This window comes from Anopheles cruzii, chromosome X, assembly GCF_943734635.1.
Source record: "Anopheles cruzii chromosome X, idAnoCruzAS_RS32_06, whole genome shotgun sequence".
Classification (NCBI taxonomy): domain Eukaryota; kingdom Metazoa; phylum Arthropoda; class Insecta; order Diptera; family Culicidae; genus Anopheles; species Anopheles cruzii.
In genome coordinates, this window is record NC_069143.1 from 10,102,217 (window position 1) to 10,173,495 (window position 71,279).

General features: G+C 46.8%; 4 protein-coding genes across 4 annotated transcripts; 3 read left to right on the forward strand and 1 right to left on the reverse strand.

Annotated features, from left to right (window-relative positions):
* Positions 1-546: 546 nt before the first annotated feature.
* LOC128269546 (aminopeptidase N) lies at positions 547-15,079 on the forward strand. Its single transcript, XM_053007012.1, has 10 exons — positions 547-667; positions 4,795-4,897; positions 8,714-8,873; positions 9,332-9,532; positions 10,600-10,748; positions 10,828-11,509; positions 11,592-11,788; positions 11,894-13,121; positions 13,223-13,366; positions 13,447-15,079. Exons 2-10 carry the CDS (start codon positions 4,852-4,854, stop codon positions 13,700-13,702), a joined length of 3,063 nt encoding a protein of 1,020 aa, XP_052862972.1. The 5' UTR covers positions 547-667; positions 4,795-4,851; the 3' UTR covers positions 13,703-15,079.
* A 266-nt stretch (positions 15,080-15,345) lies between these two features.
* LOC128270708 (zinc finger protein-like 1 homolog) lies at positions 15,346-16,697 on the reverse strand. The gene is made up of 5 exons (XM_053008125.1): positions 16,503-16,697; positions 16,326-16,437; positions 16,069-16,262; positions 15,810-16,011; positions 15,346-15,727 (listed from the first exon to the last, which is right to left on the reverse strand). The coding sequence occupies exons 1-5, from the start codon at positions 16,602-16,604 to the stop codon at positions 15,435-15,437; spliced, it is 903 nt and encodes a 300-aa protein (XP_052864085.1). The 5' UTR covers positions 16,605-16,697; the 3' UTR covers positions 15,346-15,434.
* Positions 16,698-36,478: 19,781 nt separating this feature from the next.
* LOC128272378 (rapamycin-insensitive companion of mTOR) lies at positions 36,479-44,038 on the forward strand. The gene is made up of 7 exons (XM_053010181.1): positions 36,479-36,560; positions 36,922-38,852; positions 39,019-39,201; positions 39,288-40,827; positions 40,927-41,041; positions 41,135-41,223; positions 41,283-44,038. The coding sequence occupies exons 1-7, from the start codon at positions 36,515-36,517 to the stop codon at positions 42,752-42,754; spliced, it is 5,376 nt and encodes a 1,791-aa protein (XP_052866141.1). The 5' UTR covers positions 36,479-36,514; the 3' UTR covers positions 42,755-44,038.
* Positions 44,039-51,686: 7,648 nt separating this feature from the next.
* LOC128270356 (small lysine-rich protein 1) lies at positions 51,687-52,052 on the forward strand. Its single transcript, XM_053007759.1, has 2 exons — positions 51,687-51,768; positions 51,805-52,052. The coding sequence occupies exons 1-2, from the start codon at positions 51,687-51,689 to the stop codon at positions 52,050-52,052; spliced, it is 330 nt and encodes a 109-aa protein (XP_052863719.1).
* The last annotated feature ends 19,227 nt before the right edge of the window (positions 52,053-71,279 follow it).

Here is a 71,279-nt window from a genome sequence, read left to right on the forward strand (position 1 = left end):
TCAAACCATAAAATTGTGCGTTTTCTTATCGCAACCGCCTTGAACAGCTTTGAACAGCTTAACCATCAGCTTCTAGTTTAGAACAGCGTCTGATCTGATGGTGCCATCCTTTATTTTTGACGTGACATAACATTCCAATTCCATTGGAATCCTGTGCGCGAGCGTTAATCGGAAAAGTGAAATTGATTGTTAAACGAATTTCTTGCTTTCAATCGCTTCAAAATCAATAGCTCCAACTCTCACGCGCGCTGCATAGAGATCTGCGCCTGTGGCCAGGACGTCCACACCTTTGTCTCCGTAAGCGGTATGCTCGATTCTTGCATTCTATCGTGCATATTTACACACACAGGCAGAGAGCTACTCTCTCTCTCTCTCTCTGTGGGGCTTGTGGCTCTCTATTTCTTTCTTTTCTTCTCTTTGCCTCCCGCTGGGCTGTATGTATCTTTCTCCGCTTTCTCGCACGTGGTCCACTCCGACGGGGCTGACGGGGCTGATAAACTGGTGCCGGCGGCTCTCGGGGCCGCTCAGTTCTTAGGTAAACCGCAACCAGAGCGTACCAGGATCTGCGGCTGTGCGCCTGCCAGTGTCGCGTGTGACGTGCTGTGCCCCCGGGAGTTGGGCGAGAAAAACCGTTTGTTTCGATTGCAAGGCTTTATTTTCCGATCCGGTGAGCGCAGTGTACCGGGGCAAGGTAGATGTTTTGGGGCGGGATGTGCGTGCGGTGTAGAGGTTCGGAGTTCGTGTTCCTTCAAGTCCTGGTGCCCTACCATTCCCTTCCGCGGTCGCGGTGCAGTGCGGTCTTTAAACAAGTTTTCCTTTGCCCTCATTATTGTGGCAGGATTTATGGGGTCGAAAAAGAAGCACCACCAGTCGGCCGTCGGCGGAAGAAGAAACACTTGAGAGTTCTAACATGAATGTAGTTCCGCTGTGTGCGCGGGTACCGTTTTGTAGCGTTGCGCCCATCCGACCCAAGAACCGACGGACCGAAGCATCACGTTCGAGCGTGTTCACGTTCTTAGTCAAACCCTTTCGGGCTGTGGCCCAAAACTTTCGTGAAGGCTGCTTTCCCCTCCCCCCCCCCCGCCGGGATCTCCGGCTCCGGGCTCTCAGTGCTGCACAGTGCAACGAACGCATCATCCGTTCAATCACACTTCTATCAACCTCTCTCTCAAGACCGCGTTGTCTCGGGCACACAAAACACCAAGCCGTCCAATACACACCAAGCGAGTTCCCGGGGTCCCGGCGGGGGGGCCTTCCGGTAATTTTCTGGCATCAACCCGCCCGCACGCTTCGGCCAGGACTTCGCGTGACTCGGAGATCTGCTGGAACTCTCGGCAAGGTTTTGCTAGAACCGTCAACCGTTTGATCCTATTTGGCATCTTGGCTAAGCAAATGGCGTTTCATTATTGGTATACGACTTTGTCGTCCAAAGTCACCATGTCGGGACAGCCTTAGGTCTAACGTTTTTTTTTTTTTTTTTTACCGGGAGTGTCGCTCGGAGTCGACAATCCCGGGGCATTCACATTATACGAAGCATCGAAAACGGAGAAAAGGCGGTAAAGCAGAGAAGTCGCCTTGCCTACGCGTTCGACGGGCACCACGTGCGTGTGAGCTGTGGGCCAACCACCCAGCCCGGGTCTGTGAATGAATGTTGCCCCAAGTTCTCGTTACAGGAACACTTCCTTCACATATTTGCAACTCCTTCTGGAGCGTGGTGAAATACCGGCGTGACGTCGAGTTGCCTGGCAGTTGCCAGTCTGCGACGGTCACAAATTGTGGTCCGGGACACGAAACCCGTTGTGGAAAATTATGTAAAGACAAACAAAGTGATATGGTTCCCCGCCCCGATCCCCGGGCAACCAAAATGCGTGGGTCTGTTTTGTTTTGCAGATCTCCAACGTAGATCCCCCGCTCCGGCAAGCGGTGTGCATACGTGGTCTGATCAAAAGTTTTCGCGACATTTGGTTTTTTTTTTGAAAAACTATTAGTTTATTCGTGAATATATATTTTGTCCCTACACGATAATCTCCATCGGATATCATACGCGCCTTCTTCGATGCCGTCCTTCGAGTCTCCTAAATTGTAGCGTGGCGTCGTCCTTTCATAGGGCTCTTCTGTTTGGTGAACAAGAAAACGTTACAGGGGGCCAGATCTGGTGAATACGTTAGCTTTGACGTCCGTATTTTTGTTGTTTTGGACCAAAATTCGCGCAGAAACCACGATGTGTTAGCAGAGGAGCGCAAAAGCCAATTTTAGGTTTCTCACAAAAACCGGGCATTTGTGACGGATTGCTTCGGACAAATTGCGCATAACGTGCAGGTAATATTCTTTATTGACCGTTCTATGCTTTGGCAACAACTTTTGATGCACCATGGCCCTGTAATCGAAGAAAACTGCAAGCAAAACTGTTCACATTCGACCAAACTTGGCGATGTTCACATCTTCTTGGCCCTCCGAACAAATTGTGAATGCGTCCGTGCTTTTAATTTCATTTTTCACACCAAATTTAATAAAGATTCTTTGCCATCCATTTTTTGGAAGAGACAAAAATCGTCGATAAGCTAAATCTTATCCAAGCAAAGCAAGCTGTCAAAAATGAACCGATTACTCAAAATGGCCGAACTTTTTACCATAAGTAACTGATTGTGTAGCAATATTGAAAAAATCTAAAATAGGATATACGTACGTCGCAAAACTATTTGATCAGACCACGTACACCGCATGTGGTGTGTGATCCGGTTGTTCGGCTCAGCATATTTGGCCAGCCTAAGCCAGCCAAATGATCTGTTCGCTTCGAGCCAGACAGTTGCAGTATCATTCGTCAGCAGGCTGATTGGTCGATGGTTCGATGGCGCTCTCCACAGACGTTCGCCAGGAAGGCGTTCGTCGTGGGTGTCGATGTTGGGCGGCAGCCCAGCTATCTTTAGACTGCCCAGAAACGTGACGTCACCGAGTCAGGCTCGCACCGTCCGCACCTGGGAACTATTTGTGTCACTGCACGCGTGCCCTAAGCCACGACAACAGCACGACCTTCCCGTTGGATGACTTTGGCTGGTCCGCCTTTTGAAGTTTTAAAGGCTCGCAAAGAGTGCCCAAGCTTAGCCATATACCGAGGCTCACTGGGCAAACCATTTGTTTGCCCAGACGACCCAATCTTTCCGGAGCATCCTAGCAAACTATCCTAGCCGTCGCCGCGGCACATCTTATCATCTATTTACACACTAACTCCGCCGCCACCACCTCCGCGGGCAGGGTGGGCCTTTTCCACCAGGAGTATCCTCAGGTAACATCGCAGCCTGGCCGACCGGCGATTGGCGCGAATTATCGCGCACCGGCTGCGCAGTATCAACCGTCCGACCGTGCTGTAGTAGTTGGAGAACGTTATGGGGAACGATAAGGGAAACTATTTGTTCCGTGACAAACAATGTGAAGTGTGGCCCCCCCTCGCTGTGGCGATCGGGTCTTACGGTTTACTTACATACGTCGGTGGTGACCGCGAAATGGAAGAATCGTGTCTGTGTTTATCTGGGCCGGGCGGCCGGGCGACGACTGGCGACTGCTGTGTGGTTCGTTTGTTCCGCTTCGTCGCTGGTCGCTTATCGGGCGCGAATCTGGGCGTAGGAGATTTATCGCTAGCAGCAACGGTGTTGTGCTCCCCGTAAAAATAAACTATGTTGCAGATATGAGTCAACACTAGTCATCTAAATGTGTGAAGCACGGGCGGCACGGGCGGTACTTCATTCGAGGCGCTACCTTCGAGGTCGCGCTACCTGCTGTCATGTGGCGCCCGAAGTGATGCTAACTCATAAACTAAATAGCACAATCTCGTAACACGCCGTGACCTTACTCGGTGGTGGTGGTGATGGGCCTGGGGCACGCGAACTCATCGTCTGCTCGGGTCTCGGGGTGCTCGTCTAGGGGCCGGTGTCTGGGGCCGATTGTTTGATTACATGCAACTTTCGGAACTTCTGACCCGTTCTGGCTGTTCTACTTCGGACGGCCATCAATACTAGCGATGTCCGTGCCGTGGAGGGGTCGGCAGACATCGTGGGCCGGACACCTGGTACAATCTTGTCGCTCTCAACTACCACGGAGGGCAGGCTCTGACCAGGGCGGTGACGATAAGTAGATGTACTGATGTGGCGAGCGATAGGCGAATGATAGTTGGTGGTGGCTTTGAAGTGACGTCGCTCTGGTGGGCACTCTCGATATGGCTTCCGCATATCCTGGGTGGTGTTACCTGTGTTACCTCTTGCGGTGCGATTGCTGCGACATTGCAACATCTATTTTTACCCTTCAGCCTGCCGATGATCTCAGCGATTTTCTTTAATATTCCACCTACATGAGCCTCGTACCGAGCCGACTTCCTGTTCCTGAGTACTTCGGGTGTCGGGCGCGTTCAGGCGCGTTTAAACCGTCAAAGCACGTGGAAAACATTACTGCCCACTTCGCTCGAATGCCTGACCTAACACACCGCCAGCCCGCGTGTGTTGGAATGGGAGATCGGATGCAGCACATGTCTGGAGTTGTTGTTCTTTCGGCGGGGCCTTTGGCGGGACCAGTGCCGATGGACCGATACGAGCATAACGGGATTTAGCAGTACTTTCTGTATGGAACCTTTTTATTTTTAGACCCACCTTTTGGGGTGTTTCACCGGCCAACGGTGTGCTTAGTTTCGCTTACAATATTTCAGCGGCTTAGCAACCTGGCAGCAAAATTTGCTGGTTTTATTATTTGTTTGTTGCTTTCTAACGCACCCTCTCTCTTTCTCTCTTTCTCTTTCTCCAATACCAGTTCACGAGTGAAACGCTCCTTTGCTGCTTCCGCCTGCAGGATCTTCGCCGCAAAACCATGAAACCTAACCTGGAACCCGACACCGGTGGCTACATTAACGAGGGTAAGTTGCCACACGATACTTACCGCTCGCGTCGGGCATCCTGCTCGTCGATTCGGGTAGATTTTTCACTGGTCTTCTGATTGATTTGAACTTTGAGTTGACAACCTTAGCGGGGCATAGGGTTTTGTTTCTTTTGGTCAGTAAAAACCAGGAAAGGTGATGGTAATATTTTCACACAGCTGTCAACACAACTCGTACTACTGTTTCTAGCAGTCGGTCGAACCGAGAAAGGTTGAAAAAAAGGCGCATTTGTCCAGAATAATGGACGCGTTATCGAGTAACGTAACATCATCATCGGACACTCGCTCTTCACAGTTCGAAGAAATCGAGTCGAGTCGGCAAGGCAAGGCGAACGATTTGCGTCTTTCTTTACTGCTCGGCATTAAATATCCATCCTGTGGTAAAAAGCGTCCTGACTGCCTGGTCCACTTCCCCAACCGCGGCCAACTTTCACTTCATTAAGATCAATTTCAAATTATTTATCGGGATCAATCAATGGGCACGCCAGTGACGCCGCCTGCATCCGGCCCACAGCCGGGCACGCCGGGCTAATGCTGCCACAAGTGGTGCGATGATTAATATCTCTCGCTTTCCTCGCACCCAATCAATCGGGGGCTGGGTTACGTACCACGGGGACCACGGGGTTCACGCGTCAGCGATGCACTCTGTCCAGGGGCCGCCAACTGCCGCAAAACTACCGTTCTACCGCGTGCCTTTACTATTTTGATATGCTCTTCCTATCCCGCTTATCTGTGCTCGTATTATCACACAACCTCATGTTGTTTGCAGTCAAGTGGTGGTGGTGCTTCTGAACTGACGCGATCGATTAATTGGTACCACAGCTCTTTGCGGTGCCCTTTTTACAGCAAGCAATGTTGCAGACAATGTCCAGAGTCTCCAGTTCCGCCAATTATGACCAATCCCTTCGGCGGCGGCGGCGAGCATGCATTAGTTAAACAGCTCTGGGCCAAGGCTTTTTATTCGATGCTCACGCTCAAATTAAATATGCATCGCGCGCACTCCGCGCAACGATACGTATGCGAATGCGTGGTGGCGGTGGTGGTCCGGACGCATCGACCGCAACACCTCCCACACACCACACAGGCGATGCTGCGCAACCAGGGGGCTCAACTGAAAAATTGTCCGATGATGTCAACGGCGTGCGCTGCGCCCGGCGCCCTGAACGGCCCACTATAGGCCCAAGATCGCGTCGCTTGTACCCTTCTGGTCCTTGGCCACTATACTCTCTCTCGTCCAGCTTTTGGCCGGGTTGTTTACACCTGCTCGTGGCGTGGCGCTACCACGGCTACCGGCTACCGGCTACAAGCATTTTAAATTCCACATCTGAACCGAGCTACCGAACCTGCTCGAAGGAAGGGTGTGTGGTAGGGAGAGGCAGAGCAAAAGAATGAAATAGGTAATACGTATGCCAGGTTCATTCCATAGTGATGATCCGCATCCCGCACGGTGCATTGCCGTGTATATATTTAGAATCTTCGGCATGTTGGGGAGTGATTCTCTTTTTTATTTGTGAATAATACCAAGTGCGACGCGGTTCACAGCTCGGTATCCGGTTCGGTACGATCGGTAGGGCCGCCAACCTGCCCCCCCCACCCCGTGGCTGGTGGCGCTAGGCCGTCGACGCAACTCAACCAAAGCGGTCCGGGTGTCCCGAGAGTCTCGCCATGGCCGACGCGCCAGTTGGCTGGCGCGTCGCTGCACATGGTTAACACTAATATTGCTAGTAAGCGATTTTTTATTTATTATTATTAGTGCGGGCAGAGCTCTGTGCTCTGGGTACCAGAGGCATGAAGATTCAAGACACACTGTCAGGGCGTTTCGAACTGACGTCTGAAACTGCGATCGACGGGCGAGCCAACGGTGTTTTCAATTGTTCAATGTGTTTGTGCTTTGTTTAACGTTTGTTTCGACGGTTGGAAGCAATCGGCTCGGAGCTTGCTAGTAGCTGCGCTGTGGCCAAGCCGGGAAACAAGGCTCTGGGCGAAGACGGTATGCCGCCCGACGTGAGTCACCGGAATCGTGAGCGAGCGAGACAGACCAGACAGGATGTCCACGTCCACTCAAGAGTGTGGTTGTGGTTAGGGGCGCAAGTATCCGCAGTCCGCATCTGCCCGAATCCAATTTTTACACCTCACAGTCAGGGTGAGTCCACGGGTCTACTTAGCCGGTGAAGTGACATCACCCTTAGCCATCGCGGGGGTATACTACAGTATGCGTCAACTAAAACCAAATTCTACACAGTTGACGAGTGTGTTGTGATTTTTATTTAGTCACCCCGACGACACCGAACATTGTTTAAATCGTTCATCGAATTGCCTGAACCCCGACATCCTCCCGACGAAGGGTTTAGATGTTGTTTTTGATCAACAGATACAATCCGACTGTCCTCAGTTATCGCCAAGTACCGGTCGATGGTGACGTCTTTTCGGCTTGCTTCGTGGCGTCTAGAACACAGCTCGATTATACAACCTACTATATGAGTCAGATACAACTGATAGCGAGTGATTATAGAGAGCGCTGAGTGTGGCGGGCCCCAGGCTTGCTGAAATACGTTACTTGCCTTCGGTCCTTATTGCCCAGGCCCACCCGCGCGCATAGTTGGAGTGCCTCTCAGAAGTGGACATCATTACTAATAGATAGATATCTTCAAGATTTCACGACATCGACAGCAGGCGGCAATTGATGATTGTTATTATGATTTACTATTGTTAAAGCGGGCAGAGTCGTATGAAGAACAACGATTGTTTGGCGATGAGCAATGATTTTTCAGATCCGATCCGACTTCCGAAGACTTAACCATCGAATCATGCGCACTCCATGCGGCTGTGGTCCGATATACCCGCTGGTATTTCGCCGTGCAAACTTTCCGATTGGTGACGAGTTCGCGAAAGCGCAGCAAAACCATAAAACCGACCGACCGAACCTTTCGTGCGGCGGAGCGACGGGCCCGGAAACAACTGGACCTAATCAAGGGCAGAATCCATCCATGCCGTCAAAGTGCACTAACAAAATAAGGATCGATCACTGATGAACCGAATCGCGGTCGGTCGGTCAACCGCACGATGAGAGCGACTTGGACAAACACGAGCGTTTCCGGCACATTCTTTTGGCGGCAGATAATTGGGTTCAATGTGATGAAAAATGGCAACCACGAGAGGTGATGAGATCATGCTCGATGGTGCACTTAATTTGCTTTACTTCGCGACGGATGATACGCTACGCACGACTCATCTTCGGTAAACATGCTCCAAGAATACACCCTCCTTTGCTCGTACGTTGTGATCCATCTTGGGCTCACCATTATTACACGGCGTTACCAACGCTTATCGCGGTGGATATCTTGATTGCGGTGGAGACACGCGGATGTTTGAGTGACAACCATCCAAAAGATGATGAATGTTTGCGCGCATCCGACCCAGAGCGGAGAATAGTCTCGATTATCAACAGTTGATCAAACAGGGGCCAGTAAACTGAAGCGCCAGAGAAGCCAACGATGTAATGTGGCTGTGTTGTGGATGTTACAGTTACGGGTTTGCGTTTATCTTTTGCCTCATCTATCAAGATGTAACATTAAACAGCCGTATTAACAATTCATTTAATTCATAGGAAAAAGTCACACGAGTTAAATGCCTTTCTCAAATGAGGAAGCTCTGCAACGGATGGTTTTGTGAAATTGCCTCTCACAATCACTCTGAAGTGCTGTTTGAGCAGATTTGAGAATGATGTGAATAATGGCCGAGCGGGAAGCATCCTAAAATTTGATAAACTATCTTAGGTTCTTTGATTTTTTTTTAGGTGGCCTGCTTAAGTCTAGAAATGGCCAGAAATACATCATCAACAACCCGGAGCGAGGAAGGTTCTGCTCAAATATCGTCATCGGCTGCTTGATTGGACTCATCGTGCTACTGTTCTTGTCCACTGTTACGCTGTTGGTGCTACTGCTGCATGCAGATACGTAAGCGCCATTGCTATCGTTACTATCTGCTATAAAGTACAAAGGTTCAAATTGCAATTGATGATAAGCCATCATGTTGGTGGTGTCGTTAAATTAATTTAATTTAGTTAGTTTAGCTTTAGTTTATGATGTGAAGTAAGTGTGTGTGCTGCAGAAGGTCGAAGGTGGCGCAGATAAAGTTAGGAAGTCTTTATTTGATGTTACATAACACAAGTATCGCAATTGCCCGACACTAATGCCATTCTTATCGAAACCGTGCACATCCATGTGTTCACAACAAGATGGCTTGAATAGCACCAGAAGTATGTAGTAGATTTTAATGTGTAGAATAGTAGTTTTCTTACAACTTACTATACACAGATTAAGATTCAAAAAGTAATTTCATCATCAACATATTCTGTCATAATAATAATCTGTATCATAATTATAATTTCTAACCCCTTTTCAACGCGCCCTAGTAAACACTGCCGGCTACAAGACACAAGAGTTCGTGTCCCCTCCGATACTCGTCTTAATACGGCGGGATATCAGAGTACGAAAGATGTGAATCTGGACGAGGAAGACTATTTCTCCGAGGAGGAAGCTAACGGCGTCGATCACGGCGTCGTCAAGCAAGATCGTATTTCTCGGGCCAACGGATGGCTGCCCCAGCATTACAAGTAAGTTCAGAGCGTCGGACCAGCAAACTACTATGGCAGAAAGTATAACAACAAAAGATGGTACTGTGACGAATTGATCCGAGGCGTGGGTAATCATGTCTGAAAAATGAAGAAATACGGGTAAACCGTCCTTACGCAAGATGTACAAGGTGTGTGTATCATGTGTCTGGAATATGTATTATTGTTTTATTGCACAACAGTAGACTAAAAAAATACATTCAGACTGTTCAGCAGCATAACATCGGGGTAAGACGATCGCGAGATCGAGAGGACGTCCTAAATGGATTGATCTTGTGTGAATCGGGCAATACAGAAGCATAAACAAAAAGCTACACGGCATAAGTCAGTAACCAAACAATCAGCCCGGCGTCGGCGAGAAACGGGGTCTAATAATACCGGCCCTAAATTTGTGTATTTGTACTTTGGTAGCTCATGTGTGCCTCTACATGCTGGGCTGCTGTTGCGTATTATCGGATGCCGATTCAATGCTCAATTACCGTTGTGCTGGTTGAGGTCTTGCGTGTACGTTTGCGCCACCTCCCCACAACGGTGTTCAAAAGTTGTTTTCTTATGTTTGACCAAACCGAATAGAAAGCAGATAGGAGATGGAACGATTGCTTTTAGTTACGCCTACGTGTGTGCCACAACTGACATGGAGAAGCCGCCGGACGTAAATATCGATAAACGACGGTGGATGGCGATGCAGGAATACATATGATAAGATATTTTCGAAATAAAGCGGCGGGATACATCAGAGCACATCACTGTCGGGACAGGCTGTAAATATCAAGACACGAATGGTTAAATGTGGTGTAGGATGACTAAAAATAAGTAGGACGAATAGCACGTATTCATTCGCTGGTTCTAGTGAGGGATGTTCGGTTCCGTGATATGTTCGAACGATTGCAGCCTAGGACGAGTCAATTTGGGTCAATTGTCCAAGCCTAGTAAGATTCATTTCGCGGCATTAAAAACATCAAACGCCAAACTTCAAGACCCATCATTCACTATTTCTGATCAGCAACCGTAAGCAATTCGGTATAATACTGATATTTACTTTAAATTAGATTGATCATTGAACCGAATTTCGAACGATCCACCAACAACGGTACGGTATGGATCGATGTTTCGCTGAACCCGAAGGCGGTGCCGCGAACTCGGATGGTTCCGCTGATTGTGCTGGACACTACCGACATTCGGATCGTATCGTGCCAAGGTACGTCATATTATTCAAAGCTTAACATAACTGTAGTGCACAATCAAGTATAACCATTTTCTTCCTATGATCATCGCAGTGTACAGCAGTGTTGACCGGGCAAGTATGGTCTCTCAGCAATACTACACCAGCAACAATGCGTCATACATAATTGACTTGGGCGATGGAACGTTCGTGAAACGGCCGGAAAAGCTTAACCTCACGCTAGAGCTCACGTTCGAAAGTCGGCTCAGCGATACGTTGCAGGGTTTCTATCGTGGTTATTTCGCGGACCCCGATGAACGAAACAGTCGCAGCTGGTTCGCTAGCACACAGTTCTCGCCGATCGACGCCCGGAGGGCATTTCCGTGTTTCGATAGCCCCAACAAGAAGGCCACGTTTGCTATTTCGATCGTCCACCCAAGTGATCACTTTATGACACTGTCCAACATGGCGAGAATCAAACGGACCGATGATGTGCGGCCTGGGTACGTGCAGGATGACTTCGAAGTGTCGCCCCGTATGTCTACCTATCTAGTCGCGTTCATCACGTCCAACCTCGAGCTGGCCCAGCATTCGGAGGGCTTTCGTCCGGTGGTGAACGTGTGGACGCGATCCGAGGTACGCCACCAGACGAACTACGCATACAGTTTGACGATGCGGATCCTGCCGTTTCTCGAAGAGTACTTTGGCATGCCGTACCATCTGAGAAAACTCGATTTGGTGGCGGTGCCAGACTTTGGTTTCCGTGCCATGGAAAATTGGGGTTTGATTATGTTTAGGTAAGTCGCGCCTCCCAGTGTAGTAGTACGCAGAGTGTTCCGATTGATTGCTGATGCGATTGGTGGTTGCGTTTACATTCAGGGAATCGGCTTTGCTCGTACCGGAGGACAGCAACCGTAGTTCGTCAGCAAAGCATAAGGAAGCCGTTGCGTCGGTCGTGGCACACGAGCTGGTTCATCAATGGTTCGGCAACCTTGTGACTCCTCACTGGTGGAATGATCTTTGGCTGAAAGAAGGATTCGCGACCTACCTCAGTTATATGTGTCTGAACACTGCAAGTATCTTGAGGAATTCCGGAATGCTTCGTTTTTCGGAGTCGTTGTTGGGTGCTACATTCTTGCTGTTTTTGTTTGTTTTGTTCCTGTCCTTTTCCTTATAGGTAGAAAAGCAATGGCATATGTTCGAATCGTTTGCGCAGAAAGAGCTGCAGGAGGCATTCGAGAAAGACTCGGACCGCAACTCACATCAGATCTCGTTTCCGGTTGACACCGCTTCCGACATTCGCCGTATATTCGATCCAATTTCGTACAGCAAAGGTGCAGCGATAGTCCGCATGATGGACAGCTTTCTCGGTGGTTTTGCATTCAAGCTCGGGATCAACGAGTATCTCCTCATGTACCAGTTTGATAACGCCGAGCAGGACGATCTGTGGCAAATTCTTACGGTTCACGGGCATCGCGCGGGCACGCTGCCGGCCACGCTGGACGTAAAACAAATCATGGAAACGTGGACGTTACAGCCGGGCTATCCCGTTATTACGATTGAGCGGAATGGTACGGAATTGTTGGTGTCCCAGCAACGCTACCTTTTGCCGTCGCGTGCACACAGTGACTCGACACGTTGGTACGTACCGCTCACTTTGGTCATCGAATCACAGGAGCACAACAGTCCGATCATGCACTGGATCCCGTATGACAACGAGACGATTTCGTTTACGGTGGAAGCCGAAGCGTACGAATACTTGTACGCCAACGTTGACCGTACTGGGTACTATAGGGTGAACTACGATTACGCTTCGTGGAAGAAGTTGACCAACAACTTCCTGAAGCTGCCACCGCTAACGCGCATGCAACTCGTCGACGACGCCTTCCAGTTGGCACGGGCTGAGTTTATCCAGTACGACATACCGCTCACACTGATCCTGATTGTGACGCAGAACCCTCACGATGTTCCGGCATGGGCAGCGCTCACCCGTTCGCTCGTCTACATAAACTACATGTTGGCCCGTGAACCAGCGTATGAAACGTATCTAGCGGTGATGCGATCCACGTTGAGGCGTGCTTTCGACGAGTTCGGATTCGATGACCGACCAAACGACAGTCACATTGAAATGACACACCGCGAGCGAGTGGTAGGTCTTGCTTGCTTGTACGGCATGGACAAGTGCTCGATGCAGGCCCAAACGCTCTTCCGCAGCTGGATGACAGACTTTCGCGATAACCGCATCCCGCCGAATTTGAAGGAAATTATCTACTGCACATCGTTGCGCGATGGTGGTGTGCCGGAATGGAACTTTGCGTTCGAGCGCTACCAAGAAACGGATAGTGCTTCCGAAAAGGAACTCATACTAAATGCACTGGGTTGTACTTTGAAACCGTGGCTCCTTTCCAAGTGAGTAATATTATAGCTTTATGCAAAAGAAAAGATTTGGTGTGGCATGCTATGTAGAATCATCCGCTAATTTACTTTGTACAAACTATGCCATGTTTTAGGTATCTCAACATGACGATCAGCCCAACATCGGGGATTCTGAAACAGGACGGCGTCCGCGCATTTCAATCCGTAGCCACTAACTACGTTGGCACTGAGATTGCTTTTAACTTCCTCTACGAAAACATTGAACACATCAACGATTAGTAAGTACCGTCAGTGTTGACTCAGCAGCACGCTTTACATTATGCATTTATTGGTTCATTGTGTCGCTGTTTCTCGCTAGTTACGGTGATGGATTTTCTACATTGGCAAAAATGATCGATTCGGCGGCGCTGCTTATGAACAAACCGCACCACAAGGAACAGTTTGATCGGTTCGCACACCGAGCGCGTCGCCTTGGGTTGCCGGCTATCGAGCAGTCAATTCGGTTGGCGAAGGAGCAGATTCTCAACAACATCTACTGGCGATCGCGCTCGTACTACCAGTTGCAACAATTCCTTGAACAATTGATCGAAGATCTGCACATCAATGTGTATTAGCGCGATGGAACGATCCTAATCAAAATTTGAACATCGCGCTACGATACTGTGACTGCTGAAGTCGATCCGGCGCGTCTTTTACTATATGTAGCGTTGCTTGAGATAAACCTTTAGATAGCGTGAACTTACTACTTATCGTGGATAAAAACTAAAAGTTAGCAAGTAAATTAAAATTTATAAAGCAGCCCGATAGAAGGGGTCCTGTGATAGGGTTGCATTGAAACAAAAAAAAAACAAAAAGAATTAAGTTATCGCTACAGACGGAGTCAGTTCGGCTATTTTACCTCGCATTTAAAATACAAGAAAATTGAGTTCAATTTGGGGTGCATATCATGGTGTCTAGCCTAAAAATGCTGCGAAATGCATGGTGTTTATCAGGAAAATGCCTAAATAAAACAAGAATCATGTGGGTACCTGGTGCTTCTGCGACTAAGGCTTGCACAAGTAGGATTGTCAAAAAAGCTAAGGATAAAAAACAATATTTAAATATCGTTCCGCAGCGAAGATTGCCAAAAACAAAGAACTCTGTGAAAATGGTGTTTCACATTTGGTATAGATTTCATAAGGTGATTCATAGTAAAACCCATTAATTTGGAGTTAAAAGACGGCGAGAGAGCGAGAAACAAACTTCGTTCATAGGCTGTGCAGTTTTAAGGTAAAATAGGTTTTTCACATGGTTTTAAATCACAAACATACAAGTGAATGCCAAGCAATTCGAAAAGTGGACAGCGGGAGTAGGACAGCAGGGTCTTACAGTAGCACTGTTGATAAAATAATTCCAAAGAAGGTCGTGCGTTCTGTTCGAGGAAACAAAATCTGCCTGGCTTGGTGCCTTTCATTTTTGGTAAAAACTTTATAAGATGCTCAGTATTTATTGCGACCGTTTTCGCGTATTTGTAATTGATTTGGCCATTATATTGCATTTAAACTGGCTAGAGTTAAGAGTAAAAACTTCTAATAATACTAAAAACGTTGATTTGAACGTAGTACTAAAAACGTTGAAATCCTTGAAGGCATGCTGCGGCCTGAAATTACTGTAACAGTAAGCACAAGTACATTCGGTTATAGTTTTCATGTACATTTAAAAACGGAACTGTTGATAAAACATTGATTGTCAGGAGTGTGAAGCAAAATTGTATACCAAAAGCAGCTGCCTTTTACGCCAATAAATGGACGAAAATGATATACCGTATGCCTTTGCGTTTAGGGATTACGTTGATTAAATGGACAGTTTATTGATGCACATTGCAGGAATAATCAAAGGTTGATTGATGGTGAGGTGTTTTGTGGACGCAGCAATAAATGTTTCTCCTATCACTCTTAACTCTGTGGTGAAAAGTAAAACAAACTAAAACGAAATGGAAAAGTATACATAAAGCACACGTTGCGAGATGGAATTGCATAAAAGTGGTTTACATATATTGTTAACACTTCTAAATATAGTACGAAGTGGAACATAATGGTGAATACAAAAAGGAATGATCATTAGTTACTCTCACTGCACTTTTTCACAAACCACATCTTCGAAACATTGCACTTTCATAAGCTTTTTTTGTTTGCTACTGCGACGCCTGGCTCAGGGATAACATTTTTTTTTATATTGTCTTACAGCAAAAGTGGTCTATACAGCAAAAGTGGCACACTTCATTTTAAAAGAACCACATAAAACAATAAAACTGTAACATAAATTGCACATGATCGAATGTTTTCCGAAAAACACACAGCATTACTATCACTCTTCGGCATGCGGTAGATTACGATTCGGGATGAAACCGCCAAACCCTTCGCCGGCATCGCTTCGAGCCAACGTGTCCATAACATAGACGATACACACAAAGCCTAGTAGTCCGGTTACGACGAGGAACCATGTCTTACGCCACATCGGTTTCACGGACGGTGCGTACAACCGGCGCGACCACCGCGAGAAGATTTCCTGTGGTGTTCGACGCTTGTACTTATTGTCATCGCGATCCGAACCGCCGATCGGTGCTTCTCGTGATAGCAAAGTCGTCCGGCGACTGTTTGCTGCAACAGTGATAAAACAACAACCTTGTTAGCATTTTTACGAGTTACCATTCGTACGTGATTTGACGATCAGCCGACTTACCGACGTTCGCGCAAGGATCGAGGTTTACTATTAAATGTGGAGTTTCTGGGCGTTCCTTGTTAACTAGAGATGAACTAGTGGTATGCAATGTTCTGTTCTGGGATGAATTTCCGTACAAGGTAGCTCCGTTGGATGCCAAAGCTGTGCCTGAGTTCGATGACATTTCACTGGAGCTGGGGCCAATGATTCGCTCACTGTGTAGCTATAACGAAGCAAAACATTTTACACTGTAAAAGATCTCTACCCGTTGTTTACCTACCAAAGGCAGTCCTAGCTCGTTTCGACCCCAGTTTGCCTGCCCAAGCCGCACTCTCAACACGTCAGCCACCGGTGACACTAGGTTCGCGGGTGGAAAAATAGATTCGCTGCAAATTGGGCAAGTGTGTCCACCGGGAGCTGTATTCACTGGTAAAAGTTGTTGTCGAGCGTTGAGACATTTCCAATGAAACACATCTGGAACAGAACAGCAAAACGAACTGTAAAAAAAAAGTGTGCCTGCCGGGAGTGTGTACGTACGATAGCATATAAGTCGAACGCAATCGTCACTAGTACGGAGGCTTCCGCACAGGGTACAATTGGAATCAAAGTCGCTGTCCTTCAACCATTGAATGTACGATTGCACCGTGCACTGGTAAGAGAAAGTAGATCAAAAATAAGTAGCAACGCCTTCCGTATAGAGCCACAGTAACCTACCGTCGTATGATTCACCACCATGCAGTTTTCGCAGACGTTCACCCGATGTTCGAAGCAAAACTGGGTCGTAATCTGCCTCTTGGGACATTTGCAAAGACCCATATTGCGCGATGTATTTCGCTGAAATTGTGGTGCGGAATCTTTGCAAATGGCCAAGATTGGCTAAGATTTGCTTCGGGCGGCCACGTCTTGTCGCTGTCGTGCCTAATAAAGTCAGTTGCCTACCAGCACCACCGAAGCTCACGTACATAAATCCCAAGCGATAGCTGTTCGGGGCAGTTGAAATAATGAAAAAGTGTAATGCAAAAAGTGTCAACAACTACCTTTGCCATCATGAACAGAACTGCGTGGCGATGGCTGTCAGCATCCACTCTATTTGAAAATGAGGGTTGCGCCAAAGAATAACGCGTCTGTTTGTGTTGAGTTGTTTAAATACTTAATCAACGTTTAATTACTTTAGCTCGCTCGGACCTTATGTAGACGAGATGCGGCGGTGTTTGCAGGCAACTGTCTTTAGGTTTCAGCTGTCTAAAGAACTCGCAACTCGATTGGTTTACAACCCATGAACGAAGCTGAATTAGACCAATAAGATGACGAGAATAATAATGGAACGGGTAGGAAATAGGATTCGCAAGAGGATACGCTCTTTACTACGGGCACGAGGATTTCGCAGCATCATTTGTATCATTACTGAAGTGCTATCTCAAGTTATTTAACACATCAAACCAATTTATCATTCCGTTCTGGTACAGAAGAAGCATACAACACCGCATGCAACATAGAAGCATACAACACCGTTAGTTTCTGTGAACCCTTTTGTCTTTCACCCATCGCAGCTAGCCATGTACAAACTTCATGACGTAGTTACCCGGCTCGTGTCGAAGATCGGTGAGTTTGCAGCGTGGTAAAAAATCCTGTCTAGGCGTTGTTTTTTCAGGATTCTGCTCTTGGATTACTCAAAAGTGACGATTTTCAACATTGTTGACTCCATCTGTAAGTATAAAAATGAATGTTTGTCCGTCTATCTGTAAGTATCAAAATCCATGTTTGTCCGTCCCATGCATGTTCCCTGAAAGCGCCATCCTACCGCAGCCGAAAAAAAGCGAAACAGACGTTGTTTCATCGCGGTTCTTATTCTGTCGAAGGAGTTTAGTTTCTTTCATTTGAAACACTATTTTATGCGGTTTCTTGCAAAACGAGCGTGTAGGCTCGTTTTGAAAACGCGTGTTTATTTTCTGATATTATATATTATATATGTCTGATATTATATATTATATATTATATATGTCAGTGCCATAGTTCTAGGAGCTGTTTCTCCTGATAATGACAAATCTCTTCAACCTCCTTCGTATGGTATTTATCCCATTTCTCATCCCCAGTACCCATTCGTTTAAGAAATGGGTCGATTTTGTTCCGTTTGGCAAAAACTTCGCAGGTGGCAATTCGCTCCGTGATGTTTTTCGGGGTCAATTGATGTGGCACCCAAACATCTAGCTTCTTCGTGAATCCAGCTTTGTGCAAATGACTTAAAACGGTTTGATGCTTAATCTATAGCTCCTGGCCGATGCTCTGATTACTAACATGCCGATCAACTTTGTTTGTTTCTGTGATTTTATCGACATTTTCGATGACGCGTCTGCCTAGGTTTTAACATAAAAAATAACTGAAACGGCTCGACGAAACCAAAATTGCTCATTACTAGCTGTTAGAGCAATCGGCACCACAAACACCATGTAAAATTTCAGCGGCCTAGCTTGAATTTTCGCCATTTTCAAAGAGTTAAGCCCAAACCACACAGAGGACGTAAATTTTGGAAAGCAAATTTCGGAACAAACAAAAAACAATGAGAGCATTTTTTTTAAAAATAAAGTATCAGCTTTAAAACGAGCCTAAACTTGAAACTGTATAGCATCTATTTTAAAAAACGTCCATTACTTTTTCCCCAGCCTTATATTTCTAATCACATTATGTAAAATTAGATAAAAACGGTGACCGCTGGTTAGCCGATGCTGACGATTGGAGAATGGTAATAAATAAAACCCAACCCTAGAACAGCCAATATCCCTGTTCAAAACCTTACTTACTTACTTAATTCGGCTACAACCGCCGAACGGTCTTTACCTGCTGCAAGGAACCTTTCCACCGCTCGCGGTCGAGAGCCTTCGTCCACTACATATCAATACCGGCCGATATCGCGTCCCGGTCTACGCAATCCCTCCATCTCACACGGGGCCTACCTCTCTGTCCTTCTGGGCGGCCTAAAAGGACTTTACGGGCTGGTTCGTCGTCCGCTATTTTCCTGACATGACCAGCCCACCGGACCCTGGCGAGACGAATACGCTGCGTCGTCAAACATTGCGTACAGCTCGCTGTTGTAGCGTCTCGTCCATTGTCCCTCCTCACATACGGGGCCAAATATCAATGGATGGAGCCATCTGATCTCATTTGATCTGTCATCTGATGGAGCCATCTGATCCTTACAATCGGGATCTTCGCAGAATCGGCAGCAGAATGCCCCGTCGCTTATTTTCAAAGCTCAAAGCTTCACTTAAAGCTTCAAGCTTTTATAAAACATACCTGAATCAGAATTCCGTCGAATTAAGATTTTCTTATATCTAACCTCTTTGAAGACTTGCTGCTCTAGCGGCGTTTTAGCCTATTTCAGTCTGGACACACATGAGCTGATGGGTTTCATAGGAAATGTTTCGTTCTCTATGGGTTTCATGGCCTAATTTTCTATGGCCTCAGTTTCTAAAAGATTACGAAGGTAGGTAAGTCAGTTTAAAAAACGGGATGGTATTTTAACATGGGAGTTAAACTTTTCTAGGAAGTATTAGGAAGCAAACTATAAAGGCATTATAATCTAGGGCATTGTTTCCATGAAACTTACAAGTTGGCGGTCAAAACATGACGAACGGACAATTGTTCATGGCGATAAACGTCTTTTTGGTCAAAATTTCACCCTATAATAGGATAATGCAGCAATCCACAAGGCACACGTAGTCATACAGTACCTCGGGGATAGCTATTAAGGTTTTAGGCTATTCACATCGTTGTCCATACTGGCCAACCATTGAGAATACGTGAGTGGATGGTGAACCTTAGTGTGCATGAAAAGACCCCACTTAGGTTAATAGAATTAGCTAAATGAAGAAATCTGGTCCACAATAATACCTGAGAATTGTAAAACGGTAACAACGCCAAGGTGTTTGGCAAGACTGTCCAGTCCAGCCTTAAACATGCATTGCGAAAACTAAACTTTGTTTTGCGTCAGTGTAATTGTTCTGTTCCTGTATCGCCTAACTGTTTCGTCTATATCAATGAACCGTAAAAAAAAGTAGAACTCCAGTTATGTGTTCCTAGTTCCCAGTTACTCCAGTTATGTGTTCCATGTTTTCCAATGTTAATTCAATTTCAGTTAATCAATGTGTTCAATGTTTTCCAATGGTTATTGGTTAAAAAAAATGTCATCCTCGTATTTCATATTTCTTTCTATTCTTCTATTCATTTCTTATCTATTCTATTCATTTCTTTTCTATTCTATTAATTTCTTTTCTATTCTTTATGAACCTCAAACGAAATTCAAAAAATAGGGGCAAACGAGAGACAAATTTAGAGGATCGGCGAGGTACAAGTAATAATAATTTTATAATTTTACACACAAAGGAACACAACAAATACTTAAGATAACACCGGTAAGTTGTACGATACTCGCTGTTCACTGAGAATTTCAAGGTAACATGTTTTGTTTTGTGTCTATTATTGTGGGAAACATAACAGAGGTGTTATACTCTCCGACTGATAAAAGGAAAGAGTGCCAGTTCATGATAATACTCAACTAATACTAAACTAAGAGAGGTGTTACCAAAATGGAAAAACCTGGTTCTGATTCGAGAAAGGACAATGAAAGCTGCTATATGCTTCGATCGAAACAAAAAGGAAAAACTGTAGTAAAAAGAGACCACCGTTTTAGTTGCTATGGTCGCCCCTTGAAGCAGAACGAAAACATTCTTGCGGCAGAGAACAATAATATCGTGCAGACGAATGCAGATGCATCTCAGTTCTGTCCACAGAAAGAGGAAGTAAAAAAAGAGCCATTAAAATCACAAAATGACAACGATAAGCTCCTGCAACCAAATGGAAGCACAGGCTTACCAAACCCGATCAACCCGAACAAACCCGAATCTCGCCCAGTATTCGATGTTTCGCCAAAGCGAGAAAGTTCAACAGAGAATATCAAGTGGCAATCGTTTTCTGCAATCAAGAAGAATGTCTACGTTGCCCCTCTGAGAAAGCCAGGATCGTTGCGGTCAAAAGACATTATAGACAATGTGTGCAAATGTACTGAGAACTGTAAAGATCCGTGTTTATATGAGGATCAGTGCTGCAATCGTGCAACTTGTGTCGAGTGCGACCCCGAAACGTGCTTAGCTAAAGACAAATGCCTGAACCAGAGGTTTGCAAAGGAGTCCCCACCACTAGCAGTGCGTCATTTCGCAGAGCGAGGACATGGGCTGGTGACGTCAGCCAATCTCGTTAAAAACCAATTCGTCATAGAATACGTCGGCGAAGTCATCAATAATAAGGAGCTGGAAAGTAGAAAAAAACATATGATAGAGCAAATGGAATCAAATTTCTATTTCATGCAACTGGAATTAATGGAGATAGAAATCAATCTGTTCCTTACCGTAGTTAACTACAAAGCAGACGCTGAACTCATAATTGGAACAACTTATGACATCAGTTCGGATAGTTATGAAATTAAAAATACAGTTTGTTTAGTTCGTTTTTGGAGTTCAATTTACTTATATTTTCATACCACTGACTTTTTTCTTAACGGTAGTTTCGATCATCGTTTGGTTTCAACATGCGTTATTTCTAAGAAACATTCTCAGTGAAATAAACCCATCTTACCGCACCCTACTGGGTGCTGATAGCTTTTAGTAAGCTTTTAGGAACGGACTGAGGAGTGCTGATAGCTGTTACATGAACTTTTTCTACTGCACTGGTTTACGCATACCTGCTCCCATATTCATCAACCGTAGGGCAAAATCTAACGGAACAAAGAAAGCAGTGGAACCACATATGGAGTAAATAAATGGCTACGTTTGGTGCTATTACCGATAGAATTTGAGCAATGAGCACGGGGATAATGATTAGTTACTCAATATTTGATCTTGTTTGTTACACATCTGGCAAATCAAATAAAGACGATATAAACAAAAACGCCTAGCCTTACGCCTCGGAAACCTTCTAGTTTTCTGAGATGCTTCCGCATAATTCTATGGTTGTTTACTCCCTGTTTATTTTGTTTGTATCATACCTTCCGCAATTGATCTCGGCATTGAATGCTGCTGTGAATTGAATTAGCTTCAATTACCCATTACCAAGGTAACGTAAACGAATTAGATTTGACAAAATTTTCTGAATATTTATACCGATTACCATAGCCCAGATGTGTCCCTTTTTCATTACCTGTCTTGCACTTAACCTCCATTTCCCTTGGTGTTTTTGGCTATCAATTTATCACATACCGTTGGCAGTGGTGGGTTTGTTTGTTTGTTTAATTTGATTTCTTAATTAATCGCCTTCCGAAGTGATGAACACTGAAAACAATTTCAACCCAGTGGCGTAATGTTTTCAACACCTCAATCATGTGTAAACGCTTGCAATAATTCAAAATGAACCGTAAAAATGCATCTACAGAGAAAAGCAATTGATTTAATGAAGCAAAATAAATATCGAAATACTTATCGTACTTAAGAAATAATAAAATAAGACTGTGAATTCAGCAAACAAAACGTCAAACATAATAGCTCTTTTACAAAACGTCCGGGACAATTTCCTTTTTTGTCTTTTGTTTTAATCGTTATTTTTATTGTAAATGTTACATTGTTTTCTTTATTCGGCATCACAACCGCCGAGTGGTCTTGGCCTACAATGGGGTACCCTCCACCCCTTCGTCCACCAATCTGTTATCCCGGTCGCTCTAGCATGGCAGTCGATGCTGTCCCGACATCTGAAACGGGACCTTCCACGCCCCCTCTGTCTCTGTGGACAGTCTAAGAAGACTTTGCAGGCTGGTTCATCGTCCGTCATTCTCATGACATAACCTGCACACCGGAGCCTGGCGAGGCGTATATGCTGCACGAATGCGTACCACTCGCTGTTGTAGTGGCTTCTCCATTGTTCATCCACACATACGGGGCCAAAAATCAATCTGAGTCTCTTCCTTCTTCCAGAGATCAATGGTCCTGTCTGACGCTGCTAAAAGGCTTTCGGCAGTTTTGGACGGTGTCCATGTCTCAGATCCGTATGTGGACACTGGGATTATAAAGGTTCTGTATAGCGTCTCACCTTCAATCGTTTCTACACGAGATGTGAGCGAAATAGTTTTCTCAGACTGTAGAATGGCCTGCCCGGTGATTTGGTCATAGAGTAATTCATTAAAATGCCGGGCCCATCGCAAAAGGACCTTTGGCTGGTTACTGATCAGATTTCCAACCTTGTTCCGGCAGTAGGTAACCTTAGCTATGAAGTTGTTGCGGTGATCGGTTACCGTTTTGTAAAACTGCCCTGTGGTTCCGTAGCGCACTTTGCTTTCGTCAAGTTCTCGTAGTCTTTGGTCTTTCAACAAGCGTTTCTTTTTCCTGTGAACTTGGTTTTCTTTTCTTCTGATCGTTTTGCTTCCATTGATATTTGGCTATTGAACAAATATCGCCTTTTGGTTTTAAATTAGTTCAGTGACAGCGAACTCGTCGTTTGCCGCATAGCGCTCTATACCAACCAAACATTTTGAAAACATGAATTATCTATCGTTTGCCATTGACTAAGCTCTGAACTAATTGGCCATCTGATTTAATTAATGTTTTATCCGATACACATTTCTATTCCCATTCCTTCCTCCACATTCCTATTTCTTCATACACATGAATTGAGATAAATCAAATAATGTGCGAGAGGCTACTGCTAGCCTCTCAGCTCGAAATAATGTGAATAAGTTTCCCACTCCCTATAGATAAATTGAAATAATGTATCACGGAGGTGAAAACTAGTTTTAAAAAATTAAGTTGACCAAATTGACCTGAGGACCAATGAAAATAGACAACGCTATCTTTAACATGGTTAGTAAATTTTTAGAGTAATTCATCAAAACGTGCTTTTCGTACAGACGGGCATTTTTTATCTTTCGTGTATTCTATACACTTTTCGATGAAGAGTAAAGTTCAGTGAAATTTGGTTGTATGCAATGGATTAACATATTGAACGGTGGCTTAGAAATGTTTTTATAGTGTAACACACGAAATATATTATCTAAAAGACGACGATGCTAGTCCACATGAATATTTTATTTACGATTGTGAAAACATTTCCACTCTTTCAAGCAGGTTTCTGTTGTCAAATTAAATTTCTATAGACTTGTGGTTTTTAAAAAGACAAATAGAGTGGAACACTATTCAAGAAATGGTTTTGATTCCCGATACCGCCGTGACGGGGGGGTTGGCGCGGGGCTAACAACCCCGCCCGTAAAAACGATCCGTTAAGAATAGCACCAGAGATATTACCATTGTCTCTGGTGCAGGCCAAGACCGCGCAGCGGTTGTAGCGCCAAATAAAAAATAAAAAGAACTTTTAAGAAAGAATGTTGTCGAACGAACTATCGTAGCTTTCAGAGGCAAAACATAAAACAATAAAACTATTTCAAAATCAATGTTATGTAAATTTCGTTGTGCTCTGTAGAAATTTGATAAAAAATAATATATAAGTACGAGTTCAAAGTTAATAGAAAAACGCCATGCGAATCATCAAAGTATACTAAACGTCAGATGTATGAACTGTTTTAATTAGTAATGAAATAAAATTATGCTAATGAGTATAATAAAAAACAAATCTGTTTGCTTTAGCTCAATCAGCCAAACGCTAATCATAGTTGATTATCGACTAGGTGACAGGAAAGTGAATAAAACTGATTTAAATGACGAAAGTAATTAACGCTATTTTTGGAATTCATAAGATGCTCATCTACTAGGTCTATGCGATGCAAAACGGACTTTTAAAAAAATGGCTGTACCTGTCGATTGGGACTTCCCAGTTTAGCGGTTCATTCATCATTACCTTGTTTTGACATCAGGTGAATGAATCCAGGTCGCAAAAAAATTTCATCAGTTTGCAAACGGCCGTTGAAAGGGTTAGACCATGGCGAGTTTTGTGCCCGAAAAAAGCATTTTACGGGGATCATTACTTTTTTGTTACCTGTTAAAAAAAACGGCTGCAGAAGCGCACCGAATGCAACTTGAAGCTTACGGTGTACACGCCTTTTGCAGAACACAGTGTTTTGATTGGTATAAAAAATTTAAAAATGGCGATTTGGACCTTTCCAGAAAAGTTCAGCCAAGAAGTCCAAAAAAGTTCGGGGACGTCCAACTTCAAGAACTGTTAAACGAAAACGACACGCAATCCCAACATGAACTCGCGAATCAACTTCATGTCCATCAATCCAGCGTATCCAGACGTTTGAAGGTCATGGGGAAAATCCTTGAACAACAATCCGTTAAAAAAAGTCCGTTTTGCATCGCATAGACCTAGTAGTGTGTCCAACAATGATGTGTCCATCTTTATATTGATGAAGAATGATTGAAAATATTTCGGCACCTCATATTTTACTTATCTTAAATATAATAGCCAAGTTGCATCCGAATGACAATTGTACGTAAAATCTCCAAATTGAACATCGAATATTTAAAACAGTTGTCGACAGCCGCATGTGTTTCGAACAGTCGAGTGCCTTCGTGCTCCAACTCGTAAAACCAGTTGTTTCTGTATCGTTATTGATGCAGACGCAGCATTTCAAACGGGGTATACTACGTCCCTTCTGTCCTTCTGGATAGCCTAAGAAGACTTTACGGCCTAGTTCGTCGTCCACCATTCTTATGACATGACCAGTTCAGACTGGTACGGAGTCTGAACGCTGCACGACAGTAAGTCATTATACAGTGATACTGTTCGATCTTTTAACGGTTTCTCCCTTGTCCCTCTACACATACGGGGCCAAACAACATTCTGAGTATCGGACGTTTCGTCAGCTTTCGGTAGTCTCATCCATAAAGGCGTATGTGAGTACTGGGATCATAAAGGTTTCCGACCGTAAACCAAACAGTTTCGACCGTCGAGCCACGAGCTGTGATTGAAATAGCTTGTACGGGTGAGCAATTGATTTTTTTGATGATTTTTTTTCATTTGGTCATAAAAAAACGGTTGAATATTTTTCATTGGCTTAACATTTATTTGAAAGGTTCATTCAATTAATTATTTTATGAAAAATAATTTTGGTCAAATGTCCACCATGATTGGCTTGGCAGAAGCTCATTCGGTCGACCTATTTTTGAGTACATTTTCAATTGTACCTGGTCCTATCTCGCCAATAGCCATTTGAATTTCGATCTTAAGGGAAATGAGTGGAAATGAGCTTTTTAAATATCGCACCGTTTGAGTTGAAGACCTACCACTTTGGAAATAAGTTTTTCATTGTATTTCATACATAAATGAAATGAATGAACCTTTCAAATAAATGTTGACCCATCGAAAAATATTCAACCGTTTTTTTATAACCAAAGGAAAAAAAACATTTCAAATTGCTCACCCTCATTTACATACAGTAGAATGACTTATAGGCTTCTAACACCCTACCGTGAATATCCTCAGTTATGTCGTTGTTAGTGCTCATCCTAAATAAGTGGAGCTCGAAACGACATCATATTTACGGTCACGTATTAGTACATCGCGTCTCACATAAGCTCACTGCCGTTGGTGGCAGGGTAAGGTTGAGAGTGCTATCATAAATTTGGTCTTTTTCTTGTTTATCTGCAGAAAGATATTTTCCGCAAAAAGAAAATGCTCATATGGTAAACCGGACGACCCGCTCTAGCGCGATGTTGAAAAGGATACAAGCCACCTTGGCGCAAAACCATTGACAGTGAAGGGATTAGAGCGCTAGCCTGCCACTTATACCTCCTGAAGGCTCGTAACGATGACCACGGTCATGCTTACAAATCTGGTAAGTTTGGCCGACATTCGGAAACTAGTTATGGTTCCATACCTCCAAACTTTACTCTGACTATGCTTTGTTATACGGCCTTGAAATCGAAGAAAACATGGTAAATGCTTTTACGAAACCAAATCATCTTTTCAAGCATCTTTAGAATACACATTGAGGCTGATGAACAATGCGCAGGCGCTTCGAATCTCTCGAACATTACGAATAACTTTCCCATTTATATGATTTGCGGTGATTAAATTAAATTATCAGCGCCGATCATCATCGACTTTCAGTTAACCAACCAGAGTTATCGATTAAAAATCGACGAAGACTGACGCAGACTAGCGTAGAAATGACTCAACCAAGTTCGATAAAAGAAAAACTAGAGGGTGTTAACGTATGCTGTTGTTTCCGGATACGTTTTGGCGTAATCAAGTTTGTGGGGTCGGCTAGTACGAATTATCCTTTAAAATTCGTTCAATGCAGGTTGTCTGCATAAATGGCATAGATGTTTGTATCATTTCTCTAATTAGGTTAAATATTTACACAAGCTCGACATAAAAACATCATAATCGCCGTTATATAAGGCGTACCCGAATAGCATGTACAGATCGATACAAAAGTCATTGTTGCTTGTTAATGAAACAATTTTGCTAAATAACACTCTGATAAATTTAGGCATGCTGTACTAGAGCATATGAATTAGGTTCTAAAATATTTCTTTATATTACCCACCCCACAGATTACTGTTGAAAAAAGCTTGAAACATTCTTGGCTCAACTTCCAGCCAAACAAAACAAAAACAAAACAATTAAAGAAATGTTTACGGGAGTATCGAAGGAATGTAATGATAATTGAAGACATGTAAGCATGCAAGCTGCATTGACAAAATGATTCCATGTCAGAGAAGTTGTTATTAAATTGTCGAAAACTGTTAATAAATTGATTCTATGCTATTGATGTTATCGAAAAACATACTTTCAAGCTCTAGGTCGCCGTAGATATTCCGCAATAATTAGTTAACAATGGGTATATGAACGACAATATGAAATAAAATGAAAACAAAAAAAGGAACTACGTACACCATTCAAAACTGGTACATTTCATAACTCGAAAACAATCAGATTAATAAATGTTACAGACTGGGATGCGTTTTTTTGTGTCATTAGTTGTCTGCTCAGTCGTTCAATCGGCATCGTGACACGTTCCAAGTAAAGCTATTCAGTCATCATTACCTATATGAAGGAATTGGTTCAGTTCAATGAAATTCTATCCTATAATTAACGCGCCTGTTTGTACTAATGATGTGAGTAGTACTTTGAGAAGTTTAAGCTACTAGAAAAAAGATGGATGTGTGTTTGCTTCATATGTCTATGGAGATCAAAATAAATGCCGATAGTAGTAAGACAAACTTGCACCTTTTGATTGGTCGGTAACGCTTGTCGTTGTCACACAGCTGACCAGGATTCGCTTTCTTAGACCGGCGTGACAGAGAGGTTGGCGCAAGGCCAACAACCCCGCCCTTAAAACACACAACGTTACAGTACAGTAATACAGTAATAGAGAGTAACATTGTCTCTGTTGCAGGTCAAGACTGTTCGGCATTGTCATTGCAGGGTAAGAATAAGAACCACTTATCACAGCAGCGAGCCAAAGAAGAAGAAGTTCACTAATGATTGGGATCGCTGCTCCATTTTTTGTCTGTCGCAAATGATTAACGTCTATTGAAAACTATGGTGAATAATAGTACATTCAATGGTAAAACATTTAGGACATCTAGCAAACTTTACTAAGTTAATGTTTCAAATTTCGTCAGTTTGGGACAAATTCCATGCCTTATAGGCGTATGTAAGTAATGGGATTATCAAGGTTCTGTATCAACTTCAACTGTATTGATACGAGATTTGAGCGAAACAGCTTCTCTGTACTGTACAGTGACATGATTGCTACTAGCACTACAAAGCAAATCTGCTCTGTTATATCGTTGCTAGTTTCTACCTTTGACCCTAGATAGCTGAAGCTCAAGGCGATTCCGAAATGTCGGCCATCTAGTAGTACGTCGTAGTACCGTTGGCACAATCGCTCGTAAACCGTATAAAACTATAAACCGTTAATCCCAACCCCGCTGATAGATCAGTCGGTAGTGCTCTTCGCTGTCACGCAGCTCTGGCCTGGTTTCGAATCCCTGGATCGGTTGTCACGCAGCAGGCCATGGTTTCGATTACCGATGGCGCGGGACCAACAACAACCCCGCCCGTGAAAAACGAACTGTTACAGAAAGCATCCAGAGATATTAACATTGTCTCTGGTGCAGGATAGGACCGCTCAGCGGTTGTTTCCGAAGAAGAAGAAGTTAATCCCAGCCCACAAGACATTCGACTGTGCCATCCAACAAGGTACGTTTTCCTCTGATTACACACTTGCTACCCTGCTTTTCTATCAGAGTTAATTGCAACTCACTAGGAGCTAGCCCTCTACAATTTAGCCTACGTATGGGAATATTACCTTCAATATTTTGCTCAACACCCACGGTCGACGCAATCGATGAAATTGAGTACATTGACTCAGAGGATGATGATCGCCCTCGGCAGGATTCGTTGGAACTGACGCTAAGATAACCTACGTAATTTGAAAAATCACACTGCTTCTGATCTACAGGCACTGGAAAACTTTGTTGTTCACTTACTGCCAACGATGGATAGTTTTGCGTTTTGTTTTCCGTTTGATCTTTGCGTGGCTTGTAACGTTTCGTGTCCGAATAATTTTTTTCGGTTCGAAACCGAAGACGAGAGCTCCGAGGAAATTGTGGCGGTGTACTATTTGCTGAAGATGTTGGGTAGATTTCTTGAATGTTTTGATTGTTGTAACTAGTAGTCGGTAACGGACTAGTGGTGCCTTTCACTTCATCATTGCTACTAGATGATGACCTGATTATGTCACGTTGCTGTTGCTTGTTCGGATCATAACCATTACTACAGCTGTTGCCACTAAAATGTGAGGCCATATTGTTGTCAGGGTTCGTAGTAGACGCGAGCAGTAGATGATAGGGAATCTGCAAATTGAACGTTACATTTATGACTAGTCGCAAAGAGGAATAATATTGAATTTATTTGCTTACCGGTTTGCGATAACATTTACGCTTTTTGGCGCCGGAAGGAATGATTTCCTCAGGACGATCCGCATAAGCAACTATTGGACCTTGTAGATGCCTTTCGTTGAACAAGGGATGAAAAGGATTATTTCGTCCTTCGTAGTTTTTTAACGGAGGAATCAACTCATGCAATGGAGGAAGCTCCCTCACAGTGATGCTACTCGCATTCGCCTTTGGTTTTTTCCTTTTAATAAACTTTCGTCTTACGACGGTAGCATTTTTTCTGGCGGCAATTTGTTTTGTGCTAGTGTCAGCGACATTAGGACAATTTCTATGAGTTTTAATTTGAGGTTTCGTGTTGTTTTCGATGGAGCGCTGGTCTCGTTGTACTCTGGTCCTTTTAGCCGTACTTGTAGATGGCAGATCGTTAAAAACAGTTGTGCGGCGAACTGTTACTGAACTTGTCGAGCTGTTTTCTTCATAATATGTGCTATCTGTCGACGTCGAGGTGGTGCTTAAATTATCATCCGGTTCCATAATACTGTACTTGCTGCCAGTCATGCGCTCTCGACAACAGGCATTGCTCACAAAGGTGTGTTCCAAATACCTATAATTGTATTTATAAAAAACGGTTTTTATTACAGTTGCTAGCTCTACATTGACCTCGGTGCACAAATGTATATCATAACAACATATCTATGTTAGAAGGTAATTGATTTTTATTTACTTACTTGCGGGGAATAAATCGTAGATTGGGATTTTTCAAAGCTAGCTGGCTAAGAACAGGTTCGGTGATAATGATGTCCTGAGGAATTACACAAGGGAGGACTTGTGGTGCGCAAAACATTTTCAATGTCCATAACTTATCGATCGTGGATCTACCCATAGAAAGAAACCGCAGTCTATTGCTCTCAAGTGTTTGTAGAATTAATTCTACTCGTGATGCAGTAGACAAAAGAACAAGCTGCAAAATCAAATGGAAAAATAATTTTAGAACAATAGCTTTATCCATGCCTACGACAATACCTTTACTGTGAGAAAGCAGTATGAATATGATTGTGAGTTTGTACCAAAGACTAGCTGTTTTGAGCTGTGGTTCGTCCGTAGATCATCCATCTCGCTGCACCGATTAATCGGTTTCTAAGCGAAAGACGTCCGTTCGAACCCTGACAGAGCATCAACTTGAGTGCAAAACTTAAAGTTGGTGCTTAATACGGCTCTGTCCGTTCTAATAATAATAAATAAATAATAGATGTTTTGAAAAAACATAAAACATAAAACCAAAATAAAACAAAAATAGAATGTCGGAAGGTAACATCGGATCGGTCGGTTTGGTAACATTGCGAACATATTATTTGTTAAAAATCTGTTTCAAATCCGCATACGATTCGATCAACCGCATAAAACTATGCAAAATCAGAGACGAAAACGGTTCAGTATAGCACGAACAATGCCCGTGAACATTTGTGAACAACGACTTCAACAACTAGGCTAATTCATCGCCCTTTCGAGTGCAACAACCCATTTTTTTTTCAATGCAGTACATAAATGCTTGATAAGCAAAATGTTATCAAGGTTGGTTGGTAAATTCAATATTTCCATACAGTAAAAAACAAAAAAGACAAGCCGAATGGCAAACACAATATAGAAATACTTACGATTAGGGCTGTATTTATTGAAAGGATGAAGTGCAGAAGTGACAGAAACAATAAATACATATCTAATCTAATCTAACAAACATATCTTACTTGGTCGGGTAGCTGCAGTGTGCGCAGATTTTCCTCTATGTATGGTACAATCGCATGACGAATATTATAAAATCGTTTAGCATTTCGAGCGATTAAATTATAAAGAATAAGATGAACAAGATCAGCGGAACTGATCTCTAGGCGTCGCACAAACTCGTGTCCATAGTTACAGATTGTACAGAGGAAAAAGTAGAACTGATCCCCTAGGAAAATCGGATACTGCAAACTTCGAATACATCTCCCGTGGAACCATTGTTGACAGCGCCGACATTGTAACATTTCCTTCTTCCAATCACCGTCCTGCCCGCAGTAGCAATAGTGACCTTCAGAATTTTTCCTGTGGCGCAGATCCCACTCAAGTTCGTCAAACAGATACGGCAATTGATCCTTGTGAATTCGCGGCTGAAGTTCCTCAATCGGTTCAACCGAAGCGTTGGGTCCACTATCGCTGCCGTGCTCGTCAGACTCTTCCGGCGGATTGCAACCTGTGCAGAGCCACGTCCCTAGGCTACTGAGAATTTCTAGGCACAAGTCGTACTGGGCACATTTGAGATGGCATGCCCAACGACAACGTCCGCATATTTCGAGAGACTCTTCGTTAGACTCTTGCTCACAGATATTACAGATCAGGCCCGTATTTTCGATGGCCCGTTGGCTTAACTTACTCATGTCTTCGTATGCAGACCATTCCACCGTAGCATTATCGTATCGCACCAAACAGTGCGTTTCACGAACTCCAATAACTGTGCCAAGGTAAAAGCGATCATCTGCATGCTTGACAAGTGTATCTTCTCCTATTTTGTAAATGACCGGTTGCTTGTGGACTTTTGGGACTAGCGTTGGGGTGAGGTTCTGCTTATGCTGCTCAGCATTCATAATCCGTGTACACGTAGTTGACGACCTGGCGGCCAATATTTTTGAATCCTTCTTGTCGTAGCTGTTTTTGATACGGATGTCGCTACGAGGTTCATTGGTTTCGCTCATCGTTTTGCAGATTGGAAAGAGCGTACGAACGAGTCCGAGATTATTGATTAATTTCGACTCTCGAGATCCCTCCGCGAACTCCTGCTTGGTGGTTAACCGAATCTGGATCGGTGTTTTAGCAATGTTTCCTTCCAGTGCACCACAAATGCTTTTACAAATTACCGCTGCGGTTGGTTCTGCTTGCTGTATCGCCAGACCTTCCGAGGTCGAGTCGAACTGTTCCGGGACTGTGCCCGTCCGATGCTGCTGTTGATGTGTCATTTTGCTATTTCGATTCCAGGCTAGTAATGCAAAGTTCAGAGCCACTACCACTCCTCTTTAGTTCGCCGCGTTATTGCTTTACTATCTCTATAATAAAAAATGTGTGGTTCGGTTTCACACAATCTCCTGTTAATCTGTTTCGATGGAGTTGACAATGTTCGAATGTTTTTTATATTTAATTGCATTACCGTGCAATAAATAGATATTGCTGCGATAATATATGTTGGAGCTAATTTCCATTTGTAAAACGAGGACTCAGAGATATCACGTAAGAATCGAACTGTCGACACGAAAACAAGCCCGCACAATCGTAACGAAGTTGAGGTTAACTTGGAGACACCGATACTCAAACCGTGCGTTAATGAACGAAAATTACACTTGATGGGTTTGCCAAAATAGCTGATGTAATGTGGTCAACGACTGCACAAGTAACACAAGTATTTTAAGTAACAAATATTCGTGTTTTTTCTTCCCTGAAACGTTGTCGACCGAACACCGTGAACTAACGCATCAATCGGGTAACGCGCACGCGGACAACGCTTTGTATCATTTCGAAAAGCCTGGCACGAGTAGGATTATTCATGTTTGTTTACGATGGTTGCCCGGATAGTGAACTTGGCGTAATAAAATATTCCTTTTCGCAATGCGAAAAGCCACGTTCAAACGAATCACATTTTAATGAATACCCGAACATTCACCATGAACCGGCTGTTGACACTGTTACGCTAAGTCTTTCGTCCATTGCAGCGAACGGGTTAAAATGCAATGACTTGAGACGTTTGCAGTAAGTTCCGTATAGATGTACGACAAGGTGCAGATGTGCCGATGACATTTCACACAATTTACGAAAATAACGCTAGCGATTCAACTTCGAAAACATAGCGTTTGTAACTCGCTGCAATTGAATGGCCCGAATTCGTGAATGGGATCCGATTTTGCATGCGATTTACTAACACCATGGCCTGGGTCCGCCTGCAAGGGTATGGGTGCGCGATAGAACGCCAAAGAGAAGCATAGACGCAAAGGGCAACACACACATCTGCTACATTTGCGATAGTATGGGTGTGTAGCCGAAGATGTAGAAAAGAGAACGGAAAAGCGCGCGCACCCGTATTTTACCCCGTACGACTACAGTGAGGTCCCCGTTCTCGCCATATGACTCGGTCGGTTGAGCTTGGTTTGTTTTGCCAAAGTGAAGCGTCAGCTCATGGTGACCATCGTCCACCCATCATTTTAATTCGCTAAATTCAGCACAACATTTATTTAACATTCAGAATTTGCTGAAAGTACCAGCGAACCCTGGATATGCTGTGGGCCGTGTGCAAAGCGCACGTTCCCACTTGTCTCAAGATCGTGGCCCTATGAAAAGCTTGTCATTAACCGACAATTTCGACCTTTAGGAAAATTTAAGACACGTCGTCGTAACGCGTCGATTTCCACTGTTCGCTAGCGCTATCTATCACAAGCGTTACGTTAACGCACACGACAGTTGGATTTCCTAAGATTGCCACGCTGTCATCGGCGTTTTCGTTTTTGTTTTCGAAAATAATGCCATAGTTTGAGACTGGAAAAACGACAAAAAAAAATCACATTGTAAATTGTAAATTTGTTAAAAAACATCAAGTTCCAGGAAATGAAACGTTTTTAAAATAAATGCCTTTGAACGAATTAAAATTGTGCCATTTATTTTGTTATCATCCGAAGTATAGAGTCGTATGAAATATCAATTTAAAGTTTCACAGCCGGGTTGATGCGCGGCCAGGATTCGTACCATCGTCTTTCTCACATTCAATGAAGGATTTTCGAGAAATGCTTCACACAATGATGACACCGCCATCAACATCATTACTGCTGACAGCCATCGCCATCGTATCACAACTCCGTACAAGTAAGTTTAAAGTGTATGCGCTACTGCAATATGCCTGCGGGTGTACAATACGCCCTGTGATTGTGTTGGTAATATTCGAAGCAGTTCTTGAAACTGTCTTAACGAGGAAGGCCTGAAGAAAAAAAAATCGCCACTAGGTTTATAGGTTGGTGGTTTTAAATGGTTTTTTATTTAAATTTTTTTCATTTTTGTTTACTATTTCAGCATTACCAATTAGCATCCTTATTTAGCTTCGAGATTTGATGCCTTGAACGATAAAATGGAAAAATAAAGTCTATAATCGTATATTTATTTGGAACAAAATTGAAATTTTATATTCAAAGCTACGCAGCAGCTTTAGCGAAAAGCGTAAGTAATCAATAAAAAAAAACAGGAATTTGAGGCGCAAGCCTTTCGTTGAGGCTCGCTACAGTTGTGTCACACTGCAGGCAGCGTGCATCATTTGAAATGTTTGACATACACACTAACTCTAAAATAGTAAAAGTATGAATGGTAATCATAAGTTATAGTGTCCTTGCTAAGTGGCGAAACAAATAAATCTGCTGCAGACATGTCGTCATAGGTTATAGGTAATCTGTGACACTTTAAACAATCCAAAACCATACACCAATCCGCGGACCCCATCCCAGATCTATGCCCGTACCCTTAATCAGCTTTCGTTAGATGTGTAGTATGGCTATAAATTTGTTTGTTAATTTTACAGTTCACCCCATACGTTCCCGATGAAGCAGATGTGAATGTGAAGATAAACGTGAATTTCACGGAAGAAAACGCGGTGAACGATTTCTGTCGAATGTGAAGAAGTCGTCGTAATGTGGTTCTCCAGGCCCAGTGTGGTTATTAGTGATCTCTGAAATATGAAAATTTTCAAATGCTTCCGTCCGCGCAACCAAAAATAAACTTTATTTGTTCACCAAAGCCATAGTCGTGCAATAATTATTTACCTAGTGCAACGTCATAACGGATGCTTGTAGTAGTAATACAGCAATATATATTAATATATATATATATGTATGCATGTATGTATGTATGTATGTGTGTGTGTGTTTGTATATACAGATAACTCAGTTGAAAACGTGACGATTGGTTGATGTATTTTGTATTTTTTATGTATTTGTATCCATACAAAGAATGGTTGCTACCTTGTTTGATTAATACATGACGCTCAAAGTCTCTATAATAATAAAACAACAACAGAAATGACGCTAAAATTACGAGTGACCGCGGTCGGGAGTGTCTCTTCCGTTTGTAGATTGGTCTGTTGCCACCTTGGCATCTGATTGTTCTCCCATAAGGAAACAACGGATGTTAAAAAGATTTTTGAAAGGGGAGGAAAGCTCTTCCCGTAAGAAATAAAAAAAGCGTCATGCTCAAAGTCTCTTTAACGATACTACAACAACAACATGAAATGAATAAAGAAATCATCCCCAAAATCTCTCAAGCTATAAGAACAACACAACAAGATAATGAATTCGCAAGAATTAAAATGCTGATGTCAGTGGCGGACACGCACTGCGCAGATGCGGAATTGAAGTTGGCAAACATGCGTTAAATATGAATCCACAAGGACATCGCGTCAACTCAGGCAGACTCAGAGGCTCCTGGTGTTAGAGCCTCAATGACGAATTCAATGCATTAAACTGGAATCTTATCCTAAATACGGTTCAGGGCAATGGTTGCGCGGCAACCAGATGGAAGTCGTTCTCATTGGCAGTATATTTCCACAATGCAACTCAGCAGCATTAAAAACGGATACTAATTGTAGGGGTATTGAAGTAGTGGTACTTTATTTCAGTCAAACAGGGTCAACCCTACATTTCTCATACTATTTCAAAATCTGCTACTGGAAAAATCTACTTAACGCAATAATGGGTTGTAAATAATAAATTACATCAATTTATTATTATCTGGAAGCTCATTGAACCAGGAAGAAGTCAATAAGCATAGCCAGAACGAATCCAATACTTCTATGATCAACCATCCATCAACCAATAACGTAGGAAAATGGCGATATCTAGCTGGATGATTCGGAGAAGTTTACGACAAAGGTGTAAGTACCTATTTTAACTCTTAAAGTACCCATCTTTGCAAAGAAAATGTAACAAATTATAGCTTATTGCATATTTGATGTAAATAGCCAGTAGTCGCTGGAAACCACAAAGCAAAATTCAACCGCTTTTTTTGAACATTACTATTGACTGAAAAAGCGGATGCATGCAATCAGACTAGCGCCATCTATGTTTTACATTGTTTAAAACCCATGCCTGAGACTTGGGCGAAATATGTAGCATCGACCGGGGATTACTTTGAGTAAAATATTTGGAAGTTCTCATGAAATAGTATAATATATAAGTATAGTAAATCTGACACCGGCAAGAAACATTTTAACAGTCTACTTTGATTCATTGCAGCCCGACTTCTACCGGAGGATTGCTACTATATAGATGAGACGAAGACACCAAGAGAGAATACGATCGACGTAGTAGCAGGCCTGTGTTCTCCACGAACGTCCGTAAACAAGCGTCTGAGCCTCCTTAATGCATTGGCTAAGTTGGTTGATCGATGCAAACACGACATGGGACCAATGGAAATGGGTTCATCCAAAGGCGGTTATGTAACTGCTCAAAGACATGCTTGCCTGCGCGAAGGTATTCTCGGTTTCACGAACAAGCAGTTAATGGGCTACGTTAGCCACAACCTGTTGCATCAGCTACCTCAGATACGCGCAGGTGCTCTACGAGCGTTGCGCCATTTGTTGATAGTTCCGGAGGACCTGCATGTATTCAATTCACTTAACCTAGCACACTTGGTGTCCCGCAGTTTGGATGTGATCTTGCGGAATGACGAAGAACGTATACAGGCATTAAAAATAGTGCGGCGTATGCTGGCTGTTGCCCCAAACGAGTTGAGTCCTGCTGTGATGCGCTGCTTAGTCGCCCTTGGAGAAAGTGGAAGCGGAGTTAGCGTTGGCACCGGAGGCACCGCAAATACTACTGACATCGGTAGTGGTGAGGATAGGCTGCTGCGATGCTGTTTGGCGACGCTGTGCGAGATTGGAGTGCTGAACCCAATGCTGCTGATTAAGTGCGGGGGCGTGAGTGTCATCACACGAAATGTACTCGAGTGCCATAGTCCAAGGATTGCGGAGAGTCTCTGTGGAGTCCTGCTGTACATGCTGGAGTGGCCCAGGACGAGAGAAATCGCTGCCGTCCACTTAGACTGCTTTGCGGCACCTTACTGTGACTTCACTTATCGCGTTGGTATTATGGATCGGAATAAGGATGCCCGAGATTTGAGGTTCACTTGCAGTCGGTTGGCGTTACTGTCTGTTCTTCGTTCCTGGGCTGGAACGATTGAGTTCTGTGACCCGCATCGGCCTTCCGGTTTGAGAGCCTTGATCGAAATACTGTACCTTAACCAGCTCGAGATACGCAAAGCGGTACTGGACTTACTGTACGAGCTCCTCGGACTGGCACAACCGGTGTGGACCGATGAGTACTCGGTTGCAATGCTAGTGGTGGATCCAGCCGAATACCAAGATGCATGGCGCTTGAATGAGGGGTTCGTCGCCGCCGAGGGCATGTCCATTTTGCCAAGCCTAGCCGGCAGTGTGCCGAATCTTTGTGAAATTCATCTTGCTCTGCTGCTTTACTGTTTCGTCGAAAACGGATTGCTTAACGCGCTCATAGAGGTTATCATTTCGAGTGATACGTTTATCTCAGTACGGGCCACAATATTGCTAGCGAAAATTACTTATCAGCTGCACCATTTACTGCCCGCGGAAATATGTGCGCTTACACCGGCAGCTGCTCTTCCGATGCTCGTTGCTCGGGCCATCGAAGGAAATCACCAAGCCCGGGCCGCCATATCGGCATTGCAACAGTTTCATTTGATGCTCCAAAACAGACCTGCATCGTGCAGTCTGTATCTCGACTGCATTATTCAGAGCGGTGAACTGATCAATACGCGAACCTTTCGGCGCGAGCTTTCTGCTAGCATACCGGCCGTAAATGTACCAACATTTACCAACTTCAAGTACAGCACATTAGACGGAATAAAGCGAACGCATCATGATTCGATAAGTAATGGGAGCAGAGTTGTTGGAAGTTTGTTTGGTCAGGTGCTTTCGCCGCCAAACGGCTCTAGCTTTTCCAGGCAACCGGCATGGGATACGCATGACAGTAACACAATGTCGGGAAAGCGAGCACCACCTAAACGAAACAAACTACTGCAATTGTGGGATAGCATCAAGGAAAGCGACCGGCTCATCAAAGAATCGCACGTACTTTTACTGAAGGACCCCAACATGTGGGATTGGGACATCATTATTACAATACTACGGGTACGTTTTTAAAAGGAAACTTAGATATTTTACAGCTTGTTTGGCATGCCACCACATCCACTTTCAGCTGAAACTTGGTGTTTGAAATTGTATTACAAATTTCTGTTAATGTTACAAAGCTCTGTTAATAACTAAAGCTATATTGTATATGTAAATTATTTTGCAGTCCGAGATGCTGGGAATGAAACTGGAGGACCAAAATAATCGTTTTGTTCGGCGGCTAGTAGATTACTTCAAGCCGAGCAACAATCGCTTCTCGCACCAGGACCTAATGAGCACTAACAGGCAGCTTCCTGCCTACGTTACTGCTGGGCTGGAGCTTATCGATGCAATGCTCCAGTCGCCCGAGGTAAGACTGCACTATCTACGTTGTTGATCAACATAGAAAGGCTGCAAATATGCAACTTGTAATGCTGTCGCATTTGTATTTTACAGCTAGAGTGTATTCGCATCCTAACCGATCTCTTTACCGACATCAGTCGGCAGCTGCTGGCGATTCATGCGAAAAAATCGGCGCACGAGTGTTTGTTTAGTCCCCAGCACATGACTAGCACAATGTGCCAACAGTACTTTCTGTTCATTGGTCGCATGTGCCGTACGGAGGGTGGTATGGAGATTCTGCGAAACACCGACGTTTTTAAGGAGCTATCCACGATCGTATCGAAGACGAATCATCTCTGCTATATAAAATTGATAATTTCGGGCTTGGACTATACTATGGAAGGAGAACCACGTAGCATACTTGCTAAGGCTCTTTTGAAGCATCCTTCGGCCAAAGCACGCCTGTACAGTATACAGATGCTACGTGTGCTGTTGCGAGCTCGGTTGCCTAACTTTGAGGTGTGGGGTATCCAACTGATGTTGAAACTGGTTGGTACGATGCAGGGCGAGTCGCAGCCTCGATGCATTGTGCTGGCGGTAGTCGATCTCTTGGAAGAAGCTTGCTACGAACGTGTGTACCTGGAGGAACTGGCATATGTCTGGCCTCAGCTCGATCGATTAGGCGATCGCGCCAAGATGGTAATGATGCGCTTCTACTCAATTCCACGTGGTCTGAATCATCCTGCTGCGCAAGTCGTGCTTGAAATCGAGCAATGGGTAGCCACCTATAACGAGCGTTACGTTCTACTGGTTGAATCGGATACTCACGCCAACTTGACACAACACGTTCGTTCCGAAGATGGCACCTACAGCCGGAGACACTGCACGAACGGTACTACCAACGGTGTGAACGTGGCTGCTAACCTTCTACCGCACCTTTACGGGCAGCTGGCGCAAACATATCGAGGCTTTTCTCAGCTGCTCTGCTACGGCAAGGTGGACGAACTAATGGCCATTGTACGTAGCAACCGCTGTCGCGACGAGCGCGACTGTTTACAGCTTAAGATGGCTATATGGGCCACATGTCACGCTTGCACAAGCAAAGAAGCGATCGAGCTAGTGAAGGAATGTTATGCATGGTTTTTTGGACGGCTGGTACAGTTGGTACGATCCTCAGATGTGTACTCAATACGGGCTACTACACTCGGCGGTCTGTGTCTCATAGCCAGCACTAGCCAAGGAGCTGCGGTACTGCAAACCCTCGGCTGGGTCAGCGTGCGACACGACCGAAATACACACTGGCCGATCAAAGATCCGTATAGTTCGTTTTCACCAGAGACGACTTCGTTGTCGAGCAAGCACGCTGAAGATGATTACCACCATGTGCTAACCACAGAGGAAGACGAAAAAACGACGGACACTAAGCAGAAAGTGTTAGAGAACAGTGATATATCGTCTCCTTCACCGCAGCACTTTCGTGCTATAGACGACACTCGATGTCGGTTGTCGTTTATATCCGGATCGCCCGTGTCAACCTCATCAAATGCAACTGACGCTCGGTCAGGGCCGATTGGCAGCAGTGGTATGGATAAAGAAATGGCATCTTTTTCTCAGGTGGATTCGCACAGCTACAGGAAGCATCGGTATATGAGTGGTATGCGTCGCAAACTATTAACTAACTCCCCTACGGATGATTTAGACATATACAGTATAAACTGCGATAATGTGCTTTCATCAATTCTTGTACCTACAGCAAGGTTTCCCTCTTATTTTGGCAAACCTGTTCAAAGTTTTGCATCGATAGATGAAGACCTAGACTTGCGTTGGAAGATTCGCAGCCTCGACCGCAAATATCGCAATGAGTCATTGTAAGGAAACGGTGCCATGATGGTGTCATGGTAAAGTGGCTTTTCCATGTTATACAGTGTTCTTTTGTGTTCCGGTTTTTTATTCTCTAATAGCCTGACCAAAGATGATAGTGCAATATCAATGCCCACACCTATAAGTACTTTGCTAACGTCGACGAACACAACCGGCCCTTGCTACATGGGTAAATAAAACTAACGACAATCTCTTGCTGCAGCAACTACAATGTTTCTCCTTCGCCAGGTATATGTTTCCCGTCAAACATTTTGCTACTGTTTCCTGAGAACGAAACTCGTCAGACGCATGTTTTTCATACACCTTCCGAACGTCCTCAAACCCATCCTATGAAGGAGAAACGGAAACCAGTAGACACGGAAACAAGAAAGTCAGAATGCCAAAGTATTTCCACCATAGACCCGCAATCCATAGAGAAAAATGACGTTGATTACGAACAGCTAGTAAAAATAGGAGCTGTGCGAAGCGCGTCACCGGTAACGAATACCTCTGCTCAACATGACAACCACAAGCGATGGTCTCACGAAAACCACAATAAAGCTCAATGTCTACGGTGTTGTTGGAAGGCATTGGGTGAACAATTCATGTTCGAAAAAAAGGCCACAAATAGCGCGCAGTCAAGTACAGATGATGCACCTGAAACTTTTGATGCAATCCCCGGAGAGAAGATAGTCGACGAAAATATTGCCAACAGTATTTTACGCCACGTGCAACGAATGGCCAATCCAGTGTGGAATAAACAGTCCCGTAGCGTTCTTCTCGATGCAAAGCAGTCACACCCGGATGCCTTCCAGGACGTTTGTCTCTATTCAGAGGTGTGTCACATGCTCAGTCAAAACACGTTTCGGTTGGTGTCCCGCCGTTTCTTGCAAGAGCTGTTTCTTGATCTACATTCTGGAGTGCTCTACGATGCAATGAGTAGTCATGAGTCAGATGTAGACAAGCCTGCCGATTTCTCGGTAAGATCGGACTCGAAACATACTTCTGAACCAACCGCTTCAGTAACGCATACCGTTGAATTAGTGGCAGGCAAAACACATGCATTCAACTACAGTGCGATGTTAAGAAATCAAGCACCACTTTTATCGCCCGGGGCACCGGGTAAAATGGCTACTGCAGGTGGTGTAGCCGGATTTTTGTTAAAGTCTCCTCCGCTTGCCAGCGTTTACGAAGCAAGTCTGGAAAATTTGGATGAACTATCATCCACACCGCAGAGTAACAAAGCTAAGGTCGTCTATGTGCCGGGCGAAGGTGCTGGTACCAGCGATATCACTGTCGCCGGTATGCCTATCAACAAAATCGATTCATCAACTGTCCACACCAGTACGACAAAGGATGAGCCACAGCTGCAAGATCAAGATTCCAAATATCCACCTTTCGTTAAGCAGAGCGGTCACAAATTTCGCACTAGGCCACGTTTCAATACGCTTGAGTTAGATCTGAGTTGCGTGAGAAATAAATTTCCCATACGTGATCGCAGCAAGATTGACTACTCGCCCACTAGGCCACCGGTGCTGTCTTGCGTAATGTCGTCCGGCAGCTCGTCTTCCTTTGTCAGCACCACCAGCAGTGCCAGTGCTGTGACTAGCCCGACACAAACTATGCCGATACCGTCTTTCGCCCCATTAGGTAGCTTGTTCTGCGAGCAACGACAGCAACTTAAGTCATCCAAGTCGGAAAATACTTTAATGAATACTTAGCTATTGTGTTACACGTTTAGTCTTCGTCGTGTCGTCGTCGCGTTCAATGGCACTAACGTAGTTGACGTTGCTGGGCAATGACTGAAGTGGCCGTAGGAAGTAATTGAAGTGAACCCCTCCTGGCACAATATTGTAATGAGTCCTTTCTTGATTAAGTACGAAAAGCAGGTCTCTTTATTTAAAATGTTATTACGTCTTACGTCTGAATTGCAAATGGTTTTCATGCTTACTAAAGTATTGGGATTTAAGGGTTATGTCATAGAAGTCTCTGCATAAGTCAAAACACCAGCGTAGTATAATATGAACAGGTTTTGTTTTGTAGTGTTGTGTTAAATTGTAAAGTGGGGCCATAGCGCTTCCAATATTACGTGCACAGTGTGTGATGCTTGATTTATAGCCCACAACTGTTATGACCAAATCGAGTCACTCACTACTTGGGTTTTATTGGGTAATATATCGAAAAGAAGCCACCTTGCTTAACTAGCGCATACGCTAGAACTATTTATTGTACACTTGTTTAGAAGTTCTGTTTTAGTGTTAAGCGTCAATGGGATCCATTTACTCGTCAGCAATAAACGAATTATGTTAGACTTACAAAACTATCCGTACGGTAACAGGTCGCACCCTTCGCAGATGTTAAACTTGCTGAAATTATATACGGACGTCCCTGCGTCAGACTTATGTTAAACGACTACACAAGGAAAAAAGGAAACAATATTAGGCTGTTAGGTATGTGCGCTAGATTTTGTTTAGTTAGCAGGAGCAGGAAATCACACACCTTTGCGCGACAGTGTAGGTTTAGGGACTTAAGATGCACGGAAACGAACAAAAAACATTACTGATAGAGGGATCCATCACGCTTGTTCTGCTATTTATAGCCCCACATGCTCTGAGTTCTATCTAACTAAACCATGGAGTCATCCCTTGCTATCTTAAAAGCTTTACAATTCTTGCTTTCTGTGCTCGCGATTGCTAACCGAGTAAGGACAGTTTTTGACGTACGGAACGACTCATTGAATGCTACCAGACGTGGCAGGCTTAGTGCTGCACACTAGGCGCATATGATGCAGTATGCGTATTGTAGATAAGGTAAACAGTGGCGGCCGTGTGCAATTGTTTTGTTGTGAATCTCGCGAACGAAGGAATGTGCTCGATGCTGCTTGGTTTTTCGGAAGTAACTGCGGTGCGTTCATTAAACGTTTTTCGTGGAAAATATCTCATAAGTCATGTAATGCAAGCTACTGAAAATGTAACTCAGCCTGGTGCCGAGAATGAAAATAATAAGACTAATAAAACATGTGGCGTTTCAAGTCAGGAACATTTACTTATTTGACTACAGGCTATTTACTCATTTATCCGACTAGAACTGCAGCGCTTTTGGACTACAGCGCTCGAGCGCCTTCGTCCACCACATCATAATCCTGGCCGTTTTCGCATATCTAACGACGCACTCCCGCCATCTCAAGCGGGGCCTACCACGTGGGTCATCGTGGGTGGGTCAGCTGACTTGAAAAATCGTGGGTCAGTCGACTAGAAAATATCGACTTTTAGACCTGGTATTTGTTTGTTTTGGCCAACACTAGGCAAATCTTCCAGCAGCTTTGTCCTTCGACGAGGATAAAGCGGCTGGAAGAATTGCACACGTTGCTTATGCGTTCTAGAGAAAAAAAAAACATACCAGTAATGTTACTTTTTGCAGTACTTTACGGTGTTGCTGTAAACAACAATTAAATGAAAAAAACTTCACATTATCGAACATTACAAAAAACATAAGATTGTTTTCGACGCAATGGATCCGATTGAATAGATTGCTACACCGTTCGCATGCAAATAGCTGCGAGCCGTTTTTCGTCCAGGGCACCGCGCTCGCAAAAAGGGGTTGATGATGTTGGGTCGGCAATCGAAATTCAATCGCTTGAAACAGTAGTCCATCGTGGCAGATGGCGAAGGACTGATGATCAGTGTCAGCCAACATGCAATCCGTAGTAGTGCATAAAGTAAACAAACTGCTGGTATTAATTGTCACAAAACCATTCCAACATTAGATCGACTCCTGCATTCGGTGTGTTGATAGTGACTGAAAGGAAACAACAGTTAAAAAAAAAAACCGGCAGCAAAACACACACATCCCGATTGCCCGAGGGTATCGAGTGCTCATGCTCCTGTGCGTCCTCGCCAAGTCCTTCACATCGAACCCACCTTCCCCGGTGCCACGGTCCCGCTGTCTGCAACCTGTGTCGATGTCTTATTCATACACTTTAATTCGCTGCACGACTTCCGGACTGTTGAGCCGAGGCAGGGCGCTCAGGCAGGGCGGGAGTGAAGTCCCTTCGCCGGAGCGCCATGCTGGGTGGGACGGAACGAAACATCATTAGTTTCCCGGTCTCTGATGGATCAGGTGGATTTAGGGATTTCGAGGATGCGTATCAGAGATTAGGCAGGGTTGGCTTTTGGCGTGTGGCGCCGCACAGAGGGCCTAACAAATATAAATGAGATATCAAAGATATAACCGATGCGACGCAACGCGAGGTGCCGGGACGGGACGACCCCTCGAGTTTTCGAGGCGAAAAGAGCAATACAATTTTCCGCGTCAGCGAAGCGTTACATTACCGCCGATCCCCGGGTGTGTGTACGGTGGCGCCGGGTGCGCCGGCTGTGGCTGGATTTCACGGAAACGAGCAGCAGTTATCTTCGCTGTACGCATGACCCCGTGATTGAGTTGGAGCAAGGTGCAGCGGACCACTACCGCCAGGATGCAGCCGGTGTCCTGCCACTGTGGGCTGCGTTTCGGCTGTTTGCCGACTGGTCTGTTTTTACGCAGGCCACGGCCGCTCCATTATCGGTTTCGGCCGAACGACCACGACCAGCAACTCTATCGTATTGGATCGTAGAAAGGGTCACGGTACTGTTACACCAATGGATGATGGCTTGGATGGCCGATTGTTGGGCGACGGTCCGATCTGATTATCTGACAACGAACGCTTGTTGGTGAGTGGTGACGTTTCTTGGTCCAATTTAAGATCTGTAATTAGTCGCCGGTATACAAAGTTAGCTTCCAAAGTTGCCACAAAAGTGTTCAAAGCGTACCGAGGGGTCTGAATGCCGTTAGCGAATGGATTGGACTGGAGGAGGCTTGCTCGATTCCGTGCTGAAAGTTGTGTTGTCAAAAAGGTGCATTACTCAGTCCGCAGCTGCCCACCTCCTTTTTACAGCGACTAATGAGCAATGACCCTCCCATAAACGATTTGTGTCTTTAAAGTTCCCCAAACACTTTTCCCATTTTATATTGTTTTGTAGAAATTCTAGAAGTGACTTCCAGAAGAAAAACATTTTCTTTTTGCGGTTTTCAGAGCAACAACGCGAAGACTTTCGGTACACCACAATAAAGAGTCTACTGGTAACGCAAGCGAAGGTAATTCCAGGTCTCAAGGAAGCGCCATAACGTTGTCTTTTTGTTGTTGTTGTCTTCCAGTGTTCCAGTTGTGGCACCGCCCCCGGGGCGTGTGTTTCTTTTCCTGCCCATAACGCCCTGCCAGTTCTCGGTAGCCGAGCCGCGCCGGAAGTTCATAAAATTAGTCCGTTTTTAGCGGTAAGATACAGTGGCGGCGACGACGGCGGCAGCGGCGGCGGCGGCGGCGGAACACGGGAACCATCCGGAGCCCGGGAACCGGGAGCGGGGCTAATCCAGCGTACCCATGCACAACACGTGGCGTGGTTCCACACCGGCGGTTCTCTTCGCCCGCCCGCCTGTCTGGTGGCGGGTCGACAGGGGCTCAGATTTAACGAAAGGTTTTCCCTCGGGTGGTTCCCTTAGCAGCAGCCGCACCCTGTGCTCCGTCCCTCCACTCTTCACTCTCCACTTTCCTTCTCTTCGCTTCCGTCATTCTCGTTCTCGTGCTGTCGGGCACATTGAAGATGTCATTGAAATTAATTTTTAAAATACGTTTCTTGATTTCCCGCTGGACTCATAAAACTCGTCCCCGTCCCCGTCCCCGGTGGTACCGGTGTGCCGCGCCGCGCCGCGTCCTGAACCTTCCGGACGGAGACGGACTTGGGAATTGGGAATTGCTCGCGAAGGGCGCTCTTTGGGGCGCTTACCGTCGGAAGCGCCGGAAACCCCCGAACAAGGAGAACGATGTTTTCGGGTTTCCGCCCCCCTCGCGTCACTTGCCCACCGTTCGATCCGTGTGCGTTTGGGAACGTACTTCATCTTGAGTTCGTCTCTCGGTGTCTCGGGGAGTTTATGAAATACACCTCTTGCCACTTAGCGGCAAGCGGCACCACCTTAACGACAATTGCAGCCGTTTATTTCCGGCGCGCCGCAACGCCGCGCCGGCCCTGAAACACGCCTCGCGGGACCGGAGTCCCCTCCGAGACCCGGAGCAGAGGAACGCAACGGAAACCGAACACAACAAAGGGTAATCAGCTATCAGCGGAAAGTGGTGCTTAGTGGTAGGAACTTCCTGAAGAACAACTGTGCGGTGACATCGGGGGGCCATTAAGTTAATGTCGCATACCGGCCCGACTCACCCGCCCGGGACCCTGGTGCGAGCCTTTTTGGCACTCAGCATTCCTAGAGTGCATTTTTGGGCGCGGCGTCAGACTGAACAGCTGACCCGCGGCATCCGCCGCTGGCTGTGAGGACCTTTTTTTTTCTCTCTGCGTTCTTAAGTTGGCGGTAAGGTGACAAGTTCTTCAGCACATGGGAGTGATGGGAGCAGGCTAAGAGGTATGTCAGGGCCGGAGTGGTTCACGGCTCTTGCTCTTAATGGACCGCACGGCCGCCTTGGCAGCTAGCGTAAGACTTGATTTCTGGATTGCTTCAGTTCGATCGTCACAGGGCAAGATCATAACTTTGCTCTCTGGCCATTGGCCCCCCCGCCTTGGGCCAGACTTTGATTGGACGTCACAACGGTCGGACGCTAAAAGGCCAACGAACACGGCGGGAAATTGTTTAGCTAATATACGGGTAATGTGTGGCAGTTAACGTGTAAGCGGATCCGTTAATTAGCGCATGACCAAACCAGGCCGACTGAAACCTGCTGCCGTATAGTAGCTGCAGCTGCAGCATCATTAACCACAATAGGACCTGTTTGCCAATCAACACGAAACGCGCCTCGGCGATGATGGACCAATTCCTGGAGTGCCTGGAGCCGCCGTCCCTCCGAAATCGTTGACACATCCGTAGCCGAGCCGAGGCTCAATTGTACTCAATTTAATTTGCATCTGCCCGGAACAGAACAGAGTCACGATGGTCCATAACTATCAGGCTCCACTCCAGCGGCACACAGTCCGTCCGGGTCGGTTCCAGTCGGACATTAGCATACGCGGATACTACAGAGATTGCGACGAGCGGGCTCAATCTGGTGCCGACCTCCAGGAGTTCTCGGCTTGGCCACAACTTGCGGCCATCTAGTTTGTTATTGATTTATATAATGATACTTTTCTATCTTCACTTGTTGTGAAGAGAGCCGTGATTAGGCTAATGTGACCGTTCAGGGCTATTCGATTATTTATGGCTCAATTATTGTGAACGCAGTGTTTAGCGCACGGCGTAAAGTAAATGTTTGCATCATGTGCTGCTGATCGGGGTTCGAACTGACGTAGAGGAATGGCAGCCGTTGGAAGAGTTGAAAACGCTAGATATGAACGCTCTTGGCTGTCAAGGACCGTGTGAAGTGAACTTTTGGTCAGTTTTCGACAGCAGACACTTCACTCGTTCGGTGTTTGCAGCGTAAAAGCCATCAACTCACCGGTCAACGGATCCCTTATGTCTTACTAGACTCCAATTTAAAAAAAAGATAAACCAAACCAACACTTTGTTTTCTGACTTAACATCACTGTGGATAGCGCCACAGTTTGACGTGAAAGCGCCAGTACGCTCACAACATTATCTCACGGTTCCCAACCACCCCTCCCCCCACCTCCCTTGGGGTCTGACTGGTCTTTGCTGGATCGCGATGCATTCAGATCTATTTCGCAAAAAACCCCCCGCGAAGCGACTGATGGGCAGGCTGATGATGGTTGATCCAGTCTATCTGGGGCCGGCGGTTTTCTTCGGCGGCCTTCCCATCCTTCCTTCTTTTTAATAAAAATAAACTTGAACAAAGAAATAAAAACAACAACCATAACCGAATCGAAAAAAGGCCGAAACAGTTTAAAGACGTGCGACGTGCTGGGCGATATATGCTGAGCACTACGGCGGCGGCGGCAGAGGAACCCCGTAGCCGGAGAACAAGTGGGCAAACCGTTACGACGCACGACAGCCCACGACGTGAGCAAACAGAACCCGCGCCCCGGATTCGGCTACAGGTGGGCTCTACATAACCCCGGTTCGCCCCGGTTCGCGACGGTTCTTCCGCCAACAGCGAAGGCGTCGTCGTCCCGGACGATCTGATTACGGTGTGGGTCCCCTGTGGGCCACCAGCCTGTGCCAGCCACCAAAAACCACAGCCACAAAACACAGGGCAAGTAGCCCGAGCCCGAGCGAAGCCGAGAGCTGCGAGCTGTGAGAACGGACAAAAAATTGATAGGACCACCCCTTTAATGAAGTCCTAATTATAGAGTGCAGCTGCGTTTGTGTGGCACCCACCCTCTTCGACCACGCCCGGGAGAGAGCGATCAGCGATCGGCCGGGACAAGATCGCCGAGGTGTTGAGATGGCGAAGACACTGTGTGTGTGTTTGGCCTGTGTACCTGTGTGCCTCTGAGGGATCTCCACACAGATGCAGAATGACACGCTTTCGTAGGATAGGAAATCTCACGCGCAGTCGGGCGAAGGAAGCGAAACTGCGGACGATCCCCGTTCGTACAGGTTTGCGGTTTGCCTTTTTCGTTTCGCGCGAGACTTGTCAAAGCTTCCAAATTCTCGTCTTGCGTATTTCGATGGCTGGAAAAAAAAATTGAACTCAGCCGTGTGGCCGTAGCATTACCGAAACTAGCTGTTCAGGTTCTACGGCTCCGTACTCCCGTTAGTCGTCGCGCCGTAAGTCAGTCGTAAGTGTCGGTGAAATCCTGTCGTAATCACCTCTGCAGTAACCTCTTCTGGGCTACCAGCTAGGCGCCTATTTAGGGTGCCCCGTGTCTACCTCTTGATTGTAATTTGATGTTGAACTTGAACCTCGTATCTTGACGACTCCGACGACTGGTAGTTATTAACTACAGTGTGGAACAAAGTTACAAATTCTTCAGGAAACCCACGTTCTATCTAGAAGCCGTTCATTATTCGCCTGCAAGAGCAGGGCTGGAATAATGTAGTTCGACCTCCCAAGAATCGGACTGTCTCGAATAAATTCATCGAGAATACCCTACCCTGGGGTTATGTGAATAGAAGAATACATATAAATTTTTCATTCTGCACAACTGTCAGCTATTCAAGATCACGTCAAGGCTTATGTGGTCGAATACGACTAAGACTTTCAGCTAGCCCAAGAGTCCGCATTAATAACTAGTAATTCAGTTGAGTATGGTTAACAAACGAAAACAAACATTTCAGACAGTTGTCAAACTACAGACTGTGGAGCGTAAACAAACGTTAGTCTCTGTCGCCCAAACCATATTGGCAACCATTGCCAACACCAGACCGCAGACCGCTTTGACAGGCCACATTTTTCCCACACCACACCACACCACTGTCAAACGTTTGTTGACTCGCTTTGACTCTTAAGCAAAAACGGAAAACCCTCGTGCGGGCTCGGGTGGACTGACTGAGCGGGGGTAGTTATGGCTGCCGGCTAGCTAGGTGCTGATTTGCGACCCGAACCTCCACTGAACCGATGATGTACCGAAGGATGTACTTTACCTGTCCGTGTTCGTAAGGTCATGCACATTTTTGGGTCACAGTGCACGGCACAGAATGTAGCGTCGAAAGGCGTCCTCGTCCCGAATCGTGTGTTGCATCGGCCGATCGGCGTTACATACCCACGGCACGGCACACGGTACTCTGCAAGGAACGGGGCTCATAAATCTTCCAGCACAGCAGCCGCAGCAACCACAGCAGCAACAGAGCCATGCTTTATGGCGACGCACCACTACACAGAGCAACCATCGATGGGAGTCCTGACACAATCAGTTTACATCGCACCGCGAACCGATTAGGAGCCGCGGCCGATATCGGGAGCCGCGGCCCGACCAACGTCGCCGACTGCCAACGGGTCTTTTGGGTCCTTTTCGGATGGAAAGGTGTGAGGGGTGGAAGTGGGACGAGGGGAGGGCAAAGTATACGTTAACGGCATGATATAAACAAAAAAAAATCTCCTCCCCTCCTGCTCTCTGGCCGACGCGACGCGGTTATATTTGATCAACTGCAGTTCGCGTCGATCGCGGGGAGTTTCGATCGCCCTGGACGGTCCTGCAGCAGCAGGCATTTGGCCATGATTTATTGGCCACACCGTGCAAACCACACCCCGCGCTGGCCGAATAATTTCCCCGCTCCACACAGCGCGTTTGCTCTACAGCGCGTTGCCTTGTGGCGTGCAGCTTCTTCGAGACCGGAGCCGCATAAAATTGATTATTAAAAATTGATGTTGCGCTAAGAGCGTTATTAGGCGACGGGCGACGGCTCTTCAGCGGAGACCACCTACGACGCTACGGCTGTCCCATTGGGTAGGTGCGACGGACTCCAGCCAGCTGTAGTCTCCAGCCAAGGCGCTCGGGATGCGATCCCAACTACGACGCCGACGACCGGTGCCGAAGCGTGATGTGCGCACGCCCAACTGCACGTCCTGGTTCTGGGGAGTCTGGGGTTTGTTGTGGCAACGCGCGCCTCAACGTCAACGCCAGCGTGTTGCCAAAGGCGTGCTTCCGGTCGACGCACCGTGTGTTGTATCGATATGGATCGGCACGGCGCAGGTCACGCTCAGAATCGCTCGCGAGTCAGTATCCGTCGGAGGTTCGGCTGGACAGCTAGTGAACCACGAGTGGCCGAGCCCGGATGGGTGGCAAGGCGAAAAAGAAAAAGGCCACCAAAGAGCCGGCCGCCACCGGCGGCGCTGGCGGTGCCAGCGGTGGTGGCGGTGGCAGCGGCGGAGCGACCACAGGGGCCACCGCAGCGAAGGAGGCGCCCGCTGCCGAAACCGAGGAGCCGGACGAGGACGACGGCGAAGCCAAACCGAAGAAGGGCAAGGGCAAGAAGGGGAAGGGCAAGGGCGGCAAGTCGTCCAAGTTCCAGGGCGACATCTTCAACGAGGCGGCCATGGAGAACGCCTACTACATTTGCCACAACATCCAGGATGTGCTCAAGTCGCGCGGATTCGCCTGGCCCGAGGGCCAGAAGAAGAAGAAGAAGGGCAAAAAGTAGGCACACCGGGACACTCCCCGGGGACACAAGCCTGCCGCCGTCTACAAGCGTAAGTGGTTTGGACCCGGAGTCCGGACGGTAATTCAACTAGCGTTCATTGAGCGAGATGTGAGCCATTTCCGGCGAATGAGTGGCTGACATTTCCAGGCCAGTTGTGACACCTGCTGGGCAGTAATGGAGCGCCGCTCTAACCAGTCCCTACCGGAGACCGAACCTGGCCGAACTTGAACTGGACCTGGATTTGCCGCAGCATTGAGGTAATTAGCTCTATATCAACCCCGCACTGGCAGTGTCAGTATTGCCACGATTACGCGATTGCTAACCGTTTCGTTTATAAGCCTTTCGTGCTGATGCTAATGCGATCCGTAATCGGGCCAGGTTCCGTTCGTCGCTTCATTAGGCTCTCTGGCCCCGGAATTCCGGTGCATCGCAGGGCTCGGGACGCGTTCTGCTCGAGGTTCTGCTGCTGCTGTTGCTGCTGGCGCCTACCAGATGGTTCCCATGTGAGACAGCCGCGTTGAAAAACGATGCGCTTGCGGTCGTTGCTTGCTACGTCCGACGTCGAAAGGAATCAAAACAGAACCAGAACCAGGACCGAGCTCATCGTTACTGCTGGACGCCTGCGGGACCGCATTTTACTTTTTATTACAGTGGCTTTGAGCGTGATTCGTGATGCTACTATTTACAGCTCACGGTTAAATACACGGTGGGTTTCGTTTTACGAAAGTTACGTACCTTCTGAATGAAGGTGAATTTAGAAAAGGTGAATTTAGCTTAGGTGAATTTAGCAATTTTTTTATATTCTGTATGTTGAAGAGGTTGTGTGTTCTGAGCTTTAAATTGAGTGGCCTGGTGCCATTTTTCTATGAGTCCATTTGTTGGTTGAAGTTTTAATTTTTTTTTTTTTTTGAAAGGTAGGCCGCAATGTTTAGGACCTTCAGCTTTGATCGATCAAGCACGTAGTTAGCCATATAGCCAACCATACCTTTCCTGCATTCTCACAACCCATAATTGCTTCCTCTTTCTCAGGTGCGCAGCGTACGCAGCCTTAACATAAGCGTCATCGAGGCCGTCGCTGAGCCGCCAGGAGCAATTCGACGCAACATGCGCAGCCCCGAAGTTATGGTAATGATTGGTGCAACATTCCAAGGTCGTCATTCTACGAGAGGACGGCGAAGGCCGTAGTGTTTGCCGCCGTAAGAGGTTGGCCTCTCCCGAGGTTGATTCTGCAGCACGATCTGTCCAAGAGTGTTAAATAAAAACGGTTTTTTTAATGGGACGATCCATGGCGATCGTAGCAAAACGTGTATATATATATAAATATACATTATACAAAGTATACGTGGTTCGGCGTTGTATTCAGCGTACCCAGCGTTCTTGATTGGTGGTATTTACAATCCGGGCGCAGCATGCAAATTGATGATAAGTAACGTTAAACCGGCACCGGAGTAACAAGCAAAGCAGGAACAGAACAACGAAGACCGAAGACCGCTAAACGCCAACCGAAAAACAAATAATATACAGAACAGAAAACAGTGGGGGGTACTAAAATGGAAATTGAAGAAGCCAAACGAGAGCTGGGCGAGCGCGCGCCCGCTCAGCCTCACCACGCAGGGCCATGGCACTTACCTAGGAGGAGTCGTTCGCCCGGGGTATCCGAGCGACCTGGAGTTGGTGGCCGTTGCTGGCCGTTGTTGTTGTTGCTGTTGTTGTTGGGGTATTTAAAGGAATCTCTTTTGTTACTGTCAGTTAAAATTCCCAGCGTGATTTCTCGGAGCAACTCTCTGAGCTGAGCGCTATCAGTCTGCGCGGGTTGGCTGCGTTTCATCTGCGTTTGCCTTTGTTCACTTTTTTCACTTTTTACCAAACATTTCATGTTTGGTTTTGTTTGGTTTTTTGTGCTTTGGCTCTTCGTTTTACCCACTCCGATCGTTTTGTTCTAGTGTGTGTTTTTATATTTTGTTTTTAATCATTTGAAAGTTTGATCTTCCACCTCGTTTTCGATACCCCATTGAACTTTCACAATATCTGTGGTATCACAGCCTTCGCGTCTCATCGCGGGGTTCTGTTTTTCCTGTTTTCTTTTGTTTTTTTTCTCTTTAATTCCCAGCCATCATCCGAACATACGGTACGCCGCTTATCTCAGGTCCATCGCCTACCAGCGGGGACCAGCGGCTGTGGGGAGCCGGAGCCCTCGAAGAGCGAACGATCTCCGCCGTATTATGCACCGCCTAATCGAAGACGTCAGTTCCGACCGTAATCCGACCTCCACGGTCTGCTCCACGGGATGCAGGGCAGGGAAAAGACATGGCTCTGGTGGTGTCGCTGGTGTTGCTCTAACGAAGCCTGAAACCGAAACTGTCTTCGAGAGCGTGCATCATTATTTGTGGTCGTTAATTTTGTTTGTTTTTTTGTTTTTCGGTTACTCTCCAAGGCCTTATTGAGCGGCTACCGGGCGTGCCGGGGTAGGTAGCATGATATACCTGACAGACCCGGGTGACTTATACACTTCTGATTGATTGCAGGCGTGTGGAGTGGAGTGCGGTGAAGTTCGTTGCGCGCTGATATTTAATTTATTAGCCCATTAGATGGGGTGGGTCGTACCGTTTGATTTGTGCTGGAAGTGATACAATCATCAATCATCTGATCTCCGTGTCCCTTCGGCTTAGGCTAAACCGGACCCGAACCCGCTTCTGGAGCCACTTCTGGACCCTCGCAGGGGTGCTGGTAGAGAGAATGACGGACCGTGAAGAAAACTAGAAACGAAGCGCACTCACCGGTCGGGATGCGAGATCTCGATCTCGTTGGAGGCGAGTCGGAGCCCGATCGTGGTCGGAAGCGACTCCGTGCTCCATACCCTCGCCGGTGGTGGTTTACTCCAGCGCTCCCGTACAACTTAATCCGGGGCCTCTCCCGAAAGACTGCCGCACATGCGCACTTTTATCGAGACCGGTGGCGACTGTCCGTCGTTCGTCTGCTGGACTTCTGTGTGTGTGTGTCTGGGTCTGCCATTCCAGCGCACTAGGACCGTTTTTTGCGCCGGCCACCGAAATGAGCAGGTGTCAGAGCTAAGAGCCCAGTTCAGGTCCGACGCAGGCACCCACACAAGTGACCGCTGATAACGAACGATTTCCATCAATACGGGCAAATGTCATCCATCAAGACCTAAACTAGCTAACAAGCGTGTCTCTCGGTATCAATTTATCTCTACTTGGGACTCCCGCTCGTATTGGATTCGCTACGTTTTGTGTGACAGCCAGTTGACACTTGACCAACGCAACGCTCGGAACCTTCGACATTTCACGGGCCACAATCTTCGCTGTTGGTCGCTGAGCTGATGGCGCTGAGCGTCATCGCCAACTGCGTCCCCTCTATTTCCGATAATCACAGCTCTGACGTTAGCGCGGCGCCCCGACCAACAAGTGCCGTGTGGTGCTGGATTTCGGCTGGTGTGGCATCTTCGTCCAGGTCCAGGTCCGCGTGTTTGTGTGTGTGTGGCCTCAAAGTGCACATTGCACACCGCCGCTGCGACGGTAACGGGGCAAGCTGGCAGGGGCGCTGGCGCTGGCACCCTGGCACACCCAGGCCAGGCGCTCGCCACAACCAGCTGGCGGACGGGCGGGGCGGATATGTAATTACACCCTAATTTTTCAATCATCTCCTTTTCATGATCCCATAAATTATCTCCCTGCCAAGGTGCCTACCGTGTGTCCCCCGTGTGTGTGTGTGTGTGCGCGCGCGCTGAACGCGCCGCAAAACCGTTGCTCTGGCCCAGCGGAAGAGCGGTCCAGCGGAGGATCCGCAGGATAGTGGTGCGGTGCTCCGGAGAAGCGCGATCGGATGCTGAGGGAAAAGAGCGAAGCCCCGCGAAACGGAAGGATGAAATGTGTATTCAAATTTTTTGTGGAGGGCCTTGGAGTCCGAAACCCCCACCCCCCCGAAGGCCCCCAAAAAGGATCCCGGGTTTCCTGCGCTGGCTTCCCGAGGTCTCTCGAGGAGGAGACTCGAACAAGTCTGGTCACCGAGCCGGGCCGCCGAGACCAAGGTAAACAAAATTGGTTTCCCCGTGCATAGCCCTACCCGGCGCAACCCGACCGCTGTTGCGTCTGGTTGCGTCTGTTTGCTCATAAAATGCTGCTTGTTTGCACACCACCACCACCACCACCACCAGCAGCACCGTCCACAACTGTTAAGGAAATGGACACGCATGCGATGCGTGGCGTTTAGTTTGTCGGATTTTTTGGTCCTCACTTTTCTTTTTTTTCTCTTGTGGTCGGATAGGGTGGTGAGTTCGGAGCCCGCCGAAGGGCACTGCAAGCTGTCGACGAGCGAGATCCTCGGGGTGATCCGGCGCACCCAGAAATCACGGAGGCTGCTCACGGTGTGGTGGCTCTGTCGTCGCGTTAGACTTCGTGCGCCTTTGGGCGAGCTCTGCCTTGCCGTTCTGAATGGTTAAAATTATGAAACATTTTTACGGAAATTCAGTACTCCCCGAACTGACGAACCAGCCGACGCACGTGTGTGTATTCCTATTGCTTGATCGAATATTGTACAGGGTGGTCAAAAATTCTGCACCGCACCGGACTATAAAGGCGCCATTCAGGGATGGGCCAAATTTGGACCCCATCGAGTGCCATGGGTTTCGAGTAGAATTGTGATTGTTTTCTGACGTCCATCAGCTTAGTGCGCCATCTGACGATGGGTTTCGGCAATCTTGACACTTGAACGCACAACGAAATACAGACACCAGCTTTGAGGTTTTATAGAAATAGCCATTAATCGATTTGAAGCATTTCTGTTGCATCCGTGTCCATTCGCGACTAGTTGCTTCCACAACAGGAAGTATTGTGTACAGTACTTGGAGTATTTAGATATGTTCACATGTTGTTTACAAAGAGCACGTAAGAAGTCACAAGTTTTCCATTACACCATTAGTGCTTTTCGAAGAAGTGGCCAACCACAAAAAATGGTTGGCCTCGAAAAGCTGCTTTCTGTGCCGGGACACCAGCGGCATCGGTGCACCTTGCACCACACACACACACACAGGCTAATGCTTTCGGGACCGGGGTGACACTTTCGGTGTCCTGTCGTGCCGATCCGTTTCGGTCCCCCCGGCCCTGAAAGCCCCGAGATCGCGGCGGTCTCGGTCTCGACAACTCTGCAGCCGTCATCGATTGCCGGGCACGCGAAAAAATTTACATTGAATTCTCCGCGTCCGTGGTTTGGTCCCACGTTTGGATTTTTGGTGTCTTTTGCGGTCCGCCGCCGCGCCTAACTGCCAATGCGGTTAATATCGGTTCCTTTTCTTCGGATATCGGTTCCGTTTTGCCTTTTTCGCTTGTTGAGTGTGTGTGCGCCTTGAGGTGTGTTTTTTTCTCTTTATTTTTGCGATTATTATGCTATATTACCGCCACACAATTGAAAGCTAAACCCCTTTTGATGAGGATGAATCTGTGATTAAATCTATTGGTTTTGTCTTTTCTTTTTCGCTTTCGTTTTCGTTTTCGCTTTTTCCCGCTTTGTTGGTTAAGCTCGACCAGCTCGTTTCTGGAACGCGTTCTGCTCGAACACAGCGTGTGCATTTTTATACGCCGCCGTGTTGCAGTTGGCCAATTTTCGGTTATTCACTTTTCGTCGTCGTGTATCGCGATGTTTGTTTTTTGCTGTTTGCTCGTCGTGCTTCGGCTCTCTCTCTCTCTCTCTCTCTCTCTTTTCACGCGTCCTGATCCTCCGTTTGTCGCTTTCATTCTCTTCCTTACTTCACTTGTTTTATTTGGTTTTGTTTCGTTTTCGCTGGTGCTCTCTTCTCCAGCGTTTTTCTTTCTTCGTTCTTTCCAATCCGACACGAGGGACGCGCTTCCAGGGGGAGCTCAGCGGCGCAGCACACGGGGTCGAGTGGTAAGTTCGGCGACTTGCTTCTGGCTTCGTTTAGTCATAACGAGGGAAAACACCTCTTTTCATCTGCTTAGTTAACCCCCACAGATCCACGCTTCTTGTCCCCCCGGGCCACGCAGCGGGTGGTCCACTGGTGTGCAGGACTTGACGTAACTCCAGCCCGTCTGAGTGTAGTGATGCTGCGGCCTGCCGGTGTCGCCCGCCAGTGGCACAGAAGTCCGCGTCGAAGGACACGAATATGTGTGATGGATCTCGGCGTAGCATCTGCTGCCAGAAAATGGCCATGGCCGTACCGGTTTTTGACGAGGACCAAATGCCTAGACCTAGAAGCCGGTTCATGTCTGGAGATTGTGACCTAGTAAGTAATCGGAGGAGGTTGACAGCATTGTTCACCAATAAACTTTCAAACAAGTGGTTCGTCCGTAGATCGCAATTCATCTCTACGCTGATCAACGCTGGTGCCAGTGGACATCGGAGTTAGAACCTGTGGACAGTGAACTCAACGCGTTGTTGAGCCCGTATTTGCCGTAGTACTTTTTCAGATAAACCAGAACTAAACTGTAGCCGATGTTGCTTGAGTTTTCTAAATAGAAAACTAGGTTAAAGAAGGTTTCTACATAGAAAGGTTGTGCTGATAATCCCGAATGTCCTGATAATCAATCCGCCGGAGTGCTGATAATCAATCCGTCACAACGATCCCGGATGTCCAGTCCGAGTCCTCGTCCAGTCATGCGCATCCTAGTTGCGAGCCCAACCGTCCGAGATTGGAGAGCACAGGCCAAAAAAAAACGCCGATATGGACGCCGATTTCTGTCTGTTGGGACGCCATGTTCGGGGGGGGGAGGGGACTACTAAATTCCCCCCACGTCCCGCCCCTGTCCCCCTAGGCCAGCTTCATCTTCGCACGGCTCCTTCGTTTTCCGACGCTCGGCGGCTTTCCGAGATGTGTGTTCTGGCCGCAATTGGAAAACGCCGCCCGTTCGCGAAGGAGCCCTACAGCGATGACAAAGTACTGCGGCCATGGTGCGCATGTTCCGGAAATTTTTATTTATTTCTTACGCGCGTTTTTGTATAGTTTCGGTCTTCCTGCTCGTTCGGCGACGGCGGCGGCGGCGGTTTTCCTTTCGTTATGGCGCGCGCAAACCAAATTGCGAAAAAAACATCTCGGCACCGGCGCTTCGGTTCGCTCATAGTACGCGCTATATTTACCGCGGCTCTCGTACCCCCGCCCCCTGCCTCCCGAACCCTCCCCCACACAGGCGTCGGGCCAAACCGGGGCGGCGGCTCCGTGGCGTTTGATCTGCTCGGCCGATGAAATTAAATCCCCAACTCGCCCGGGCCCGGGGGGGGGGGGGGGGGGGGGGGGACACCGCACGACCATGGTGCACCTTCAGGGAGGATAATATTGTAAAAAGACATTACGTTCGACAAACGGGATGATTATTATTTTCATTTAAACTTGCACGCGGCCCGGCGCCGCCGCGATGTGCCGTGCCCGAGTTCGTTCAGACCGAGCGAAATTATTATTATTTGTTTTTATTATTTGTTATTTTTCTACATATCACAGAGGGCCGAGAGCTGAGGTCCGACCGAACCGAACAGCACCGCACCCGTGAGCGGGATTTCTTTGAACATATTTTAAATATTGTTTTCGATTGTGGCGTTCGTCCGTAGATGCGCCAAGGATCGTCGGTTTCTATTCGAACGGGCTCGTGTTCGTGCACAGCATCTTGAGTGCAAAACTTTGAGTCGGTTCTGCCCGTTCTTACAATAATAATAATAATAATAATAAATTGATTTAGATTAATTCCATGGAAGTAGCATGAACATGAGCTTTATACACCGGCCTGATGAAACGTTCCAACATCTGCTAACAGGAAGGCAAAATCGAAATTTATCGAACTAGAAACACTAATACTAATACTTCTAATAAAGTACGTTCGAATACTGTTAATCATATTGGCGAAAATCGAAAATCAAATTTATTCATCCGCAAATCGATACTTTTTCGGAATCGACGATTGTTTTCTGGTGTCGTATGTGAGCCGTTGGTCTACGCCTTTCGTAAAACATTCTGGGCATCTGGGTTTTCCAGGAGGACTCGGTTCTGTTTAGTTAGGTGCAATGGTTGCTTATGAAAAAGGAAGTGTTTTTAATATTTAAATTGTCGTTGTCTGGCTGTGAGTTGAATATTTGGGAAGATGACCCAGCCTCCGGGGGGGTCAGTGTATCCGACTATCCGTTCAAAGCGGCACGTTCCATGTAGTTCATGTTTATTTGCCACTACTTCTTGGCCGACTTTCCGTATCGCTTTCATTCTGGAGGCCCAGGGGTTTGCCTGAATGTCTCATTCGATTCCGTAGCTCGGCTAGTCTTCCCGCCAAAAGTGTTACCGACTTGCGTTGCGTGCTGCTGCAGCACCAGCAGCACTGGAAATGGGTTCGAGCAAATTAGAACCAGATTTTTCGCAGCTCCTCCCCCGGTGACGACGACGCGGCTCAAGAAGTGTCGCACCACTTCGGGGGGTTTCGGGTGAGCAGCCACCACCTGTCTGGGGTTTTATGGGCCGTGTTGCTACACTTTGGTGGCGATCGTTGCCACTCGTCTTCTGCTGAATTTGCATGTGACCGCCCTGGTTTGGAGTAACGCGTAATCTTCAACGATCGTGTGATCCCCAACAGTGGCCACAGGAAATAACTGTATAAAAAAGATACTGAGGCCGACACAATTTAAGGGAAAATTCCGTTGTTGAACGAAGATTGTGACAGATTATTAAATACGAAGATTCACTTTTCGAAATCCAAACTCCCGTTACCTTTTACGGCAACAGTGTTCTGCATGTAACACCGCTTCAAACCGCTGCTCCTCGGTGTGGTCTATTTCAATGCTCTGCGCTTCCCATGCTCTGGCTCATCCCCTGCCCCTTGATAGAATGTCTGTGGCCTGCGAACACGCGGTGTTGAGCGCGATGAGAAATGCGCAAAAATGCACAGCTTCAGCTCCCGTAGTGTGTCCTCCAACCAGCACACCGTGTGGTGCGGGAGGGGGCGGGGGGGTGCGAAAGGGAGGTCTGGTTCGACGGAAGACCTCGACGACAACGGCGACGACGACGACGACACTTGCGGGCCAGGACGGAGCGAGGACCCAGCCGAAGCCGGGGGTAATTTATACGCATATACGAATGCGCGAAAAGGGGAACAACCGGGGCACCGCCACCGAAAAAACGCACCTCGAGTGCATCCGGTCAAGAATTATGACCGCCAAGATAAGATTCATCGTATCCTGCCGGACGACGGACGACGGACGACGGGACGGCCGCGACCGCGCGCCGAACAGAAACAACGAAAAAGTTTCAGAATAAAACACGGGAATTCTCAACACGCCCGCCCGCCGGACGACCGCGGGCCCCGAGAGAGAGAGAGAGCCCGAGAGCGGTGTGTGTGACCCTCCGCGGTCTCCTCCTTGGGGCCGGGCAGAGCTGCATCGCATGCTGGCTTGCCTAATCTTGCCCATATCGGCCGGCCGGGGCCCGGGGTCCTCGAGCGAAAAGTCTGCGCGTTATCTAATACAACTGCCTGTCCCGCAAATGGATTTTTGCCCGTTGCGTGGTGTCCTGCGACGGCGACGACGACGACGGCGTGACGTGTTTCCAGCGGTTTGCGCCTCGCACCCAACCGCACATGTGCATATGTCCGAGTGGCGAGCAGCCGGAGACTGATTGCTCGCCGTCTCGCAGGGCGGCAGGGCTGGCGGACGGCAGGGCTGGCGGACGGCAGGGTCCTCGGTCCTCTGCTCGGTCCTCTGCTCGGTGTCGCTCGTTCGCCGCCGCCGCCGCCACGATCGATGGTCGGGCCGGTCGGGCCGACAAACGGCTGAACTGTCGCAATTCCTTAGACAGAGATAAATTATCAATAACGGATGAGAAACTTACCTTACAAGGCAGAGGGAGCGGAGTGTGCGGCGAGAGTGCGGACGGGAGAGAGACAGAGAGAGAGAGAGAGAGAGAGAGCGAGAGCGAATCAGCAGGATCAGAAAAGCAAACCGTGTCCGTGCGATGGAAAACGATGCATCGCAATGTGATACGTTAAGGTTGAGTTTCGAATATATAAATATGAATGAAGGACATATAACGGACAAGACTATATACTCAATATACCAACATACCTGGATCTGCTGCAGAGTCACAATATTAATCTTCTGTTGCTTTCTGTAACAGTGTGTTTTTACGGGCACTACCTTCTACACGTCACTTTACTCTACTCTCTACCCTACGCGGTTTCCGCGGAACGCCGCGGCACTTGCCGCGTATCAAAGAAAACGCGCTAGAATCCGATCTGCGGATCTGCGTCGTTCTCCGTTCTAGGGACCTCGGGAAGCGACACAGGTATCGTCCCCACACGTCGCTCCACAAGTGAGCGACCGCGCCGCCGCCGCCGATGTCATTACGAGCAACATGCCGCGACGGAACAAAAACACGGAACAAAGGCATCCTGGTGCCGTGTGCTATTCTTCGTATTGCAACGCAAATGGCGCAATCTTTTTGCTCTTTCCTTTCCCTTTCCGCTCCTTTAATGCCCACGACGCGCGACGCTGCTGACAGGACTTTTATGGCCCAAACAATGGCCGAACAAACAAGGCCAGCCAAGAGGCTAGAGCAGGCTCGCAGCAGGCTCAGGTCCCGAGGCGGCGGCATCGAAAAGGTGTCGGGAGCCGGAATATACATGTGGACGCCACTGCGCTGTTTTGTGTACAAACTTCTATTGTTTCGCACTTTTGTGTTTGGGGAAAGAAACTCGCAGGCTCGCGGCCCAATTCTGGGGGTGACGTTTGGGCAATCGGTATCGGTGCAAATCAGGATTTCGTGAATTCGTCGCCTTGTCGGCATGAGATGTAACCTGATCTGTTTTGCACCTTTTCTCGGGTTTTTTTCTTTGTTTCCCCCCGTTTGTGGACTATGAAAGCAATGCCGTCTCATAGAACCCTTACACAGCCCAAAGCAAGCAACCCAAGTTTGGTTGTTGGACTGGTTGTTTGGGGCAGACTTGAGGCTGCGTATTGGATTAAAGTTATTAAAACAAAAACAAACGCGCAAGGTTGGTTCCTATGGTTTCATAAATTTGTCAACTCAAGTTCGTTGCATTTGCTATATCGGTGTTTAGAAATTATACATGAGCACTTGAGCAAATGAGTTTTGAATAATTCTTCAAACTATTGCCAGAAAAATCGTAGAAAAATCGTTGGTAGCCGGCTAACACTCCGGCTCGGTAGCTCATAGCCATCCCATAGCAGCGCCCCATAGCATCTCGTAAATGTCAAAGTTTTTACTAAACGTTTACAATTTGCAGCATGAGATTTGACGTTTCAAAAGTCAAGTAATCGGTGCTTCAAAATCCAAACACTTAATGGATTCACCTGGATACTCCACCTGGATTTTGAAGACTTTTGCGGGACTGATCAGATCTTCGGACGCACTTAGCGTGCTTAGGTGCATATCGTGCCGTCATCCCAGGAAACGTTCGCCGCAGACTTAGACCAAAGCGCGTAGCGAAGCGTCCCAAGCGTTGTCCTCAAAATGCGTATCAAAGAATTTCAACACTTCTAGGCAACTAGGTGTTGTTGCTGTTATTGTTGTTGTTGTTGTAAAAGAGGATGCGTCAAGCGAACCAAACCACCCCCCGGGCGCGACCGGTAGTTCGTCATTAAATCTGATTGACATATTTTGATCCTTTCTACTCATCCTCTCATCCAGCTGTTGCGGAGGAGAGGGGCCGACCAAGTACCAAGTACCGGCGGCGGCAAGTGTGTCAATTTTCGTGCGATTCCTATCTCGCAACACACCAGGTTGTGCCATTGTTTTCCGCCAACTCGCCCCTAAGAGAGAGAGAGGGAGGGGAGCGGTAGAGTGCACTCAAGGCTATGACATTAATGACGCAGCGATGACATGCCAAGGGGTGACGGGTTTTCCTCTGCGGGCTGCGTGCGTGGCGGCCAATTGGTAGCGGAGTTCCGGTTACCGGTACACCGTGGTCTCGCAACCCTCCGCATCTCGCATCCTTCCAGCATCCTTTCCAGGCGAAATTTGATCTGCTGTTTTCGCTCCGTCTATTATTCCACCCCTAGGGCATAACAACGTTAAGCCCCCTGTGTCTCCGGACGGCGCCAGACTTTTGGCAATCCCCCCCCCTACCGGCAAAAGCCGGTAACCCGTGCGACGGGTGAGAATGCGGCGGCGGCAGCGGCGGAAATCGTAATGGTTTCCCTTGATCTATATTTGATTATGTTGAATCCGAACGGGCCGCGCACTCTCCAAAGTCCATTACAGCAATGGAAATAATTGTACACACATTTTCACACACACACACACACACACACACACACACACACACCGGCTCAAGTACTCCCGCAACAGTGCTAATGTTATTAGTTGTAATTTATTTCGTTTACGTTTCCTCTCGGACACGGACGGATAGGCTTTGACGTTGTTTTTGCAGCAGAAATCTTGATCCAGGGTTCTCCTGTACTTGTGGCGAACTTTGGTCAGAGAGCTCTAGTCTCTTGCCCAAAACTGGAGACTTTCTGATTTCGACCAAAAACAGCTAGCGACCTGGGCCTGGCCTGGAAACGAATAGGGCCTGAGGATATTCTTCCTAGACCTAGACCGCACAACCGGCACAACATTCTGCAGATCTCCAGGAAATGAGTAACATGTAGTAGAACTAGACACAAAACTGGCTACTGCCGTTACCGAGATAGGCAAGGTACGGCATTTCTGAACACCCTCTTGGGTTGGCAAATTGTATAGTTGGGCTTTGGGATTTTGGGATTCCGTTGCCATTAGTGCAAACACGTGATACAAGTGCAAGATAGATTATTCTTATCAATTAAGCGAAGCTCGGCTAAGCCTGAGCTGCAAATTAAATTACATATTAAAACCTAGTATTACTACCACCGCATACAGCAGCAAGAGATCGGAGAGTTCGGATTCGACAAGACGCCGGAAAGACGGACAACTGGTGTGGACCTTCGAAGATCGGAGTGTGGAGTCGGAAAAATTTACTTGAACCTGATGGAAGAAGTCATGGTACCTGAAGGAAAACAGCTCATTGGTGAAGATTTCATCCTATAGCAGGACAACGTTGGTCAATCTACAAGGCGCTAAACTAGGTATCGAAGTACCTCGAAAGCCAAGATGTTGATGTTTGGGTCCATCCACCACCCCTACCGAAAACATGTGGGCATCGGTGAAACATAGAGTGAGGCTCAAAATTTGCAGGCATTTGGTGGCATTAGTCAAGAACTTTCCACAAGTCTGCTCAACAATTACCCCAGAGGATTGTAGGAAGTACTGGCTGTTTTTGATTGATTATTGATCGACTAAAGCAACATTCTGTTGTGTTCTAAACTTCTTTCCGTCAGCCGACGGTAGTTTAGTTTCCTACCAAACATTTCGACGCACACAATTTTGTTGACAGTGACAGTGTTGTAGTCCCGGGCGACGTCCAACACAAACAGAGGCAGCAGCGCACATTTGTACCAGTTACAGGACCCGTTTGATATCCAGCGTTAGGTTTTTTATTTGTCTGGGTTTTCTCGTTAAACCAAGCGATCCAAATGCTTCTTTAATTTTTCTGCCTCCTTTTTCACCGTTCCACTAGCGTTTCCAGTTCAGCCTGAACAAGCAAGCGTTCCAACAAGCGCCTGACCTGACCCGACGAACCCCAGTGGCCGGTGAACTCAATTTGAAATGTTCGGAAAAATAATTAAAATAAGTAAAACAGTTTCCACCACATTAGGGGACGGTGGGTGTTCCGCCCGAAACCCTCTCGTGTCATCCCGACATGAAGCCCAAGTGAAGTGCTGCTGCTGCTGCTGCTGCTGCTGCCGTTGCTCACTTTTGAGTCCCGCGCTACTCTTCACCCACGACCAGCGCGGTGGTGGAGGCGAGAGCGGTGTTTGCGTGGCGAAGAGTAATTTGGCTATGATTTATGGTCACTTGATGCTTGAAGTGGTACCCTCTGCCCGGTATCAATCTTTTCCCGCCAGCCCGCCCGACGGCAGGGTCCTCGGCGAAGCAATCGGAATAGGGGACCGAACGGAACGTAACGCGCGGAACGGCGATGTGCCCAACGGTGGCTAAGTGTGAGATTTCACTCATCCTGTGCCCTGCGAGCGGCAGTGCGTGAAGGCAACGGGTGGTGGTGGGTACTGGTTAGTGGAGGATGCGCTAGCGCTTCCTAATATTGACAGCTGGCTCCGTTTCCAGCCGAGGGTTGGCCGGGCCGGGGTTGCTCCTCTCATAACCATAATCGGCCGGCGGGGCGCCAGTGTCCGGAAACCGTTTCCCATGTACAAGTGTTGTTACATTTTGTTTCCCTCCGCTCACCACCCTTTCCCGGAGCGATACTCCTACAGTTGTCGATCTGTTAGGCTACCGCGGGGCCTAGGCGGGCGTAACAAACCGCCACTCAGGCTCAAGCAAGACGCACGACGTATGAAGTAATCCATTTTTCTCAGTGTCCGGGCTCCGGCAGTGCCGAAGTGAAGCCTTCAAAACCCCCCAAAACACAGATTTTTTTTTCGATTTTACTGGCTGATCTTTAGATGAGAATGTCCTCGACCGGGGTTTCGGATCCGAGATTGGGCGCGCATCGCATTCCCATCCGGGCAAGTTTTCCGGGCATTCTTCAAAGGCCTTTTGTTTTGCTCGCGCCATACCGCTGCGATCAGTTGTTAGGAGCAAGCAGTTTCTTGTCTTGACGTTTTCTTCCTGACGAGTCGCCAAACCAGGACAGATCTAGTAAACGTTTTCATCATTAACCAAAACGTGGTTTACTTTGAACAATTTCGATTTTTGTGTCTGAAAAGTAGGATTTGTTGACAGCAACACAACTGGTGCTGCCATTTCGAGGAAACTTCTGCAGAGAAACGCGTCGAGATTCAAAGCTTACGGACGACACCCAACCCGCAGCAACAACTCGACGGGTCGGTCAAGTTAATAAGCTTTCTTCCTACGTTCCCATTGGCCATGGGAAACATCCAAATCCAGTTCGGCAGGGAGGGTTCCGCAGAAACTGAATAAACGGCAGCAGAAAAACCGAAAAACCACTTGTGAAATGCTACACGCCATACAACTGTCACTCCAGACAATCCGTGCTCCGTGTTTGGTGGAATCGGAAGGACTTGATCTACTGCGAGCTAGTAAAAAGCGCAAACTGGTCAGGGGAACCGATTGCATCATTTGGTTAGGAAGTTCTTTCACAGACTACAGGCTTGAGACCTCCGTCGAGCTTATTAACATCGATTCCTACGGAAATGTGCCGAATTGGGTTGAAGAATGGGTTGGCTCCAAAAAAGAAATGGGGTTTCTGACGGAGGCTTCACTCAATTGCCAGAATGTTCGAAAGAATTTATAGTTAGGGCGATGGGAAATATTAAAAAAAAATTAGCGTGTTTTTTTTAATTTTTAATGCAATTCACGTGTGCTGGCTAAACATACCATCGTTTCCATAATTGTACTGCATCGCAACCTCAAGCTGGCAACCTCAGTGCCACTGACTCTGACCAAGCCAAACTCCGGTAGCTACTGTTTGGATTTCAAATCCTGGATCCAAATTTGGCAGGGAAACCTGAAAAGGAAACTGCGCGATTTCGTCTGGCTCGTCTCATCATCCATTCCCACGCTAGTTCAATTTTGACAGCATTGTGTTGCTGCTTCTACGAGCACAACTACGAGCTTCGACCAATTTCAACCCTTTTGAGGCGAAGATATGCACACGTACACTTTCAACTTCTTCCGGCAATGGTCAAGGAAAAAAGTATTGGCCGACCAATGAGATTTCGTTACAGACACCGGTCATTAGATTAAATATCGACAGAACAGAGAAGAGATGGAGTGAATTTTCTGTGGGTGAGTCTGGCCGTCCCTTGCGCACGCCAAGCTTTGCGAAAGGGATTTAGGTGAATAGGTTATTTGAAGGTTTAGGTTTTAGGTTTATTTGAATGACTGACTCGTGTAAGTCAAGTGACAACCTTGACAGCCGGCTGACAGCTAAGCGTGGCATTAGAAGACCCCAGCAGCCGTCCGAGCCAAATACCTATACATCGTCGATCTTCTTGTGTCGATTTGACCCTCTTATCCAGACGTATAACCGTGTATGGATACGATACTTAACTGAATTAATTAAACAGTGCCAGTAATCCATCTTCTTCCAATTTCTTTATCTTTTGTAAACGTTGGGTTTTAATTGTTGTCTGTTCTGTTAGAACGTGCCGAGACGTACTGGTACCGATCAAACCGAACGTACAAGCTCAATATTTTGCACCCAAGATGTTAACTCTGACACTGGGTAACTCGAGCGGATGTCTTTCGCAGATAGAAACCAATAAATCGGGTGCAGCGTACACGGATGAATACTAGACGAGCCACCATCATACATGTGTTGAGCCCGCGAAAAGTACGTCTTCGTACATGCATTGTGGCTCCAACTTATAGTATACAATAATGTGCATGGTTGAGTTTCCTAACCGACAGTTCTATCCATAGCGTGTAGTTCATGAGCGTTGGAATACCGTCGGCATAATCTAACCCATAACAACAATACACCACAACATCTAAGCCGCTAAAACCAATAGCACATCTAAATCAAACCGACCGCTCCAGAAGTTTACAAAAAACATGCACCAAGAGGTTGTGGAATGTTTGTGAAAACCTCTCTTGTATAAACAAATCTCTTATCGCAAATATTCTACCAATAGGTTGCTCGTTCGAAGATCTCTTAAAAAAACTGCCATTTGGCAGGCTGTTAGCAATAAGTTTTGTGGTTCGATCAGAAAAAACACCAATTTGGTGGCTTTTGAAGTACACTTTATACTATTCAGTATGGTCTCCCATCGGATACACCGCGGTTCCGAACGAGATTCCAAGACTGTCAACTCCATCCTCTGAAGTGAGAATCTGCGGAAGAGCTGCAAAATTCGCTTCCAATGCGCTGTTATGACCTCACAACATTTGAAGTAAACCGTTTTCCACGCACGATTTTGGTTAAGATCTGGAAACAGATGGAAGTCGGACTAATTGGACCAAATCTGGTGAATCTGGTTCCTGTGGAAGTTTCCAATAATTCGGACATGTCTCCCAAGCCCCAAGTTTCCAAGATTCATCCATTGTGATGAGACTTACACTGACCAGTGCGATGCCTAGGGCTTCTACCAAATGTCTTTCAGGCACTCGACGATTTTCCAATACGATACCCTGTATTGTTCCTACGATTGCTAGGTGTTGCTATTGTTTTTGGACGTCCTTGACGTGAATCATCTTCAAGGCTTGTACGACCACGTTTTGAATTCAGCAACCCAGCTCTTTCCAGCAGTACCAATTGAAGGGGAAGAGTCCTTAAGGTCCAGTATGTTGAAGAGACATTCAACATACTTGATACTTTGTGATACTTTGTGATACTGTGATACGTCGATGCTAAATGGCTTGTGATAAAGGAGCCAGATTGGAAAGGAGCTTCACATATGTTCATCTGAAGAGTTTACCACAAGATAACAAAAATGAAATTCGAGCTAGTCCAGCAGCGCCCTGCGATACCTGGTACCGGAAAAACTTATTGCCCCCTCCCCACAGCCGTGTGTGACACTTGGCATTGTTTTCGTTTAATTTCAATTCAAACAATTCCTGTCAGTAATTCATACTTTACGACCTAATCGGACCATCGCAATCGCACAGACTCACACACTCAAACACTGGAGGATACTGGACGGCGAGGAACCGAGCCGATGTTAATGTTTATGTGTGCGGCTGCGCGGACACAAACCGGACCCCTGGAAAGGGCCGGGTCTTGTCTGTCTGCCGTGTCTTGTTAGCTAGTGCGTGCTGCGTGCCTAGCCTGCGTTTCAGGCCTCTGCAACAAACTGCAACAACCTCCACAGCATCTCCGTAGGCTCCTCCATTGGTCCGGTCCGGTCGCCGTCCAGGTCCAGGTCCGGGCGTACTTCGCCGCCGCCGCCGCCGCCGTGCGTATCGATCGAACGGGGCCATTGCGGGGTTCTACAGCGTCTCTGCCTCTGCCGTTCTGGTCTCGTTTCCCGTGTCGTTGATCGTTATCATCACCGGCAACCCCCGTGGCCGGCCCGTGCGCCCCTGGTCCATCCTCGTGGCCCGGGTCCGGTTGCTTTTCGGGGGGGGGGACCATTGTTTTACCAGGCATTTGCATGAAACGATCGTAAACTACGGTATTTTATTAGAAACGCTTTCGATTTATTTGTTTGTTCATGTTATGTTTGTCGTTCGCTTCGGCGGGTGCGCACGGGGCGTGCTGTATTCTGTGTTCCCGGACCGAACCGGACCGGACCATGCCCGTCCGTCCGTCCGTCCCCCGTCGATCCTGGCGGAGTGGCTGCCTGGTTGGTTTCACTCCAGTGCCAGTCAATGCTCACAGCTATCTCGCTTCCTCTGCCCACACTGCGGGCTGCGGTTCGGGGTATAGGGCGAGGGCCAAGAGTTTGCGCCGGACACCAAATGGCACTCGTCGTCGTCGTCGGACGGACTCGAGTCGGACTCGAGTCGATCCGGTCAAAGGGTCGATACGATAGGTAGGACCTCCTCGGGGCCTCCTAGGTTGTGGCCGCTACGCGTCTACACTCACAATTTATTAATTGAGTCTCATTAAACCCGGGGACCCGAAAACCCGTCCTTCGGCGGCGGCCAAATCAGGCCGCCGTGATGTTTCGATTGTTTCCGTCTCGATTGTCCCGGCAGTTCGGCAGCCAACGTTTGCGCGAACCGAACATGGGTGGACACGGGCTATTATCCTGGCAGCGGGCGCAGGCCAGGAACGACCGTCGAACCGGTTCAACGTGCGGTCCCCGAATCGCGATCCCCGGATTGCGATCTGTTTCTGCGCGATCCACACTCCATCCAGGGGCCTAATTAGTGACTTCTTTTCGGTTTTACGGAAGACGTGGGACTGCCGTCGATGGCACGTCGATCACACCTTCGCGCCTGTTTTGAACCTGTTTGAAGTGTCGACGAACAAGGGGATGAAACTAACAGCGCGGGGTCGATTTGGCGAGTTCCATTTTCGTGCCCGTCAACAGATGGCGAATCATATATTCTAACGGTTCAGCGGGGCCTACAGCCCTACAGCCCGGGTAGGGTGCCGATTTCCTGCACGATGTCCTTGGAATATCTGGAGCTGAAGGGAACGACTAATCTTGATCTTATCTCGGTTCGGCTCGGTCTTACGGTCTCTAGTCGATAGATGGAAGATAGCTTCAGCTGCTCCGCTCTGGTTCGGCACCATTCGGATCGGAACTGTCGCTCGTCGCGAC

Coding starts and splice junctions, on each gene's coding strand:
- LOC128269546 (XM_053007012.1), top strand. CDS start 4,852: ATGAAACCTAACCTGGAACCCGACACCGGTGGCTACATTAACGAGG. Junction 11,510..11,591: donor TGGGGTTTGATTATGTTTAG/GTAAGTCGCGCC, acceptor GTTTACATTCAG/GGAATCGGCTTTGCTCGTAC. Junction 13,122..13,222: donor AAACCGTGGCTCCTTTCCAA/GTGAGTAATATT, acceptor GCCATGTTTTAG/GTATCTCAACATGACGATCA.
- LOC128270708 (XM_053008125.1), bottom strand. CDS start 16,604: ATGGGTCTTTGCAAATGTCCCAAGAGGCAGATTACGACCCAGTTTTGC. Junction 16,012..16,068: donor ACGAGCTAGGACTGCCTTTG/GTAGGTAAACAA, acceptor GCTTCGTTATAG/CTACACAGTGAGCGAATCAT. Junction 15,728..15,809: donor CGATCCTTGCGCGAACGTCG/GTAAGTCGGCTG, acceptor TCACTGTTGCAG/CAAACAGTCGCCGGACGACT.
- LOC128272378 (XM_053010181.1), top strand. CDS start 36,515: ATGGCGATATCTAGCTGGATGATTCGGAGAAGTTTACGACAAAGGT. Junction 39,202..39,287: donor CAATGCTCCAGTCGCCCGAG/GTAAGACTGCAC, acceptor TGTATTTTACAG/CTAGAGTGTATTCGCATCCT. Junction 41,224..41,282: donor AACCGGCCCTTGCTACATGG/GTAAATAAAACT, acceptor CTCCTTCGCCAG/GTATATGTTTCCCGTCAAAC.
- LOC128270356 (XM_053007759.1), top strand. CDS start 51,687: ATGGGTGGCAAGGCGAAAAAGAAAAAGGCCACCAAAGAGCCGGCCGCC. Junction 51,769..51,804: donor CGGTGCCAGCGGTGGTGGCG/GTGGCAGCGGCG, acceptor GGGCCACCGCAG/CGAAGGAGGCGCCCGCTGCC.